Genomic DNA, 72,089 nt, shown 5'->3' with positions numbered 1-72,089 from the left:
TTCTAAGATGACTCATGGATCTAAGAAGAAATGATAATGGACTTTAGAAAGTAACTAAAATGTAACATAATGAAAATATGTATAAAAACTTAGATTTAGTTAAAATTGTACTTTCAGGAAATGTATGGCCCTAACTGCTTTCATTAAATAAGAACATCATAAAATAAAGAAACCAAACATCCAACTTAAGCAGTTAGAAAAATAAATCAAAGATAGTAGAAAAGAGAAAATAATAAAAGTAAGGACACAAATTAAGGAAAGTTTGAAACAAACATGGATATAGAGAATCAACAAAGCAATAGCTGGGGCTCTGAAAAAAACTAATAAAATAGACAAATCTCTGGCAAAATTAATGTGTGTGTGTGAGAGAGAGCGCAACAAAGAGAGAAGCCCTAAATAAACAATTAGTAATAAAAGGGGAGACATAACCATACATTTTACAGAAATTAAACAAAATAAGATATGAACAACTTGTTCTAGTTTTCTATTGCTACCATAATAAATTACTACAAATTTGTGGCTTAAACAACACAAATTTATGATCTCACAGTTCCATAGAGCAGAAGTCTGATAAAGGTCTCGCTGGGTGGAAATCTAGCTGTTGGCAGGACTGTATTCCTCTCTGGAGGTTCTTCGAGAGGATCCCTGTCCTTGCTCATTCAGTTTATTGACCATCAGCTGAGGGTCATTTCCCACTTCTAAAGGCCACCCACATTCCTTGTTTCATGGCCTCCTTCTCCCATCTTCAAAGCCAGCAATGGTGGGTCAGGTCCTTCTCACGCCACGTATCTCTGGCTTTTCCTTTACCTTTGCACTCCTTTAACCATAGCTAGGAATGGTTCTTTGCTTTTATGGACTCATGTGATTTGACTAGGTTCACCTGGATACTCAAGATAATTTTCTCATCTCAAAGTCCATACACTTAATCACACCTGAAAAGACATATGCACAGGTTCCAGAGATTGGGGTGTGGACATGTGGGGGATTGGAACATTATTCTGCCTCCCATACAATTCTAGTTTACAAAATTTGAAAATTGGGTGGAATGGGCAAATTCCTAGAGATATGTTATTTATAAAAACTGACTCAAAAAGGAATAAAAAGTTATGAAAAAAATGAAAACTCCTATAACAATTTAAAATAGTTTACTGAGTAGTTTCAAATATTCCCACAAAGAAAATATTATAGATGGTGTCACAGGTTAGCATGACTGAAATTTCCAAGAATGGTATTAATTCTAATCTTATACAAAGACTCTAGAGGATAAAAAAAAAATAGAAGAAGTACTCCCGAAATAATTTATAGGGCTAGTCTAAGCACAGTGGTTTTTAAGTCATATCACAAATTCGTTGACACTTCTATCAAAAAGTGAAGCCTCCCCTTGAGCCAGCTTTGACTTCTTTGACACACAGGCTATGGCCAAAGAGGTGCTGTATGAATTCCAAGGCTATACAGATTCGATCATTTCTCTTGGGACAGTCACTCTTCGAGCCTTCAGTAGAAGTCCAACTACTTGGAAGCTGCCATGCTGGAGACATCACAAAGAGAAATCACATAGAGAAAGAGATACCTAGGAGCCCCAGCTTTCTGGCTCCAGTTGTCTGAGTCTTCCCAGCTCAAGCAGCAGACGTTTCCAGATGATTCCAGCCCCAGACACCATCTGACTGTAAATACATGAGCAATCCCAAGCAAGAATTATATAGTAGAAATCAATGGAACCCCAAAGTCAGGAGAGGTAATAATAAATAATTGCATTGTTTTACATCGCTAAGTTTAACATAGTTTGTTATACAGCAATAGAAAATCAGAGCAGACTTTTATGCAGCAAAACTAAAGCAATACCTAAAATGTGCAAAAACAGAAGAAAAAGAAAAATGATAAAAGTCCTAAACAAAATATTGGCAAACTGAACCCAGCCATGTATAAACAAAGATAACACATATAGTTAAGTTGGGTTTATCCCACAAATGCAATATTAGAACATTGATTAACAAAATCTACCTCATTAGCATATTAAAGGAGAAAAACCATATGATCATTTTAGTAGATGCAGAAAAAAATAATTCAATAAAAATTAACATCTATTTAGGTTATTTTTTTTAAACAAAAATCTTCTTAAACTAGGAATGTAAGGGAATGTCCATAATATGATCATGGGCATTCTTGACAAAAAAGAAAAAACTACCACGAATATAATTTTTAATAGTGAAATGCTGAAAACACCTCTTTTAAGATGAAGAACAAGACAAGGATGGTCATTATCAATATAGTTACTGTACTTGGGACTGAGGGCGTCAGTTAGCAAAGCGACAGCATGATAAAGACTGGAAACAAAGCAAAAACTCATTATTTGCCAATGATTTATTTATTTACATAAAAAAATTTCAATCTACAGAAATTTTAGAATTCAAGAGTTTAGTAGGGTTTCTGGATGCAACAACAATATTAAAAAAGCTAATTGTAAATCTGAACTCCAAAAATAAGTTCAGATATGTAATTTTTAAAAATATATCACTTATAATAACAAAAGAAAATATAAAATAGATAAATGTAATGATCAAGCAAATGTGGTAAAATATTAACATTTGGAAAATCTAGAGGAAAGAAATTATTTGTCCTAATTTTACAAGCTTTCTCTAAGTCTGGAAATATTTTAAAATAAAAGTTTTAAAATAAGAACTTCTGTCCATTAGAAAAATTCTCTGAAAAGAATAAAAAGAAAGCTTGAAACTAAAAATATATCGAAAACACATATGACTGACAATTAGTATCCAGAAAATTTAAAGCACTCCTCCAAATCCAAATGACAAAGAAACCCAAAAGAAAAATAGGCAAAAGGATTTAATAGATATTTCATAGAAAAGGAAGTATAAATGGCCATAGATAGATGAAAAGATGCCTAATTTTATTAGTCATCAGTAAATGCAAATTAACATCATGATAAATACTATTTTAAACTCACCAGAATGGCAAAAATTTACAAATCGGTCAACATCAAGGTCACCTGTGAGGTTGGAGGACAATGGAAACTCTCATCCATTGATTATGGGGATTAAAATTAGTATGGCCCCTTTGGTGGACACCTGGGCATTATCAAGCCGAACACACGCATTACCTGGAAGCAAACTCACAATTCCACTGGAGGTATTTGCCCTACAAAAGCTCTTACACATATGTACCAACAGATGTACACAGGAAGATTCATAGCAGCACTGTTAGTAAAGTCAGAAACAATCCAAATTCGCCCCAGCAATAGAATAAATTGTGACATATTCATAAATTGGAAAGCCATGCAGTAGTAAAATTGAATAAAACATAGCTACATGAATCGATCTGGATGAATCGCTAAAATAAAACGTTAAAGAGTCAAGTCACCAGAGAATGGATAACGCGTCATTCCATTATATAAAAATAGGCAAAATTAAATTATATATATATAGGTAGATAGATAATAAAGGGAAAAGAGCACAAGACCTCGAACACAATGATAATAGCATCCTGCTTCGTAAGCTCGTTGGTAAATATATGGGTTCGTTTTATCATTACTCTTTAAACTGCATATATATTTATATAAGTTTTTACTTTTGATATGTTTCACAATTTAAAAAATCTATGAACACATAAAATATTGATGACACTTACCCTTAAAGCTGGGAGTTTACCTTATTTCTGCCTGTGGCACTGAATCAGTGGGCCAGTCCTGCGATAGCCACTGCACACTTCCTCACTGCATGCCTTAGAGCACATTTCTTAACATTTCCAAGCTGTGAAGCAGACAGCCATACCTACTTGCCAGGATAGTTAATGAGCATTAAATGAAGTAATTGACGTATGAAATGCCTAACAAGCAAAGGCTTTTTGATAGATGGTAGCTTTTTAAAAAGTGGCAACCCTAAAAGAGTGCCTAGAAATGTTTAAACACACTTTTCAACTGTTCTTTTTTTGACTACGTTGATACCAACCGCTCGGCCGCTCTCCCCAAGAGACCTCCTTATTCACAGTACTTTTGTCTGGGAGTATGATGGTTCTTATTCACGGTGCCATGGATCCTACCAGGCCCTGCATCTTCTGCTTCCCAGCCTCACCAGAAGCATTTCTCATTCATTAGGATAACTGCAGCTCTACTGAAAGGAGCCCCAACCTATTATTTAGTCTTGTTTTTAAAAATACACACTGGGTGCCTGGAATTGTCCCTCATTAGCAAGAAATAACAGCAATGGTCCTCAGCCCTTAACCTCCAGGGGGACTTTTCTTTTTCAAAACATTTTTTTTAAGTCCTTCTACATTTGAAAATTGAACAAATGTAGCCCGAGGTGAAGTCTGAGCCACCTTGGAAGGGGAAGTTTCTTTATGAAATTCGACCCCAGAATACTGACTTCAGGAAGGCCATGTTGAACCGTCAGCAGCTCATTTTACCTGACTACCCAGCTAGTTAGACAATGTGAGCTCTTCAAGATCAGGAGTATATCTTACTTATTTCTGCATCTCTCTCCCAACTCATGTAGGCCTAGTATGCAGCAGATGCTCAATAAAAACTTCCTGAACTGAAAATATTGCCTGAGAGAAATGTTTGATGGCCAGTGTCTACAGGTACATCTAAACAGTCATTGAGGGTTAGCAGCAGCTTTTTATGTCTTTACATAGTACTTGCACCATGAACAAATAACTTGCACAGATTAATTAACTAACTGATTAATTGGGGGAGGGATTGCAAACTACCGATTACCTTCAAATGGAACTCAAACAAGGCACCATGCTGGCTGAAACATGAAAGTAAATGGGTTCCCTTGGACTATGAACAAGAGGGAGTGAGGGTCCTGGTGCTGATGTCTAGAACGAGGGGAGTCTATATGACTTTGTTACCTGTCTTTGATGGAAATGATCTTCTAGCAGTCACCAAGGGGACTTGTCAGCACTTAGAAGTCATTCCTATGTTCCAAGACCAGCCTCTGTTCAGAGATCCAACCCCTGTCCCAATAACAAAAATTCCTAGTAAGCCAGGAGCTTAGAGGCTTTCTAGCCTGAGTGCTGTCTGCCTAACTAGGCTGAAAGCTCAGCTGAAAAGAACCATCCTTGTTAAGTCTGAATCAATGAGGAACTCCCTTGACTTCTAAGTCAGACTGAAAACCACAGTGCTGGGTAGAATGTACTGATTGATTTAAGTCCATTGGGATGCATGCCTAAAGCTAGAGAGGGGTCAGCTCCCCCATGTGTGGGAGGGCTAGGTTTCCAAATGAAAATTAGAATACATGACCAAGAAAAAGGATTGCTAGGCAGCACCATAGAGCCAACGTCCACTTATCACCACCAGATGTGTATCTGAAAATCAGTAATTTCGGATGGAAGATTTGGGGGTCATAGTGCTGAATGGTAATCCATCAGAGAAGGAGCACAGCCCAGTGGAACTCCAAGGGTCAAGGTGGCCACTAAGTTGCTACTTGACCTTGAGCCAATCTCTTCTTCTCATTGGTCTGCCATTTTCTTCTCTGGAAGAGAAGGGGGCTGGGCTAGGCAATTACAAATCCTTGTTAAGCCCTAACATTCTACAGGGTTCTTATTTCTCATTCCCTCTGTCACCTGAGCAGGTATAAGAGGCAAGAATTACCAGCCCTGAGATTACCTCAGTGGTTCTTTTGAACAACAACTATGAGCTTATTCCTTGTCACTTGTGAGGGGACTGTTTAATTGGGGTCAAATTCTTTGAGATTCCTTTTATCTGCTTTCTAATGGTGGTGGTATTGTTCAGCATTATTTGAAAATTTGGGACTTTTAAGTGACTTTCTAGACTTTTACCAAAACTAAGAAACACGACTTATTCAAATTTTGTAAACTGGGAAAAATGTCATATGTAAAAAAGCCATGAATATAAATTGAATGAATTAACCTCATTTTCTCTAGAAAAGAAACTGTGTCTTACTCAGTTTTGTAGTCCTAGTACCTACTTCTATGTTTGGCATGTAATATGTACCATCCATTTAGTCAAAAGATAGTCAATGAGCACCTATTATGTGCCAGCAACCTTGCAAGGTCCTAGGGATACAATCATGGATAAGACAATGTCCTGCAACTCAAGTAGCTCCTGATCAAGTAAGAGAGACAGACAGTAAACAGACAAATATGATAGGCAACAACTGGGAGAAGAAAAAGAACAGAAATGACAGTAACTTTGACAGTAACTTAACCAGCCTAGTCTTGGCAAATCAGGGAAACTTTATGAAGGTGACATCCAAGCAGACCTCTAAAGCTTGAATAAAAGCTGCCCAAGCAAGGAGCTCAAAGTGCTGGAACTCTCCCATTGAAGTATAGCTTGGCAAAAAAGAGGAATGGGTGGGTGTGGGGAGGGGAGAGACACAGAGATGGAGAGACAGAGAGAGACGGAGAGAGAAAAGCAGAAATCTAGTTCATGAGGGCCTTGCTGTCTTATTAAAGAATTGCCTTGGGGGCAGTGTGCAGCCAGCTGTAAGTTTTAAACAGGCAGTAAATACATGTGCATTGATTAATAAATGCTAGTGTATTTTTTCACATGAAAATTTCCTCATCAAAAAATACAGAGGTTGCATTAAATGATCACCAGGATCTCTTCCAGTTGTGACATTCTGTGAATCTCTGGTTCCACTCTGATTCGGGTCAAAGTCTCCTGATATTTGCCTACTTTCACCAGCAGCAGAGGTTGCTCTGGGCAGAATAATGGAATCAACAGAGCACGTGGTCTCTCTCTCTCTCTCCCCTACCCCCTCCACTAGATGGATAAACGCATTCCATTACAGAAGATGAGACCACTTCCTTGTGACCAGCATCGCACCAATCCATCTATCAGCCGATTAACAGTGGCTGAAAGCCACTTATCAAGAAGGCTCCTGCCCTTATCACTGTCACCGGCTGCAAATAAACATCGAATTTATGCCAAGTTTCCATATTTAACCACATTTAAGTAACTGCTGATACTTTTATTGCATGACATTTGCACTTCGGAATTTAAAATTAGACACGTGCACACAGCTCTTCCACAAAATAGGAAAGCCTGGGTTGTTTGGAGCCTTCCTGCCATTTGTTTTCAAAGAAAGGGAGCTTCAAAGTGAATTCCACAGAACACAAGAATCTCATGTACTCTAAAAACAGTATCGACAAGAAAGAGATCAGGATGATGTAGTTGCATTTTCCTTTCAAAAGGCAGGTGCCTTGTGTAAAAGCTATAACACATCAATAATAGATGAGATGCATAAATGATAAATCAAAGTCAGAAAACATGGTCCTCTGAGGAGAAATATCTTTTTTTAAAGCTGAATTTTACAGTGTAAAAACTTAATTTTACAGTGTAAAAGCTAAATACAAATTTATTACTTGGTGAAAAAGAATGTTGAATTAGACTGATCATAAATTAACAAACATATATTAATGGCTTAGTGGTATGGGTGCAAATTCTGGGCCTCTAGGTTTTTTTAAAAAATGATTTAGGATGAATTTATCCATTTGCAAAGAAAATAATTCAATAAGATTTGGGGGATAAAAACATGAGTTATTGATGCTCTTCTTGCGATAACATGTCATTTCCAATCCATAATTTTTTCTTATATTTCCTTTTTAGTTCTCAATGACTTGAAAACTTTTTATTTCTATCCCTTAGCATAGCATCTGGAACACACATAAATATGATTTGCATGAATTATAGAGTAAATAACAATTGTTTAATGCTTATTGAATGGTAACTATGTGCCAAGCCATGTGCTAAATATTCTATAGGCATTATCTTATTTAATTAACACGAATAGACTTGAGCTGGGTATTGTTAACATCCTCATTTTGCAAATAAGAAAACTGAGTCCTAGAGAGGTTAAATAATTTGATAGTTTGTATGTGGCTGATAGCACTGGTAAATGATGCATCTAGGTCAGACTAGGTTTTTATTTGAACCCAGAGATTACATGCTTAGCCACAATAGGATGACGAATTAATAAACTTGCTGTTTGGCCCAGTGAATTAATTAAGAGGAGAACATTCGTGGATTGAGGGCTCAAAGTCACTAAAAATAAAAGGTACTAATAGAGTTTTCAGAGTTTATCATCATATAAAAAATATAGAGCTCTGCAACTATATGCTCCTTCAATAGTCATTTATTTAACACCTAATGTGTGCTACACAATGTGCTAATCTACACTGTCTAATAACATGGTAGACATCAGCCACACGTGGCTATTCTCATTTCATTAAAATTAAATAAAATTATACTTCACTTCCTCAGTTGCACTAGCCACATTCCAAGTGCCCAAAAGCCACTTGTGGCGACTGGGTTGGACAGTGCAGATATAGAGGATACAGCACGTATCCATTGTCACGGAAAGTTCTGTTGGACAGTGCCTTGTGCCATTGCCTGGACACAGGTAGAAGCAGGACACAGAACCTGCCCTCTAGGAGCTCGTTTTCTGCTGAGGGAGAATGGCATGCGAATTAATAGCTACGATCCAGTAGGATAATATGGGCAGACAGAAGAGGTTTTGAACCCAATGTGGTGGAAGATGAAAGGGACACAGAATGGGGGGAAGCAGAAACAGGAAAGTTTCACGGAGCAACAGCTATCTGCTCTGAGTCTTGAAGGAAGAGTAAGAAATTAGCCAGCAGGAAAAGATAGGACTTCAGATAGAAGGGAGGGAGCCCCAGAGAGAGGGAACCAAAAGTTCCAAGGCTAAAAATGCAGGGGCAGAGGGAATGGCAGGGAAAGGCAAGTCACTTGGAAATAGTGTTCCATGGCAAAGTATAGAGAGATGTAGCTGGGGGAGGCCTGGTATGCCAGGATAACAACCGTCAGTGTCCAGGATGCGGCAGCACGCAGGGACAGCCACAAATAGTAACTGTGTGTTGGGCCAAAAAAGATGATGTAAGAAAGTGTCCAGTGATTATTTTAGTGCTAGATTCCGCATCAAAGTAAAGCTGCAGGGTCTATTCACATTAGCTGGGTTACTTACTAATCTAATACCTCAAGTAGCTCTAAAAATGAATCTTAAGATCTCAGAAGAGAGAGAGAGAGAGAGAGAGAGAGAGAGAGAGAGAGAGAGAGAGAGAGAGTCTAAGAGAGACAGAGAGACAGGGAAGACAGAGTACTATTAACATCAGATACTTCTCTGAATGGATTATGGGTCCACTGGAGTTTGACTTGAGCCTACTTTCTTAAATCCCAATGGCCACTCTCCAAAAGGATGTTTGCTTATTATTATTTGTTTCAAATTAAGTTAGAATAAGTGAAATTTAGGCATTAGCCAGAGCCTTCTATTAGGTCTCCCTATCTAAAGATTCTCCTGCCTTCGGCAGCTTTGTAGTACGTCTTTCCATTTTATTTCCTTCAGAGCATGTTTTACTATCCGAAATTATATTATTTATTTATATGTTTGTTTGTTAATTTTTTTATGTGCTCTTTCTCCACCAGAATTTAAGCTCATTATCAACAGGAACATTTGTTCACAGCTCTATCCCCTTGGGAATAATATGCACACTAAATGTAAATGAAAGAAATGAATGAATTCGGCACCTACTGCAATAATTAAAGTTGTCAAGCAAGGTAACAATAACAACAATAATTGCAAGAGTAGGAGTAATGGTAGAAGTAGCAGTTCACATTTAATGAGGCCTCATTACATGCCAGGCCCTAGGTTAAGTGATTGAACGTAATATGTTTGGTGTTTCTCATGGCAATCCTAGGGAGATAGCTCTCTTATAAACTTCATATTACAGTTGTGAACACTAAGATTAGAACTAAAAAACTCACCCTGATCACAAAGCTAGTAAGTAGGGAACTAGGAATTGATAGCAGGCCTCAAAGAGTATCACCTGAGCTCCTAACTTCTTCACATTGTGGCCTCCTCTTTCCTGACTTGGCCTCTCAGATTAAAAGATCAGCAAAATGAACTTAGGAAGACAATCGATTTCTGGGGTCACACAGTCTGGGTGCCAAATGAAGAGTTTCTAAGTTGTCTTCTGATTCTGCATCCACAATTCCTTACTCTCTTTGCTTTGCTGACTCCTCCTCAGATTTGGAGGCATTGCATCTTGAAAGATTTATCAACCTTAGTATCTTCATTTGGCTCAAGAACACTCTCAGAACAGTGCCTGGCACATGGCTCAATCAATATTTGCTGAATGAATGAACACTCATTCACTAATTTCAATATTTTTTTCGGACACACGGTTGCATGGTATCATGCTCTAGGGAAATGTTTCTGACTGAAATTTGTTGGAATAGTCAAGTAAAATTACCAGTGACTATTATTCAAGTAAAAGTACAAACGAATACTCTCTAGTTTAGAGAGATTTCAATATGTGAATGGATAACAGCAATCCTGGTGTGGGAAATTAGGTTATGCAAATACCTTCAAAGGCCACATGAGAAGCTATATACATTTGTGGGAATTTATTAGCATTTCTTACCTATTTTCTTTCACATGCTCTATTTTACATTTCTGCTGCATTTAAGTTGAATGCTCCATCCAGACAATCTCCAGAACAAACATAACAGCCAAATTAAGGCTAGTGAAGAAGCAGTGTTTTTTTTTTTAATAGTAAGCTTAAGTGCCTGAGCAAATTACAGCCCAGCCAGGCAGAGTGGCAATGAGCCATTCCAATTGTAAATAAACACATGCATGGCCTGTGGACAGCCAGGGTACATCAGAGACATCACAGGCAATTCATCAGAGCCTTCAAAAGGTTAAACCAAAACGCAAGATTGGATGGAAATTGTGTCCCCAGCACTTAAAACATCGATGATGAAACAAATGCTGAATTGATACATGGTAGGTACTAAAATAAATATCTGTCAAAAAATTAAACAAAGAAATGGGTTTGGTTTCCTAAAAATGGCTTCTGTGGTGGCCTGTTTACTTAATATTAAGGATCATGTGATTCTTGTAGAGGGTCATGAAGGCTCAGCTCCTTCCTCTACCAAGGCAATGAATAATACCTTGTTTCAGACTCCTATCCTAGAGAAAAAGCTCCAAGGAGCATCCTAAAAGAAGAGTGATTTTTAATGGACGCTTGTTCTTGCTTGGCTGGTATTCACCTCCCATCATCAGCTAACACCCTCCTCACTCTCTCTCGGGGGACTATTTCCCCCATTCTCAGTCAGTTTTGGTCTAGGTGGAGATGATTCCCCGTATAGCTCTAGGGAAAAGAATGTAAGCCAGGCTGGGTCAGACGGAGTATAATGTCCCACTGACCAAGTCGCATTAGTCAGTTTAGGCCCATCAGAGCCGATAAATCTCAATTCTGGAATTTTTCTGGAACTAGTGGGAAAGAGGTAAGCTTTTCCTACCAGAGTTAAAGAGGTAAAGCAAAGATGGGAAGGTAGAGTGAAGATGGAGCTTCTGGCATAATCACATGAGCAAAAGGAAAGACCTTGCCTAAGAATTAAGCCAGTGGAGAGTAAAACAAAGCCAAAGAATAGGGAGAAAAAAAACCATGGCCCTGGATCTAACCATTTCTGAATGCATATTACCTCTGGAGTTTTAATTAGATGAGCCAATAAATGGCTCATCTAATTGCTTCGATGTGTTTGATTCAGGGTTCTAATATTATATACAAACACCATTGTTTTGAAAGGTGAGAATATTTCATACACTACCTCAACTCAACGCCTAGCAAGCACCAAGCTTGTGGTGCCTTGACAGGTACATCAACATAGGGATAAGAAAAGCCTTAGAAATATTGAACAGCCATTAAGTCTGCCCCCTCTACCAACATATATAATAATTACAACTTCCCATTGTGGATTAAAACCTATAAATCAATTCTGACCTTCTAATTCTAGGACTCTGACCTGAGGGAATAATCTTAAATATTAAAAAAGTTTTATACTCAGAGATATTTTTCATAGCATTATTTATAATTAGATAAAACCAGAAACAACCTAAGTCTCCAATATGTGAAAATGGGCATAAATTTTATAAAAAATGTTATATGGTTATTAAAATTACATTTATTAAAAGTCTTCAATAACATGTTTACAGCATAATGTTAACTGGAAAAGAGCAGGAAAAACTCATATGTATTATACAATCACACTGTGTTAAATGAAAAACCCCTGAATAGAAAAAAAAAATGGAAAGTAGTTATTTCCAAATGCTAACGTTGGTCGTCTTTAAGTGGTGGGACCATGAACGATTTTCTTTCCTTTTTTTCTACTTAGTTGTGAATAAAATCTAAATTTTCTGTAAGTAACAGGTATTACTATATAGAAGAAAGAATGTTATTAAACTTTTAAAATAATTTTCCCTTCCAGCTCCCTGACAGAACTCAGCCAGCCTTGACTTGGAGACGTTAGGCCTGCCTCCTTTGGACCATGAAAACCAGTGAGTGCGCACAAAAGGTCAGAGACACAGCTGTGAACCCCTAGCATCACTGAACTCTGGGCATGTGTCAGTAACTCACTCTATGAGTTTAAAATGACCATACATTAAAAACTCTTATCACTGATATACTATTACTCCCACAGGGGCCTAGTAGCAATAACTGTTATTGGGAGTATCATTTCATTATCAACCTTATTAATGAGTAAAGTTCAAGGCAAATCCTTAAATAAATATTTCTCAAAATGATGTTTTTCTGGTACTTCTGTGTTCCAGAGGTACGAATAGAGGTCTTCTAGGGAAGAATATGGAGATTCTGTTCCCAGAATACTCATTTTCAAATAAACCAGTAAGCTAAACACTGAAGGGACCCCAAAGTTTGATCTTATCCTTGGCCCGAAGAATCCTAAAGGTAAGCAAGCCAGAGCCAGAACAGGAGAAGCAGGGGACACATTGAGGAACTCAGTGGATGTGGCTATGTCTGTCATTAGTTGATCTGAGTACAATGGCTCCAGAACCATAAACCTCATTGGGGCCCTGGGCAAACAAACAAAACTCTCCCAAATGCCAAACTTCCTGTCACCCCGTGCCCATTAGAAAGCCATTCTTTTTTTCCTTGATCAATGAATATGTCATATTCTAGGCCCCATTGCTAGAACAATGTACTAAACAGAAACAAATAGGAAAATTAATATGGAATTACTGGATGGGAACTGCAAGCAGGAAAACAAACAAACAAACAAACAAACAAACTGAAATGAATATTTGTCCCAGAGGAGAATGAATGCTGGAGAGCATTTGCTTCCTCACACTCTTCACTTACCTGGGACAAATGGAAAAGCAGCAGGTTTTCTGCACACCTATGAATTCAGAAGGCTTTCTTTTTGGTCTCCCTTCTTCCATCAAAAGTTGGTGTTAAGAATGACTGTGGCAGCAGTCATACCAGCCTTAGAAATAACTGTACTACTTGGTTACGCCTATGCATTTAGTGTGTGAAGGGTCTGCAGCAGGCAAAGGCAGCCAATTCCAGAACAGAAAAATGATTATTAAGCACTAATCATGAAGCAGCCTGCACAAAAGGCTTTACACGCATCTAATACTCATAACAACCCTATGAAATAAGTATTATTAGCTCCTGGGATGCTACTATCTATTTTACAGATGAAGAAATTAAGGCCTACAGAATTTAAACAAATCATCTTTGGTCACACAGAAATAACTGATCCAATTTAAATATGGGGCAATCTGATTCCAAAGCCTGTGTCCCTGACGACTTCCGCTCTAGAGATGACAACCTAAGCATACCCTATGCTCTGTGCTCTAGGTCAGAATGAAACCATAAGTCATTCTACAATAAATATGTATAACTAATCATAGCGTTGTGTGCTTTAAATATTAACAATATATTAGTCAATAAAGTTTTAAAAAAGAAAAACAAACTAAGTCACCGTTAAAAGGAAAACAGCCCCCACAGCACTCTCTGGCCCACTCGGCATTCAGACTTCTGTTTGCAGCCTAGTTTCTCAACGAGTGGTGAAAAGCATCATCAGATTCTGGCAAAAGATTCTCAGATCAGAGCTGCCAGATAGGAGAAATGTTTGGAGACAGTAGTTTCTGGGAGAACCCGAGACCTCACATCATAGATGTCTACTCAGGTCACTTACACAGGGATCCAGGGGAAGCCTGGCTGTGTGGTCTGCCAGCAAAGAAACCAGCAGAGGCTCAACGAGGCTGGGTAAGGAATGGTTCATCCCCACTCCCGCGGTCAGCACTTCTGACAAGTGTTCCTTCCAAGAGCCACTTTGCAGACTTCAGTGTCCAACTTCTACGAGACAGCAACTTGTCTCTCCATGGTCTCAGAGGTGCCACTAGTAGACCAGGGAGTCAGGGGAAAGAGGAGTCAGGGCCTCTTTTCTTGCAAGCCAGTCCCTCCACCTTGAACAAGCAAGCACCAGGCTTTCTAGACAGGCTCCTCTGGCACTTTTATCTATCTATCTATCTATCTATCTATCTATCTATCTATCTATCTATCTATCTGTCTGTTTGTTTATAGCATCTCTGTTTCCTAACATAGAAGGAAGATAAAAGAGAGCTAGGGTCCCAGTCCTGAGAGCAAAGTCTCCTATATAAAACGCACTGTTCATTCCATCCAGAGACCACTTTCTTCCCTGGGCCCCTGTCGTATTAATCTGGAGAAGCTTGGTCAGGGAGACTCTGGGAAAGGGGGAGGATGGAGGATGCTGTCATGGGCCACATCACAACTGCCATCCCTCCTAAATGCTCTGAAGGTGCATGTGGCAAAAGAAGGTGGAATTTGGGGTACAAGAAAGCGAAGAAATGTCTCAGACGCGTTGAGGAATCTTCCCTAGCAAAGCTTCTTAGAAAGTGTAATAATGTAAACATTCAGCCATTAGAGGAAAAACTTACCCTTTGTGCCACCTTCCCCGCCATTAACAACATTGGCAGCTCTATTAAAATACAAGTCTGATTTGTGTTTAATGATCTTGAAAGGAAAGTAATTGCTTGAGTATTACCATTCAAATGTTCTTAGCCAGGCAGATAATATTTACAACTGGGTTGTCCTTTCTGAGAGGGCAGGCAGGCAGGCAGGCAGCTCTCCCCAGGCGTGTGGAAGCCTAGGCTGGGAAGAAGTGACCTCAGCAATTGGCTGGAGGATCTTGAAGCTCAGCATGTGTTTTCCTTTCTTCTTTTGACTGTCAACAAACTCTTGGGTTACCCCTTTCCTTCCAGGAAGGGGATGTGTCGAGGAGCAATTTTATGGTACAACTTGGAGTACCACCAAATTGTCCCTTGGGAGAATAGCAGAAGGCATTTGTGTTGTCAGTAGTTCAGGAATTTGAGGAGGGCAGACTATAAGATTCCTGAAAGAAGAATGAAACCAAAGCAAAAAGCAAGGACAAAGGAGAGATCACATGAAGTCATAGCCCAAACAGATGAATTTAAATAGGAGCCAAAATGTGTAATAATGTCAATTTTCCTTCTCATAAGCAGCTTTGAGACTGGAACATCAATCTACAAAGACAAGTTTGCTGTTACAGGAAATACACAACTGAATGTATAGAGATCACGTGATAGCAGTGTTGACCACCCAAACTGTGGATATAAAAAACAGCTCTCATTCCAAAACCCAACTTGGCAACCAAATAGCTGTACGATCTTGGGAGAAAGTAATTTACCTTCTCTGAGCCTCAGTTTCCTCATCTGAAAAATCAAAATGATAATTGGATCCACCTCCAAGGTTAATCAGAGGTATCAAAGAGATTCTGGAAGCAAAGGGCTTTGCACGGCTCTTGGCAAAGAGAAAGTGCTCAACCAAAGTCCTCGATTATTATTAATATTAGAAAACGTGAACAAGGTTCTCGGTGCCCTTAGTACTCAGCTTTACATTATCACTATTTGGATACTTGTGGATTTTGCATGTTCAACATTAGTAGCTTCTAGGTCTTCTGGCTGCATGCTCAGTTCTTATCCTGCGTCCAAGAGGATGTAAGAACCATGGCAATTTTTGTCTATTTTCATGATGATAAAACTGTAAAAGCATTACCAAGGCCATGATCCCTCAGCAGACCTCAGGCAGGAATGAGTTTGGTTTGGTCTGGTTCAGCATTGCCTCTCCCAGGCCATGCAGCCTTCTTCCTTCACTACCTATCATTTATGGGCATCTCTGGCCCTTTGAGCTAAGAATCTGAGCTGGGGGATGGGGAGGCGCAGATGGTGACCCAACATAGTGAGAACCAAAAAACTATTTTTTTTTTTCTGAATCTGGAAGACAAGAAAATATGGCAAAGAAAAATAATCTCATCCAACCTCCAGATCATGGGGTGTTAGCCCCAAACAAGAGGCTAAAAATGGCAGGTGGTATTATTGTTAGTATTCTCCAAATGCCATACCTCAGCGTTTCTTCCTGCCACACCTATACAGGTGTGGTGTGTCTGGAATAGCTAAAGGTTGTGTCTAGACAAGCAGGTCTAAGAGTGCCTCCTTGTAGAGTTCTCACGGGTCACAGAATTCCATGGGGCAGGTGGAGTTGGGTGATTTCCTGGAAGTTCAAGAGCGACATGGAGACACAGGACCCGAAATTGCTCCCTGAGTCTCCCACAGCCCTAGTGTGGCGGGAAAGTGGCTGAGAAAGAACCAAACCAGGAAAGCCTTTGAGGTTAAATAAGAAGTTTGAAGAAGGGATCCCCGGGAGCTAACAGTCAAAGCCCAGAGGAAACGAAACTTCACAAGACGCTAGAGAGGAGCACATGATGATATTAACTCAAGGCCAGAGGAGCCCATTTCCTTGTCTCCGCCCACCCACATACCTCTGAATAAAAACCCAATTCCTGCTTTGAAGGGAAAGGTCATAAATTGACTGAGATTATGATTCTGCTATTTAGTAGGGACAGAACTCAAAGTGTAAAATAAAGTTTCGCTATGTTCACTTACAGAAAAATAAAAGCTTGTTTCACATACATCTAAGTTTGTGCTCAAAAAGGTTCCATTTAATCTTTTTTAAGGCAACATCCTCTGATCCACCCTGGCATTCTGTGCCATATGCCTTTAGTGACGATTATAATGAAAAGGGTTCTAAAAGGGTTCTGAGAGAAGGAAATTCAGGGCAAAATGAGGAGGGAGCAGGACATTTTATCATTTGTTCAATTATGAGACCTAGTAGTGTATTTTTAATTTTTTTTAAAGCACGGGCCATAAAATAAGATACAATGAAGATCACGTATGATATGATTCATTTCCAAGTCAAAATAATAATAATCATTGGTTAACCTGAGTAATTTATACGTACCACGTGCTATGTGTACAAATCCCATATCAACAAACTGTTACCATATCTCCTCCAGAGAGAGGAGCAATGACATTCAGGAACCAAATTAGCTTATCTGGGAGCCACATTCCCGGCATTTAATGGAAATGCAGCGGGAACCCAAACAGTGTAGCTGCAGGACCTAGGTTCCTGGCTACCGTGCTCTAGGGCCTCTGTTAACACGGCAGCCGTGTCTGGTCAGTGGCCCAGCTCTTGTAAGCTCACTCCAGGCCTCTGCTCTGGAAGGGCAGATCAGCAAAAACTTGCTTCCGCTCAGTAACTTTAAAAAGAGAGACCTGCCTTCAGAAAACTGCTCTGGACAAGCTCCAGTTTGAAGCTCGAGTTTGTTTGAACACAAAATGTTTGTTTCATGAAGACAAGTGCCAGTAGCTGTTGAAAAACACAAGAGGCTAACTAAACTGTAAAAGGCCAGCCAGAGTCACCTCTGACCTAAGGCTCTGCTCAGAGTGGGCGTGAAAAAGCAAAATACGCTTGGTTATCAATGGGCTATGCATGCCAGTCCCTCTCTAAAGAAGCCATGTGTGAGAATGTGGGTCAAAGTTCATTTGTTTTAGATCAAGTATGAGAAGGAAGTAGAGAACATATCTCCTTGGGGTTGGGGGCGTTTCTTCACTCTATGATTTGACATTCAGAATTGATTACTCAAGATGAGTAAATGAAGTCAATTAAGGGCCACAATTTTCATTGCTAATAAATGAACATTAGATAATAAAGCCTGATGGTGGAGCTACCCCGAGGGCGTCCGAGTTACTCAGCCTGAGGCCCAAGCATAAATTTGTTACTGTGTGTCCTGCTGCCATCAAATAGAACATTCTCACCTGCCGCCAGGCACGGGGAGGGAGGGTGGGGCATCTGACGAACTTCTGGGTTATTGTTGGACATAAAGTGGTTTGGCTCTGGATCAAAACAAATTTGGCCTTTTAGAGTCTCTCAGGGTTGGGATGAGTCCTGAAAAACAGTGACAAGACCATAAAAGGTCCTTTATGAACAATTCTGTTCTCAAACGACATTGAGGCTGGTGTTCCGTTCATGGGCACTGACCTCAGAAGTGTCATCTCAGAAGGAGCCTGAGGTTGCAGAGAGGCTGTGCTATAAATGGATGTTGTGCAGCTGTGCAGGGAGCTATTCTGGGATCCCAGGGGGTCTCATTTGTACTTCAGGTTAGGAGGCTTCCAAGTAGAGGAGGAGCTTTCTGCGGGTGATGGGGAAAGGCCAGACCAAACCAGACATAGCTCTCCTTTCTCCATACCCCCTCTCCTTCTGGGACCACCAAGCCCCATCCCCTCTTTCTTCAAAGACTCCACTGGCACAGAGTGCTGGAGCTCTGTGGGAAGGGAGGAGAAACAAAAGGGAGATGAGGGAGCACGTTGTCTCCGGGCCCAGTTTGGCGAAATTGCTTTCTCTGCTGCGTTCTGGATTAGTCTGTCTGACCTTTGTAGAGGTGGGGAGAGCGGGGAGGTGCCAAGGCCTCAGGCTCTCGTTGCCTTTTGCATCCACTTCAGTGGCTTTGAAACAGGAAGTAACCTGGGAGCTTAGGAGAGAAAACAAAGTATTAGACTCATCTTCACAGCTCAGCTCTGGCCCACGCTGAGGGGCAAAGAGGCTGGTTCCATCTCCCTTGCGGTCCATGTGTCACAAGCTTAAGCTGGTGTGACCGTAGAGCCCTTGAAGCACCACAGCTCCGAAGAGCAACTCTTTCTTTCTCTCCTCTTCTTCCTGGCTTGAAATAGCCTCATTGACGATTAGATTAGAGAAAGTGACAGATCCGTGGAATTCTTTCCCTTTAGCTTATGCTTAATGGATCACTTTAACGGCTGCTGTCTGAAAACAGACCATGGATCTAATGGCACAGCTCACGCTGTTTAAGCACGTGCACTTTGGAACACGCAGACCTGGCTGGGAATGCTATGGGACCACGTCCTAGTCGTGTGGCCTTCGGCAGGTCTTTTCATTTCCCCGGGACTCAGATCCTCACTTACAAAATGGGAAAAATTATCTTTTCTGTCTCATGGGTTTGCTGTGAGAGTTATATGTGGCAAAATACTTAATACCATGCGTGGCTCGTGGTCAGTGCTCCAAAAAGGTAATGTCTTACATTTTTGTAATGGATATAAAATACCCATTCTCACTGAAGGATAGAGAGAGGGAAGTGATGATGAGAACTCGAGGTTTGGAGCTGCATAAGGACCTTAGTTCTAACTGACCTTGTCATTGTTGAAGGACCCTCTTGAGCCAAGAAAAAAGACAAGAAAAGTGACAAGATGGGAAGAAGGGAGCAAGGAAATTGTCAAACTTCCTCTGCCTTCTATCTAGGCCTCAGGCTGGTCCTGGCTGGTAGAGCTCTCAGGAGCTCCTGGTACTGATGGCACAGGATGCTATGTGTTTAAGAAAGTTAGATACCTATGCCTGTGTTCAGGTTACAACTTGTGAACAAACCTCTCAGCTCTAAAGGAGAATTATATCAAAAAAGCTACAAGGAACTATAGAAATAGAGTCCATATCCTCTCCTTACACATGAGGAAATGAAGGCTCAGAGAGGTAAAAAAAAAAAAAAAAAAAAGGACTTCCCCAAGGTCATACTGCTTAAGAGCCTGCACAGAGAACCAGGTCTTTCCACTCTAGCCCAGAGCTGTGTGAAGTACTGCAAATCCAGACAATATTGTTAGACTGAATTTTTAGAAAGTGTGTCGAGTTCAGCCAGGTGGATTTTTATTATTGATTTTAGGTATGATCGACTTGGAGGTTGTGAAATGAAGCCTTTGACTTTTCATGGAAAATTTGTAGTTTGCAAATGTCTCGCATGGTGGTCTGGCTTTTACTGTTCCTTGAGAAAGAAATCTTGTTAGCAAATGGTAGGGGACATGCGCTCAGTCCCATTAAAGAGACCCACAAATCTAGGAAGCAGTAGGCATAAGGGCTTCCCCAGCACTCCAAACAGGTCCAGTGAAAACTTTCTAACTAACCTCACTAGCCACCTGCAAAAGCCCCAAATAAGCAAATGAGACAACAAGGAGTTCCCTATTGTTGAAATTTTGGGTAAACAAGAGCCCCGACATCATGTAAGTGTCAAGAACCAGATGGGTGCCTGTGGAAACTTCCCCAAAATCTACTGCTTCTGAGCAAGTATGGAACTCATGCACCTCTCAAAGAATGTCTTGATTCTCCAAGGAACCCAACTCACTGTCAAGGCCTTGATCTCATCGAAGGTCCTATGAGGAAATCGTCTGCGTCCCCTCTGTAAAGGCAGATATTGAAACCCTTATCTGTCGTGCTATTCTGTGTCTCTTACAGAAAGTGTGACCTTATATTATGCAAACCAAAACACTTTGAGCATGAAAAGAGCACTATTAACAAGTTCCCTGAGACAACACGCTTAAACCGTGACCGTCCTGGATGTGTGGTCACCAAAACTTATAAAAATCAACATGACATTTTCCTCTTGAAATGTAAAACATGGAAGTATATGTCTTTGAATTAATGCTTTTCTTTTATATCAGGCAATGGGGGAGGGAGTAAAAGCTATGTAATCTGATCTTTTTCCCCTTGCCTGGGTTGCTAAGAAGTTCAGAGTTAAGTTTCATATCAATTGCAAAAAATCACCCCTAGCCTCTGATCCTCAGTACAACTATCTTCTCATCGTTTTCCCCAGCCCATTCTCTACCTTCAACAAACAATGCTCCTGGATCATGCTCTCTATGAACCACATCACAATAAGAATCTTATCTTTATTTTAATAAGCTACCTCAAAATCCTTTGAAAACAGGTCAGTGAGCACACATCCTGAATTTTCTAAGACAGTCTGATATCACGTATTCAGTTTTATTTTCCTCGTAAACTATGTGAAGTTCTAATAAATCCCACTATTTTGCCTTCCAAAATGATTGTTTCATTAAGCAAGCACTTGTCGAACTCTTACTATGTACTGGAAAGGTGATAAGGATATAATCAATCAATAAAATTGACAACAATTCCTCCCTTTGTGAAGTGAGGGAGATGGATAATAAATGATAAACTCAACAAATAAGGAACCATATAATTTAGAGGATGATAAGTGCACTGGAAAAAATAGAACAGAGTAAGGGCAGTGAGGAATGTCAGTGGTTGGGCAGCACAATTTAAGTGGGGTCATCAGGGTGGGCCTCACTGAAAGGCGACATTTAAGTAGGGTGAACATATAATTTAACATTCAAATTGGGAAACTTTTAAGAATTCAAGAAGAAGTCATTCGTAATTACACTGGGATGATGGGTGAAAACTAGGACTGTCCTGGGCAAACAGAGACATATGGTAACCCTACATGTGTAGACTTAAAAGAGGTGAGAGAATTAGTGGTTCAGGCAGAGGGAACAGGACTTTATGTTGATTTGGATTCAAGTGTATGAGAGAAGAACCAAGAATGACTCTGGGGTGCGAGGCCTGAAAAACTAAGAGGAAGGAAGTACCATTGACTAAGACAGGAAAGACTTGGGATGGAGCAAGTAAAAAAGAGAAGTGTTGCGATGGTCGGTATGGGTCCCGAGAAAGTTGAGATGTCTATGAGATGGAGCTGTCCAGCAGGCCGTTGGATATACAAGTCTGAAGTTCAGGGGATAAGCTAGAGAGATACATTTCAGAATCTGTAGCATGCGAATGCTATACAGAGCCATAAGAAGGATGACTCCCCAGGTCTCCCAGACCACTTCTTGTACCTCGAAGAAATGCAAAACACTTTTGCAGATCAAATTTTTGTTTCTAGCCAAATTGAATCGAAATGCTCATCCTTCAAGGCCCACCACCGACCTTAATTTTTCATGAAGTCTTTTCTAATTACTGCAGTCCCTATGGGACCCTCTTAATATATATAATTGTCTGCCTCACTGATTCATCAATTAATAACTATCTATTAAGCAAATTCTATGTACAAGGCCCAGTCCTGGGTGCTGTGGAGAATGAGAAACAAGAATGCATGGTTCCTACACTGAAAAAACTAATATCCAGCTGAGCAAACAGAACAAATTTTACTCAAAGCACTGAAGATTATCAGGTTCTTTAAGGAGTCAGAGTCAGTGACATAGAGGAAGTGCCTCTTTAGTTGAGTCTTAAATTTTTTTTAAAAAAAGCAGCTTCTGGGGACATACTTTTGGATAATCTGAGTAAATGGTCTCTCTCTTGAAAGTATTCTACTTCTAAAAACATGTATTTCTATGGCTATTAATAAACTAAATTTTTCTCCATAAGAGGAAGACTGGGATGGGGTTGGGGGACACTTTGAAAGCAGCAGCCTAGATAGAGAAAGGAAACCTGAGCAATGTCTTGGGGGCAGGAGTGAGCACTGATGAGAGAGGAGATGGAGAAGGAAAGGTCTGGAGCGGAGCAGCAGAAAGCGAGTCCACACATAAAGGAGCATCAGGACCCAGCTTGCGTTTGATGCCATAGGCATTCTGGAGTGACATAATTAGCAGTGGCGATGCAGGGGTAGACTGAAAGAAGGAAATTGGCCAAAAGTAAGGGTGAAGTTCTTGTCACTATCTAGGCATGAAGTAATAAAGGCTCGACCGAAAGGATTGATTAAAAATGAAGACTAACTACAGAATACGAGACCTTTCAAAGGAAAGAAAGAATGGTATGGCAATGAAGGAGAAGCAAGAAAGGGAAGCAGGACACCAAGATTCCAGGTGGGAGAAAGAAAGAGCAGTGGTGGGGGCACTAACTGGCAAGGACATGGGAATGGCGTGGGTAGAGAAAAGCTCAGTTAGAGCGAGTCGGTAGGAGTTAAGAGTGCAGCATCGAAGAGCAGGAGAGAGTCAAGGTCAGAGATGGATAAGTGAGAGTCAGCCGTGGAACCGTGTTGAAGTCATGGGACAGGATAAGCCCAAAGGAGACACCCCGTGCTTAGAAATCAATGACCTGTGTGCATCTGCATGTCTTATCTCTCCAACTAGATGCTTGACATACTTCTCATTATATCCTCACAATCTGTTGGGAGGCAAAATAACATGGCAATTAAGCATGTAGGGTCTGGTATCAGACTTCTTCCATATGAGTCCTGGTTCTACCAAGCACTGTCTTTAGCTATGTGACCCTGGACAAATTACTGAACCTCTTTAAGCCGTAGTTTCTTCATCTATAAAATGGGAGAGACAATAGTAATTGCCTCATAATTCTGAAGAATTGTGAGGATTAAAACAGACTTGGCACATAGAATGTATTCAATTATTTTGCTATTACTACACACAGTCTCATCTCAATAAATAGTCACTAATAACAGTGGAAGTAGAATTCATGGAATTGATATTTAATACCACGCAATCCCCTAAACCAGTTTACCAAATAAAAAGTTAGAGGAGAGAATGAACATTTATTGAACACCTACTATATACCAGACATTTTGCTAAATGCTCAATTGACCCTCACAAACAACACCAGAAGGTAATTTTTATCCCCATTTTATAGACTAGGAAGTAGTGGGTCATAAAAGTTAACAAGTTTGCCCAAGGTCATACACCTAATAAGTGGTATGTATTTGTATGCATTTAAAAATCCTGAAAGGATATGCTCCAAATTGTTATCTTTCTGCTTTATATAGCTCCATGTTTTTTAAAATTTTCAACAAATATCTATTCCTCCAATGATCAGCAAAAAATGGTACTTCCATTTTGGGGTGGAAGGGAAGCAGTGGGTGGAGCCGGGCAATCCTGGACATTATCTAGAAATGAAAAGCCTCAGGGCTTCCTCGTTGAACAGCCAGTCTCTGCCCCAATGTTGCCCAGAGCTCCAAGGAAAAGGGCCAACTCTGTGCAGCACTGAGAACTTAAGAATTCAGGAGGAAACAGACCAAAAGGGAAGATGGGTGAGCGTGTAATGTATTTGAAAGACATTTCCATATAAGATTGTTAAAATAATAGAAAAGTTTTCATGCTTAAACGGATAAACTTCCTTAATCTGTCACATACTCTTAATCCCCAGATGAGATGTCTCTATTCTTGAAAAGTGGACACGACTTCCTTAAATGTGGATCTCTAGGGCCTTGCACAAGGCACAAGTGTGATTAATTCTGTAACACCAAGGTATGTTTTTAAAAAAAAGGAAGACTCTAGAGACCAGATTAACTCTGAGGTCAAAAGCTTGTTCTCATCACATCAGATAATTCTCTTCTGAAAAAGTATATGGGAAAATCCACTGATGAGAGATAAACCACCTCTGTAAAGGATTGTTTCAATTAATAGAATTCTGCTTTTAAAAAAAAATCTCTGTCAGTACCATTTATTTGTATATTTCAAATATGGTAATAATAGCAGATATGTCAGATAAGTTACAGGCAGTTACTTCATTTTTAAAATGATTTTTAAATCACTGTGCTATATTTCAAAGAATGTCATAGAAGGGAATTCATCTTTTACAGGAATCAGAGAGCTTTGCCAGACTCCCAGGGAAAATGAGGTGGTCTGTTAGAGAGGAAGATGAGGTGACTTAAAGGCAATTTTAAACAGAGAGGGATGGAAAGAGGGAAAGAGGGAAAGAGGGGCAGGGAGGGGAGGTGGAGGAAGAAAGGAAGAAAGAAAATAAAGAAGGAAGAATCTCTGTGAAAGTTTACATTTCATATATTCCTTTCTAAAAAATATTGATTCTGGCAGGTGCATGAAAATATAATTTAAGTCAACCAACAATTAATTTCTGAACACCTACTGTGTTCCGGGCATGCAAAAATGAAGATGTTAATTCTCTTCTCAAGTAGGCCATAACTGATTGCAGTACAAAGTGATAAACTCTACACACACACACACACACACACACAAATACACATGCACGAAGTGCAGTGGAATAAGAGTTGGGGTAGTCATTAATTTTTTAGTGGGCCAAAATGAAGGACCAAGGTCAAAGGAAACCACCAAGAGATGCCTTGGGCTGAAGTCCCCCTTCCCTCTGTCCCCCCCTTCACATATCAGTGATCGATTTAGCATTCATTTGCATCTTGCTGCCCATAGGCCTCTTGAGAGTCCAGAAATTAGTTCCGCTATTCCTAACTTTGCTTTAAAAACCTTGCTTGCTATTCTTAGCTTTCAAACAAAGTCTAGTGGGAAAACAGTAGAAATTCTACACCTAAGAACAGATTGAACAATTTTTTAAAAAGAACAGATTCAAGCATTTTCCTCCGAAGTCCGGCAAATCTTAAAACTTTGAACCTGAGAGAAAAGAGACAAGATTTAAAAAAAAAATAAAAAGCTTCTTCCCTCCAAAAGGAAACTGATGTTACTTGATAGATATGGAATAGCGAATCCCATCCCACTCTGCCTTGATCTCTACTCCCTTCAAAGAAATACTGTCATCCAGCAAGTGTAGGATCCCTACGAGATGGAGATGGTAGAAGTAGGGGTACTCTTTGCACATTTAGCAAACCTTGCATACAGCTACTTCTCTTGTGTTCCACCCCCATCTCAATGCTGTTGACAAAGTCAGAGACCATGAAGTTATAACAAATCGACTGACAATCTCCCAGCTCACCTACAATCCAACCTGAGTCCACATGCCCACACACTGAAAATTAGGTTGTTCGTATGTTCATCATGGTGGTCTTCAAGATCAGTCCAGCTTGTCTGGCGTGACAAGAGAGCTCCCTGACTTGATGGTAGTGACCCAGATGATGAGGATGTTTTCCATGGAAACTCTGACAAGTTCATCAGTCTTCCATCCCTGCCAATAGGACCAATGTTCTTCCTTGCAACCTTTGACTATTTTCAAAATTGCAAATCCTCAGGTCTCTGAGTTAAAACACCTTCAGTCTTTTCCAGTGAAGGAATCACTGATATTCCTAGTGCTATCTGGCTCTTGGATTTTTCTTCCATATGCCACCCTCACAGGCATTTAGATAATAGTTGTCCTTATTTGACCAGAGAAAGAGATTAAGGTGCAATGAAACAAAACCTTATAAGCCTTGACCTTTTTGGATGACTTCTTAGTTAGCAACCTCTCCTCTGTCTCTAATAAAGCGGTGATGTGTATCTTTATCAGTTCCTAGTATGTGGTTAACCTAAAAGACAGTCTTCTATTGTCTGTGTATGTCTAATAAATTTGGTCTCTTCATTGGGCTGTAGTACTAAGCCAACTGCTTCAAGAAGGACAGATTCCATCAAAATGGCAGATGCAAAGCATCATTGTGTGGCTGAATCCACGTTGGGTTATGTTCCTGGAAACAGTCTCTTTAGAGTTTCTGTCTCCACTCATGAGCAAATTTTTTCCCCATGCCTTTCAGATTACCAGGTTTCAAGGCCCATGCTTCCCTAGGAAACCTTTTCCGGTTGTTCCAGAGAAAAGGCATGGGCAGCTCATGAAGATTAGGCAACTATCAATATGGTGGCTTCCAAGGAGACCTACCAGGCCACAAGTACTCATTAGTGGTGAATCGAGGGTCACAGTGACGAGAGTCAGATGACAGCCCAGGAAGTATCTCTAGGGTCCGCCTGTCATATTGGGGCACAGTAAAAGGGCCCGATTCCTGAGAAATGAGGTAGCAAGGTCCATCTCGATTTTGTGGCAAGAACAGAACAGGAGAGTAGGAACCAAAATGAAAATTTATTCCTGAGTATGGAAGCTCATGGGGGTGGGGAGAGCTATACTTTATGGAGCAACTTGAGTGGAGAGATCATCACAGAATACATGTTCTGACTCCACTTAATATAAACAATTATCCAAAGAACAATATAGGAATTTGGAGATCCACCATAGTGCTAAATGAAGCCAGTAGATACGAACATGGGGCCAGGAGTCTGGGTTCAAGTCCTGACTCTACCTGTTACCAGCTTACTTAGATCTAAGCAACAGCTTCCCTAACTGTAAAACAGAGAAAATAATACAGCCTACCTCCCTAGGCTGTTCTGAGGTTTCAATGAGATAGTGGGTAAAAGACACTTTTCTCCATATTTAGTATACAGTAAGCATTCAATCAATGTTAGCTATTGCCATTTTTCTACTTCATAGCATTCTACCTGACACATAGTATATGTTCAATAACCATTCATGATTAGATAGTGACTAGATGGATCCTGGGCCTGGGATAGAAGCTAGAGGACTTCCAGTCAAGATGGCGGGGTAGGTAAACACTGTGTTCACCCCCTCCCACAACCACATCAAAAGTACAACTAATTATAGAACAACCACCTGAAGACTAGCTGAACAGGGTTCTTATAACCTAAGATATTAAAAAGAAGCCATACTGAGACTGCTGTGAGGAGCAGATACAGAAAACAGGCTGGTCCCACACCCACATGTAGCAGTAAAGAATTGGGAGAGCTATCTCTCTGTGGAGGTCCCTCCCTGAGGAACGAGGGGACCCGGTCCCACACTGGCTCCCCGGCCTGTACTACCAGTGCTGGGAAGAGGAGTACCCACAACATCTGGCTGTGAAAATCAGGAATTATGTCTGAGTGAGACAGAGGGCTTCTAGAGTCCCAGGTGTGCCCCTTAAAAGGCCTGAGCAGGAACTTATTCGCTGATAGACTTACTTGCTGTGAGCTTCGGCACTGGGGCAGCAGCTCAGAAAGCACCAGGGACATGGAGGAAGGATCTAAATTGTCTGACTTCAGGATGAGGGCTAGAGGGGCATCTCTCTCCAGGACAAGGAGTGCTGGCAGGTGCCATTGCAGCTTTGCTGAGACCTCCCCTAACACTGCAGGTGCAGGTGGGCACCAAATCTGAGTCTACATTAAACTCACTCCCCCTAGTGATTCCCTGAGAACACACACTACCCAGCCCATGCACCAGCCTAAACCTCTTTCAGCGGCTGTTCCTCACAAGTTGCTGGCTTCGGCCCATGCTGCAGACTTCCATAAAATATCTCAAAGGTCCACAAACCCCAACAAGCAATGGTTGGCCTCGGCATGCCCTGTATCTCTTGCTGAGCAGCCCCAGCACTAGCAGCAGTTGGCCTCACTTCACAGCACTGCCTCTCCCAGACACCTCCAAGTCCAATATAGGCAACTATTAACCACAAATCACTTTGTAGCTCCTACCAGGTAGCCCCAAGCCAGGCATAGGCAGCAACTGACTTGGGCCTGAACTGGAGCTCCTCCCAAGAGGCCTCAGAATTAACAAATCTGGTAACTGGCTTTAGACCACACCAGAACACCACTCACTTATCTCCACAAAAGACACGCCCAAAGGGTGAACTCAGAAGGCACCAAAGCCCTGCTGTAGAGAATCCCCCTCTGTGGGGTCAGCCCCTGCACTATAGTTTGTCCACTGTAGTCATAGCCAGTCCTCACGAACAGTCGGCCTGACAGTCAATCCCAGTCACTATTGTGCCAACAACAATTAAGGCTCAACTACAACAGGAGGAAACACACAATCCACACAGGGGACACCCTTGGGGCAGCTGGGTCAGGTGACCAGGGAGTCTGTAACACTGGGCCCCATAGGACACCTACTATATAGGACTACCCTGCCAAGACTGGGAGATGTAGCAGATCTGCCTAATACGCAGAAACACATAGGGAGGCAACCAGAATGAGGAAACAAAGAAACGTGTCCCAAATGGACAAAACTCCATAAAATTAACTAAACAAAATGGAGGCAAGCAATCCACCAGAAACAATTCAAAACACTACTTATGAGGATGGTTAATGAACTCAGGTAAAGAATAGATGAATTCAAACAGAACTCACACAAAGAGATAGTAGCCATAAAAAAGAACAAGTCAGAAATGAAGAACATGATAACTGAAATGAAGAATACATTAGATGGAATCAACAACAGATTTGCTGAAACAGAGAATTAAATAAGCAATTTGGAAAATAAGGCAGCAGAAAACACCCAATTAGAATAGCAACAAGAAAAAAAGAATTTTAAACAATGAGGACAGTTTAAGGGACCTTTGGGACAACATCAAGTGTACCAACATTCACATCATAGGGCTACCAGAAGAAGTGAGAGCAAGGGATTGAAAACCTGTTTGAAGAAATAATGACTTAAAGCTTCCCTAACATGCTGATGGAAATAGACATATAAGCCTAGGAAGAAAGTCTCAAACAAGATGAATCCCAAAATGCCCACACTAAGACACATCATAATTAAAATGCCAAAGATTAAAGACAAAGAAAGAATCTTAAAAGCAACAAGAGAAAGCAGTTAGTTACCTGAAAGGGAGCTCCTATAAGACTTTCAGCTGATTTCTCAGTAAAAATTTTGCAAGCCAAAAGATTGGCACAAAATATTCAGAATGATAAAAGGCAAGAACTTACAACCAAGATTACTCTACCAGAGAAGCTATCATTTAGAATCAAAGGAAAATTTCCCAGATAAGAAAAAGCTGAAGAAGTTCATCACCACCAAACCAGTATTACGAGAAATGTTAAAGGAACTTCTTTAAAAAGGAAAAAAAAGAAAGATAAATAATAAAATGGGGATAACTAAATACTTATCAATAATTACTTTAAACATAAATGGATTAAATGTTCCCATCAAAAGAGATAGTGTGGCTGAACGGAAAAAAAAATAAGACCCATACATATGCTGCGTATAAGAGACCCACTACAGATCAAAAGACACGCACAGGCTGAAAGTGAAGGGATGAGAAAAGATATTTCATGCAAATGGAAATGAAAAAAAAATCTGGGATAGCAATTCTTATATCGAACAAAATAGACTTTAAAACAAAGGCTGTAACAAGAGACAAAGAAGAACATTTCATACACAATAGCCAAGTTATGGAAGCAACCTAAACGCCCATTGATAGGCAATTGGATAAGGAAGATGCAGTACAGATATACAATGCAATATTACTCAGCCATAAAGAAAAATGAAATCTTACCATTTGCAATAACATGTGTGGACTTAGAGGGTATTATGCTGAATGAAATAAGTCAGACAGAGAACGATAAATACCATGTGATTTCACTTATATATGGAATCTAAAAAACAAGATAAATGAACAATAAAAACAGAAACGAACTCATAGATACAGAAAACAAGCTGATGGTTGCCAGATGAGAGGAGATTAAAGGGCTGGGTAAAAAAAAGGTGAAAAGATTAAGAAGCACAAATTGACATTTACAAAACAGTCACAGAAATGGAAAGCACAGCATAGAAAATATAGTCAATAATATTGTAATAAATATGTGTGGTGTCAGGTTATTAGATTTATCAGGGGGATCACTTCATAAGTTATATAAATATCTAACCACTACACTGTACACCTGAAACTAATATGATATTGAACATCAACTGTAATTGAAAAAATTATTTAATTACAAAAAAAAAGGAACTAACATCAAGCCCTACCAGACAGGAAGAATAAGGGGGCTGACTGAGATAGTCTAAATTTAGCTTGCTACACTCTAGTTTTATCTGGAATCATGAGCAGAGCAGAGGATGGCAGTGGTTACGGCAAAGGCAAAGGGAATGAGGCAGGAGATCAATTCTGATGAAACTACTTATTGCTAAGTTGCCATAAAAATGGTTTTGGTGTTTAGAGTATAACCAAGGGGCTTGGGGGTAGGAAGACAGGGCAGGGGTAAGCCTGGACAAAGCAGTGTGGCATCAGATAAAGGAAATGCTACATAAATGAAAAAATTTGGCAAGTAAATCTGTCCACCTGGATTTCTATAATAAAAAATCTTGACGACACCTACTAGGAAGAATCTCCTCAGATCAGATTCTGGTCTAAAACCAGGGTTCTTCACCTGCGGTCCATAAATTTCTGGGCGGTTTATGAGAAAGCTTTGAGAGACTCATGAACAACACAAAGTGGCATGCAAAATTTCTCTGTTTGTTTCTATGCTCTTTTGATGAGAGGAAGAAGAAAGAGATGGGCCTCAGAGCTATTATCAAACTTTCTAAGTGATCTGTGACCACCCAACATTTTAAGAACCCCTGATTCTATGAGAACACATGGGATTCTAGAAGAATCCCAATAAAAGGATTGTTAGGAAACAGCTACATGGTGGGATGAGAACTACGTTCCAGTTACCGTATTGTGAGCGTAAGCACAAAGTATTCAGTGATAACACATAACTACAGCATAGTGATTAAAATGGAAGTTTCCGGCATCACTAATTTTTCTTCGAAACCTGGCTTAACAATTTAGTAGTTGTGTGACCATGGGCAAGCTGGTTAAAACTTTTATATCAGTTGGTTATTGCCGCATAACAATCCATCCAAAAATTCAGTGACTTAAAATAATCATTTTTTATTACGAGGCCGGAAGTCGGCTGCGGGTTGGCTGATCTAGGCTGCGCTGAGATGCTGATAGCTCTGCTCCACATGTCTGTCATCGTCTTCTGGGGACCAGAGGGCTAGCCCACATACTTTCTTTTCTTGGCAATGGCAGAGGCACAAGAGAGCAAGCAAAAACATGCTGTCTCTTGGGCCGACACTCCAGACTGGCACACGCTCACTTTTGCCCCCACTGTTACAGACGCCACGAGCTGACCTAGTGAAAAACTCAGGCAAGCCGCAGCACCCTCCGCTCCTTTCACTGCACACTTCTGGTCTCTCTCTTCAGCCTCGTGGCTTTCATGTGTCAGGCTGAGGAAGCTTGAGGAAAGGTGGGTTGATATCTATTATTTTTTTCTCTGCAAGCACTCAATGGGACAGAATTTCATCCTCAAGTGTGGACTTTGTAAAACTCCTATGACTTAAGATGTGTTTGCATGAAGTTTTAAAAGCTGGTTTATTACTCTAAGATCATGCCAGGAACCATTCTCCTGTCCTTGACTAAATTGGGTAAGGCTGTCCTGAAACCTTAAAGTGAAGGCAGGGACTTTCTTTCTCCTGGTCTTATACATTATCTCATTGTGTCCACATAGCAATCCAAGGAAGGCAGTTAAACGAATATGTTTATTTCCATTTACTAGGTCAGAATTCAGAGGTTTGGAGAAATGAAAAACTACTAACCTATCCCACATGAATAGAAGTGACAGCACCAGAAATAGATGACAAAGCAGAGAAAGCACGTGGTGTTGTCAGAAGAACTGAGAATGAGAAGCCAAACATCCCAGCATTAATCCTAGTTCTAAGGTTATGAAACCTTGGATACTTAATGCCTCAAAACGTCCTTTTTCTCATTTGCATAAACTATAGTAATCAAGTCTACTTCCGGGATTAATTATAAGGCTTAAGTGGAAGAACAGAGGAGTACCTCTTCTGATGTCTACCAGGTGTGAAAAACAGCATTACTTCCCTTTCTCTGAACCTGCTTCTATGTGCATGTCCCTTACTCTGGGACAGGAATATAATTGAGCACCTTGGGAGGGCTCTCGGTTGACGTTAGCTCGCTCATGTGATCCTTCACATACTAAATACTGAGTTTACAAATAGAATCGGGGGAGTGTTTACAGCCAAATAAAAAGCAATGCTCTTGAGGATTATATTTGCTAAGTGCAGCTTGTGAAATATATGCTAGTAAACCTGGAGCAGCCTATTAACTCCTGTATGATTTTTTTAGGACAGCCTTGGGTGTTATTTACATTCTCTTCCATGCTCTAAATGTTACTTGGGTTAAGAATCTGACATCCTGGTTCCAGACTGAGACATAATGAATGAGCCTAATGAATGGGATAAATCAGGCTCATTTTTAAGACAGACATGAGGTAGAGTCTTGATTTTTTTTTATTAGACTTATAAAGTGTCAAATATTAAGACTTCATAAATGTGGCCATGTGCAATGATCAATGATGCCCATCGAGCTGTGTTCTTTTACTACAGAGAGACTGGAAAGCAGAGTTCAGGGGACTGGACCTGGACGAGAGAGCTGGTGGGACAGAGCCCCTAGTCTTCAGTCATAAACAAGAGGCCATATAGTTCTCACTGCCCCCAACTAAAACGTGGTTTGGGAAACACTTACATCTTGATGTTTTTGCCTCAAGCACTGGTGATGAAACCAGATCTAAGGGTGAGGTGCTCTTCAAACTTGTCTGGATTCTGCTCACTCAGACACAGAAAAGGACGTCCTTTGATGCTCTCAAATGTCCAGTCGGCCATGGTCCTGCAGAGGACTCTGGCCACCTGGGACGTCAGTGGGCTGCACTCCTCACCCGGCCAGTCTATTTATCAGTGATATGGCCCAAGGTCATGGAGGAGAATTTTTTGTGTATGTCAAGCATATCCTCAGAACCTCCACCTCCCTCACACCAAAAGAACTAAGTCTCACCCTGCTGGGCCACAGAGGCCATTGTCCTGGGAGCCTACCCAGTCTGAGGACAGAATTGACTATTTGGAGGGTGAAAGTGACCTGGACTTTGTGTCTCTAGAAAGCACTTTTTTTCGCCCTCCTGCTTAGTTTTCTTTCTAGCCACATCTCTTTTCTCAATAGCTCCCTGGTAATTTTCTCAAGAGATTGAGGGGAGGGTAATGGGGAAAGAGGCCAAGGGGTGGGGACATGACTCAGCCATTGTATGTAAAGCATATTTGGAGACAGGGAAAAGCCTCTTGTCTCATTAGGGATCAAGCGGGGCAAGGCAGGCCCCTGAGGGAACCACATGATCATCGACCCTCCACATTTGTGATGATATAGGCCCGGCGGGCTAATAGGCTGCAGTCAGACAAGTGTAAAGCAGAAAAAGTCAGTCTAGGTGAACTTCCTAAGAGCCTGACTCTTAAGTTTCTGTGACCCTGAGCTGACCTTCAAACCCTTAAAGGAGCTCTAGTCTTCTGTTTTGAGTATAAGAAACAGAGGAATCATTTTTTTAAATGAAGTGTATCTCTTAATATTTCCTTCCTATGACACTTAAATTCTTTGAGATAGAATAAAAGATATTTTGAGTTAGAATAAAAAATTTAATAGGCAAGGGGACCCCAAAACCCAGTTGATCCAGGCCCCCCGTATTTAGGAGGGTAAAGTTGCCATCCCTATTTCAGAAAAATCCTTGAGGTTAGGAACTTCCCCCAGGGTCACCCAGCTAGAAGTGCCAGAGATGTGTAGGGAGAGAATGAGGTGGGGCTTACATTCTCCAGCTCAGACTGGCCCAGGTAGAAAGCCTCTCGGTCTATGTGTGCTGTGGGCTTCAGAAAGGAAGATTCTTTGAGTCCAAGTCTTTCCTGATCCTAAATGAAATTAGGAGAAGGAAAAAACTAGGAGAGGTCTCAACATAGCCTCTACAGTGCCACCTGAGAGCATCTGAGCTACAGAGGGGCAGAAGCAATGCCACCCCTTAATGTCTACCAGGACAAAGTTCGGGGGGGCCCGGGACACAGCTTCTAACTAGTCTCTGACCTGGGCAGAGCCTGAAAGACAGCTCTGTCTATATGCCTACAAGGGACCGGGAGATGCCTCTCTCCTACACACTGGGGACAGACGTAGGACCAGACATGCCTCCATCTCTCCAGAGGATGTGCAGGTCCACGTAATTACACCTTTTCCAAGCTGAGTAGAATGAGATTGTTGGAAAAGCCCCATTGATTGTGGGCTTGTGAATTGCGAGGCTCTAACTGGGACAGCTGATAATGATAACAATATGATCTTGCATTTATACAGACCTTTACATCCAGATAGGTCCGTAGAGCTCAGCCGAATTTAGAACTGATTGTACAAGTGCAATGCCAAGGTCTGTCCCCTGTGAGGTGCTGCCAACTCCCATAGAGGTCGAGATACTGCTGGGGGTCTTGGTCAACATTGTCCCTCCTGTGAGAGCCTGCTCCCGTCTATGCTCAGAACAAAACAGGCGGCTTGGGGAAGCTGTGCAGCTGGGGCCTGTGCAAAGGAAAACACAAGTCATTCCTCTACCGAGTATAGGACCTCCTCCCTGCATACCTAGCAGGACAGGCAGGGGGAAGCCAAAAAATGAGGAGAGAACTGGGTCCCAAAAAACTACTCATGCTGCCTCCAAATCAACATTTCTCTAAATGTGTTCCACAAAACATTAGTCCTTTCTGCAAGATGCTCCTCAAAGAGAAATAAATTTTGGAGAGTTTTGGAAATGCAGCAACCAGGTCCCCCACCTGGAGGATCACAATGCTCATGGGCATATTAAATATTCTGAGACATCCTGAAGGCAAGAAACCTCTTAATCTTAACCTGGAATATCCTAAGCTGATTGGACCACAGTGTCCCCTTTTTCCTCTTAGACATGGTACACGCTTTGACCTAATCTGTTGTAGATTAAAAAAGTCTAAAGTAAGGTTTTCCATCTTCATGTTTTTCAACCAAAAATGGGTATCTTCTGCTTAGTTCCTATAGCAACCATAAGGAAACTGAGACCTAGAGAATGATGTCACATGCCAGACACACATAGCAACTTGGTGGCAAAGCCAGAGACAGCCTTGGACTTCAGTCTGATCCCCTGACCCGTTCGTTATATGTGATATAACTACAAATGTCATGATTTGTTTTTAAAAATAAAAATATATACTGAATGTACAACAAAGAAAATCTATATAATCCCTGCCTTTTCCTTGATTCGGTGTGTCCTCTGCATTTTTCAGGTAGAAGGTTTTCCACATATGTAGGATGCTCCATCTTTTGGGGATGAGATACTTGTGGGTTAACTGGCTCCATGGGAAGTTCTGCTGTGTTCTTCATTAATGCATGCACCACCCCCCACACACAGACACACATATGCACATGTGCACATACACACACACGTGTACATATACACAGCATATACGAAACCAATCTCTGAGAGGCCTGAGGTCAGTAGGAGAAGAACTGAGGGATTTGACCCTTGACCCACACTATTCAATACAGTGGCCACTGGTGGCAATACACGTGGCTATTTAAAATTGTAGTTTAAATGTACTAATATAAAAATACAGTAATTCCGTTCCTCGGTTACGCTAGTCTCATTTCAGGTGCTCGGCAGCCGCATGTGGTGGGCGGCTACCATGCCGCACAGCGCAGACTGGAGCACTTCCATCACCGTGACGGTTCTCGCAGACGGTGCTGCTCTAGGGGCTGCTCTACACCTATCCCCAGCGGCACTGGGCACAGGCTCCGTATGGCTTTTTCCTCAGGGCAGTGTATAATCCCAGTTTTCTTCAAAAAGCAGAAAAACCTGGCTGCTAAACAAAAGTTTGATGAACTTGCAGATCATCAGAAAGGAGCCCTACCTCCTCAATAGTGGAGTGAAAAGCCATGATCATGAAATGACCTAGGAGCATACCAACCACTGATAAGACTAGATAATGTGGCACCTGTGATTCTATCTACTTCCTGCCTCCGCATTCCAAATTAAACTGTCATCTCCATCAAATTGATCACTCCACACCAAGATATGAGCAATTTTATGTTGTGTGGATGTTTGGGGTCTTCTTAATTTCTTTTACTACATTTGCCTTGATGAATAATCACTACGTACCTGGTATCTGATTAGTTGTCATTATAGCCGTATATAGTTGCCTTTTGGATCAGATAAACACGCATGGTTGATTTCTTTTCAACAGCTGTTCAGTAACTCTTTACTCAGGCCTGAGTTGGCAATGTTACGCCCAAGGTCAACTTCTTTCACTATCGTTTTTTAAAAAAAATTAATAGACAATTTTTTAGAGCAATTTTAGGTTCACAGGAAAATTGAACAGGAAGTACAAGGGTCCCACATAACCCTCTCCCACGCATCCCCAATACCCTTCCCACAGCTTCTGTCACCATCAACATCCCACACCAGTGTGATGTTGAACCAACACTGACACTTCATTATCACCCAAAGTCCATAGTTTATGTTATGTTTCATCCCGGGCGGTGTACATTCTATGCGTTGGGACATATGTGTAATGACTTGGATTGACCATTAGTGTCATACAGAACAGTTTCACTGCCCTAAAAATCTTCTGGGCTCTGCCATTTCATCCCTCTAACTCCCCCTAACTCCTGGCAACCAAACCCCTTTTCCTTTGGAAATCTATTCATTTTCTGGACATTTCTAACCCTAGCTGCTGCTGACAGCAACCTCATAAAGCAGAGAGGACAGCAGATTGTGTTTCCCCTCTTCTAGCTGGATAGACTGAAGTCCAAACCCACAGCAGAACAGCGGCAGAACGAGGGGTGGACCCCCGATGCTGGCTTTGCTCTGACTCCCTGCTCTCAGCCCCCGGGCACATTCGCTGCACTCTAGAGCCCTCCCCCTTCTCTCATTTGTCACCATGACCTCATCCTCCCCACTGTGCGGCCTCCCAGCCAGACCCGGGCAGCAGGAGCATCATTGCTGCTGATTTTGTTCTGGGATTCGGATATTCATTCTTTTCTCAGGATCCCCCAGGTTGCTCAGACAGAGTGGCTGCCAGTCAGCCCCAAGAGTCCTGGAATTTGGCCTCAAACCAAGTTTGCCTGGGGCCAGTGCTCTGCCTCTCCCCAACCCAGGCTGGCAGTAGGAGGGGAAAGACTGAGTTAAGCTCCATGGCTCAGGGAAGAGAGCTTCAGATGTGAGTTTTAATTTCCAACTTTCTTAAAAATTCTGGAGTCAATCTTACTTTCCTCAGGTTGCAAAAGTTTTGCAGTGTGTCCTTTTAAGCAGAAGAATGGTTTTCTCTGAGCTCTACTCTCGCAAATGTGCCTGGCTTCCAGAATCCTTTCCCATTGCCCTGCTGTGGCAGAGCCTACCCTTCCCCCATCATAATAGCATTTTTAACTGGGCACCGTGGTTGCCCAGAATAATGTTTCATTTATCCATTTCCCTTATAGCTAAGTGATCCTTAAGTTCTAGCTTTGAGATTTGTGCAAGACTGAGATATGCAACTTCAAAGAAGAAAGAGAACATGAACTTCTCTCCCTCTTCCCTTCTTCCTTCTTGCTGGCATAGGATGTGATGGCTGGAGCTAGAGCAGCCCTCTTAGGCCATGAGGTGGCCTTTTCATGGAGCTATACATAGGAGATAAATAAGATAGAGTCTGAATCCCTAGCACTAGGAAACACCACAGCCCTAGACCATCTTTTTGGATTTTTGCATGAGAGAGAAGTAAACTTCTATTTTATTTAAACCACTTACTCTTTTTTTTTCTCATTCAAAGATGAACTTAATGCTGATTTATTAGTCTTCCCATGTATTGATAGCAATAACAATAATAAGAAAAACAATAGCTAAAACTCTGAACACTAGTTATCTCCCAGGCACTGTGCTCAGCACATTAAATATAGAATCTCATTTAATCCTCACAACAGCCCTACAAGGTAGATACCAAAATCACCACTTACCAGAGAGAAAACTAAGGGTTAGAAAGAATAAGTAACCTACTTAATGTGATACGTTAATAAATGCCAAGGATGGGACTCAAAACATTGTAAGGGAAGGAGATGAAGCCAGAGATTAGGGAAAGGAGAGAAGCAGCAGTTCAAGCAAGGGGAGAAGGCGACCCAACAACCTTCTCTCCCAAACTGCATAAGGAAGCACCCTGGGATGCCGCAGAGAACATTCAGGCTGCCTTGGGATATTTTAAAATTTCAAGGGACATACAGCAAGATTGACACCTGTCAGACCCAGTGCAAACCTCTAGCTTGAGGTAGCTCACAGTTTCAACATTATTTATTACACTACTTTTCTTTAGGTTCTAGAACTATTGGGGAAAAGTTGCACTGTCTCCTGCTGAAGATGCTTCACAGGTAAGAAGTAAATCTGATAATAGAGCCAAAACAGAAGAGGAGCCGAAAGACACATGAGAGTCATCTCTAACACCATCGTTTGAACATCTAGATCAGCTATACACAGTCTTGTCTTCCCAGCATCACGAACCACTTTTGTAATTAAACCACTTTGAATTGGGTTTTTGCCACTTGCGACAGAGTTCTCGTTAAACCATTTTAAGTGGGCTTTGAAAATTGGCTAATGGGAAGGAGTCCAAAAGATAAAAAATAAAAATAAAAAAGGTATGGCATTTGAAGTAATTCTTTAGAAGTTTAAAGACATCAAACTTATGAGTTCCCATTGTCAAGTCAGAACTTTTAAGAATTAAGGAGAGAGGGGTTGAGATGAGGAGGTGATTTGATCTATTGTGGACCTGCTAGGACCTACCTACATCTACAATGTGACCATTAGGACTTGGGGGTTTCTCCAGCCAAGAAGCAGAAGACATCCCCCACCTCTCCAGCATTGAGATGTCCATAACATTGCCCAAGACCCTCCAGTCTCCTGTCCTTACTTAATGGGAACCCCACCTGCCCCGTAAACCAGTTTAGGACTGGGAATGAAGGCTTTTGACTGCTACCCCAGACACTTACTATGTGATTTTAGATTGCTTCCTTGTCAAGCCTCAGCTCCCTTATTTATAAAATGGAAATATTAATCCTTCTTCCAAGCTTGTGGGCGTTATGCTACAAAATGTATGCAGATGCACCCACCACAGTACCCAGCCCACAGGAGATACTCTATAATTTGAGTTCCCTCCTTCCCTTTCATATCACAGGGTATGGCATTTGAAGTAATTATATATAAATTTATTAATAGCCCTGGGCACACAGGGCTATTAATAAATTTATATATAATGATTGATCCTTGTGGAAATAAATCTAAATTTGTATTGAATTTACCTGATGCATCTACTCTTATTAAAGCAAATGAAGGCTGCCATTTAATATTTAGGTTAAGACATCAAGATCTGAATAATCAGGATTTTCTGAACATCTTCTATGTGTCAAGTACCATTCCTGGCCCAATGGTACAGGGCTGAATATGACACATCCCTGACCTCAGGGGGTTCTCAGTCTACATTTTCTTACCTGTGTAGCATTTTTTACAGTCATATCCTATTTGACTAAAGGATATGAATAGATGAGGATTTTTATAGAGCAAAGGTGCCCACTTTACAAAGAGTCTGACTTTGGGAGTTAGAAATAACACAATGGGCCTTTTATTCTCACTACCTCTCCACTCTCGCCTGACACTCACAAACTTGGTACAACATACCCACGATTGTTCAGCCCATGCTTGAACACTTCTCCTGATGGGAGACTCACCTCCCCCCTGAGGTTGCCTAGTGTGTCTTCGCACAGCTCCAACCATGAAGAACTACAGATAGGAAGTTTTCTCTGACCTGAAAGTGTCAGCTATTCTATCAGCTCTCTGCCTGAATCTGACAGAGAACAAAATGGGAATTAGATACGTGTGGTGGTTTCAGCATGAGACAGTTACTCGGTTTAATGCCAAATACAAAACAGAGAAGAAGGGGGAATGCATTTGCCAAAGGGAGCCCTCCCTATGGGCTTTGGCTAGGCCCCAAGCTGTTTGACAAAGAGCCACAAAGAAGGCATGGTCAGAGCACATCAACCAAATGTCTTGCTCCAAGAGTAGAAAAATATTTGGCCTCCATGAAAACTATTTTTAAATTATTAACAGTGCCTCTCAAATCAGAGTCTGCTTTCCCTTTCGTTTTTTATTTTTAAAAATCTCTCACTTTCCTAGTCATTGAGAACTTCGATCTTTAATATTACTCCTTCTCTTTAAATCAGTTTCTTCAGTCTAGACCCACAGTGTCCGACACTAGCCATGTTTAAATAAAATTTAAAATTCAGTTCCTCGCTTATATAAGCACGTTTCCGGAGCTCAGTAGCAACATGCAGCAAGTGGCCACCTTATTGGACATCACAGATAAAGAGCGTTTCCATTGTTTTCTGTCGGGGGGCCCCAGTCTACGTTTGAACGGCTTTGACCTTTTTTGCTTATTAGTATGAAGTAAAAACAAACATGAGTGTTTAACCAGGCAGAGCTAAGGTCTAATCGCAGCTACAAATCTTAGTAACTGTGTGACTTTGGACAAGTTACTGCACCTGAGCATCTCTTCGAATCCCTCCTCCCAAAAGATGCTGCTCCACAGGCCTCATCCACACATATTATTTGCACCTCTCATTTCCTCGTTTGGCTTAGGTCTGTTACTGGTGCACTTTTCCAGCTTTGCAACCAGCCAACGAGCTCCTGGAGACGCATTCATCTCTGCTTCCCCCACGGTGCATAACACAGTGTCCAGCTCATGGCAGGGTCTCAATCAAAATTACATTGAATTAAATCACCTTCTGTGCAATTTATGATTTCTCTTGACGCCTCCAAAAAACCCCTAAGACTGGAATAACTAAGAGTTTGGTAAATAGCACGCTAGTACCTCAATATAATAACAGAATAGTAGCAAATGGTGAATGAACATTTACCATGTATCGGGCATGGTGTTAAGTGTTTTACACAGGTTTAATATTCGCAGAAGTAAGATAGGTACGAGCATTACCCACAAATTTGCAGATGAGGAACTGAGATTCAGAGAGGTTGAGTAATTTCTCTTAGGATGCACAGCTAGACAGAAGTGGACCCGAGGCTGACTCCGGGAGCACAGGCTGGGATGCACTACTCAGCTGCTTCCTGTTGGGACACAAATGAGGCCAAGGTACAGGCTATGCTGCTACCTTCATCCTGGAACTGCAGGTGCTGAGCCACACAATCACTAAAAAGATGACTAGAAGTTTCCGAAGCTTGCATTTGCACAGTCAAATCTGCCTTAAGTATCAGGCTTAAATGATAGAAGGTGAGGATATTTACACTGGGTAGAAATTGGGTCTGGGGTTAAGACTTAGCTTTCCACATAACCTTTTAAAAAACCTAATAGAACGACAACAAAAGCAGAAATAAACTCATCGATACAGAGACTATTTAGAGAGATACTCGATGGGACGGGGGAGGGGGATTGGGGAACAAAAAAAGGCAAAGGGATTAAGAGGTACAAATGTATAGTTGCAGAATAGACATGGAGATGTAGAGCGTAGCATGTGGAAGATGGTTCATAATATTATAATAAACATGTAAGAGGGAAGAGGGATACTAGATTTAATGGGATGATCACTTTATAAGTTATGTGGATCTCTGATCTCTATGCTATACAACTGAAACTGGTATATTATTGTATGCCAAATGAAGTGAAAAAAAAACTCATTGAATTGTACAATGTAAATACAAGCAACTAATGGTCTATGATATTTCGACAAAGACGAAAAAAGTTCACTCAACACGAAATATTTTTAATTGATTGAATATCTTATATTGAGAAATTTAAATAAATTGTGCAGTTTTCAGTCATAAAAAAAATCCTAAGACACACTCAAGATTTCTGCCTTCCAACTATGCGTGTATATTCACTTTGACTTAGTAATTTCTCTTTGAGGAATTTATTCTAAAAGACTTATGAGGAGTGTGAGCGCACCCAAATTTGGCCACAAGAAAATTCATCAGAGCATTGTGTGTTAGAAGGAAAAAACAGAAACAAGCCAAATGTCCCATTCATAAGCCACATTTGAAATGTGGTGGCGATATATGTAATTAATGCTGGAAAAGTTTCTGTGCCATATTACTAGGTTGGGGGCAAAGCAGGTTACAAAGCAATTTGCATCTTATGGTCCAAGTTTTGCCAAGTAGCGGTAGAAAAATTCCTCTAGAAGGAAAGTACCAAATATTAGTTCCGGCAGAAGGAATAAGGTGATGTTCTCCCTCTTTCTACTTATATGTATTTCCCAGTTTTTCTACAATAAACATGTTGTTTCTCGTAGAATTTAACATGTATTATTTTTTCATCTGGTTTTTAAAAATCTATTATTTCACAGTCTATACCTGTGTTGAATCACGGTGATGAATTATGTGTCAATTATATCTCAGTTTTTTAAACATCTTTCTAAGGAGCCATTTTTGAAATCCCCATTTCCACCCAGCACCTCACCCCAGCTCCCACTCCATTCCCTTGAGGAGAGGATGCCTGGACAGAGTCGGGCTCTGGGGCGGCATGCAGTGGTCGGGTCCACACAGCACTTTCCCATTCCTGGGGTCACAATTGGCCTGTGGTTTTTATGTGCAAGGCTATTTATTTTCCAATCAGAGGCACTGAGTTGGGACTTCTGGGGGTAAACTGGTAGCTCTGGGCAGCTTTGAAGCATCACAAGTGGGGGGTTTTTGTACCCTGAAGATTTAGGAGGGCAGGCTCTCTGGAGTGTTTTATTGGCTTCTTTTACATATGTATAGCCCCGGAGAGGGGCGGAGGCACTGCTGGTGGGGGCTGACCTCTCCAAAGGCAAAAAAGCTCAGAAACCAAAGGGAATGTCGCAAACTTCTCAAACTTTGGCCCTTGGCCCTCATCTAAAGCACAGCCCTAGAGACCCCTTTCTTTCTTCTGTCTTTTCTTCTGATAGTAGTAGATCTTTGAGGTGAAGATCATGGACCTTGGAGTCCTACATGGGCTAGAACCACAGCCAATACTTAATTTCTCTGAACTATGAATAAATTCCTTATCTGTAAAATGGGCCAATAATAGTTGCTATTTTATGTCACAAATTGTTGTAAAGAATAAACGAGAGAATGTCCATTAAAAGTGCTTAGCAGATTCCTGGCACATTCCATGGTAGCTATTATTTCCCCTCCTTCCTCCTTCCCTCCTTCCCTCCTTCCCTCCTTCCCTCCTTCCCTCCTTCCCTCCTTCCCTCCTTCCCTCCTTCCCTTCTTCCCTCCTTCCCTCCTTCCCTCCTTCCCTCCTTCCCTCCTTCCCTCCTTCCCTCCTTCCCTCCTTCCCTCCTTCCCTCCTTCCTTCCTTCCTTCCTTCCTTCCTTCCTTCCTTCCTTCCTTCCTTCCTTCCTTCCTTCCTTCCTTCCTTCCTCATTCCTCCCATGGTTAAAGCTGAGCCAACACAATCCTGTAGCTAGTAGAGAAGTCTCAGCACTATACCCTTCCCTCTATCAGTCCCTTAACCCTCTGCCCCAGAAATTTTGCAAACTCCAACTCCAAACACACACACACACCTCCCAGTCCTGCATGCTCTTTTCAGTGTGGCCTTCACATTTCTCGTTGACTCAGGCTCCAGTGCAGGGACAAATTGGACGAGCAGAGTGTAAATGTTACCGCTTTGGCTCTTCCTCAAGAGGGGCTGAGCACAGATGTTTGCAGGGGCAAGCGCAGCCCGGTAAGAATGGGGGCATTGTGTGCGGGCTCACACAAAGGCCCAGTGGCCCCACTCGCCTGCCAGCCTCCTGAGCATCCCCTCTTTATGCATTGATTTATTAGGCCAGGGATGAATGAAAACGTAATTAATATTACTGAAGCATTAGAGTCTATTTAATTTAAATGCCACTGAATATTTCACTTTCAGCTGGGAGTGACAATGTGCTCAGGCCCGGCTGGTGAAAGCTGGGGCCATCTGTTACCCCTGCGAAGGAGGGAGACCGGGGAGGCTGAGGGTGTGGGGCTTTGTGGACATTCCAAAGGTCCACGATCATCATTCAACTCAAGGGCAGCCAAACCGCATTCCTCCATAGAAGCCCTCCTCTGGAGGGGCCTTAGAGAACAGGAGGGGGAGAATGGAGAAAATGAAGAGACCCACGTCTTGTCCATTCTGGAGAGATGTTCGATGGGGGGTGGGGAGCGTTGTAACGACGGCAAGCACAGGGTTCATTAGGACACCGCTGCATTCGAGAAATACGAGCCGACCAGCTCCAACTGTGCTGTCCAACCCGGTAGTCATACGGGACTCTTTCAGTTAAAATTAAATTAAATTTAAAATTCGCTTTCACTCGCCGCATTTCACATGTGCGATAGCCACGTGTGGCGAGTGGCTACTTCGTTGAACAGCACAACAGAACATTCTCATCATCGTAGAAAGTTCTGGACAGCACTGTTCTAGAAGAAAGTTGTACCTAGGTAGTTAGAGGGAGAGTTGCTCCCCGCCACACCCCCAGAAATCTGCCCGAAGAATTCTGATTGGTTGATTTGGGGAGTCTCTGGCCCTTCAAGAATGACTGATGGTCAAGAGCCAGTTCTGCGGAGACAGATCATGTGGTTCAAATCCCACCTCTGTTGCTTGATGGTGAACAAGTTTGTCAATCTCTGTCTACCTTGGTTTCTTCATCTGTAAAATGGAGAGGATAATGGGACCTGACTAGCTGTGTTATTGAAGTAAAGAATTATAAAGTGTTTCCACCAGTGCCTGGCACACAGAAAAAGTACCACATATATAAGCTATCATTTGTGAAAGGGGGTACATTGGAGACTGATCTCGAACTAAAGGGGGAATGTTGCCCCGATGTGTCTGAACAGAGGGGATGTGTGGGTTTTGAATTCAAGAGAATAAACCTCCAGGCAATCAGCTGGGGGCCTGGATCCCTAGTTTCTGGACTTCCGGAGCTGGGGGAAAGGAGTGGGAGGATCACAGGGCACTTGGTGCGGCCTCAGCAGCAGCAGTAGCAGCAGGAGGGGGAGGTTCCGTCCTTAGTGGGACGATAATTAGCCCGGTGGGTTCTCTCATAATTGGAATCATTTGTTCTCCTGGTTTTTTCTCTGACAAACTGATTCCATGCCAGGGGAAAGCTGTGTGACTCACACCTTGCCATGCCAATTAGCTGATAAACATCAAACGTAAACAACGATGGCCTAATTAAAACTAGTCACTGAACCTCTGTGAGCTTCTTGTCAAAATTGCACCAACATTCTGCACCCAGGCTTGTGCTGGGTCTCAGGAGCTAAATGAGGGATTCCTTGGAGAATCGTAGATGCCCCCTCTGCAGCAACCCCCTCCCCCCAAAGTGACAGAGGAAACAGTCAGAAGGCAAAGGAAGGGATTAGCTCAGCCACTTGGGTTGGCCCCTCCGGCTACTCTACCTACAATCCTCCACATGCGAAATCCTCTTGTGCAAATGCGGCATGTCCACAACTGCCCCTTTGCACTGAGAAACCATCTCGGGGTTATTTTTGTTTCCATGTGTGGTTTTCAGATGGATATATCTTTTGTACTTTGGATATCTCTAATCCTGAAACCCTCAAAATCACTGTCACGTAGTCAATGAAGCTCTCTGTGACTCAGTTTTCCTCCTGAAAATGAGGATGAGGATATCTGCCCAATTTACCACTCAACGTCATGGTAAGAATCCAATGAGCTCAGGTACATGAAACACTTTGCAAAGATAAGAGCTTAATTCCACTCTAAGTTACTGCATCTGGCCCAGTGGAAACAGCACCGATTCTGGAATTGGATGCCCTGCGGTGGAGACTTCGGCTCTGAGGTTAACCACTCTGAGCCTCAGTTTCCTCACCTGGAGATATGAGTAAGGATTACAGGTGGCAAAGCACTTACCACAGGGCCTGGCATATATTAGGAGCTGAAAAATGGTCTTTTCCTACCCCTTTACTCCTTTATAAAAGGGGAAAGGAGGGATTATGAAACAGAAAGAGAGGAGGAAGAGAATTCTTTCCCGTCTTACTCTCCATCTGCACATATACCTCTCACCTCATTCTTCGATTCTCTCTTTTAAATCCCAGTTCCTTAGCATGACGGAGGCCACCGGGGTCTGGGCCTTGCACACTCTTCCTGTGCCATCCTTTCCTGAGTCTGCACTCCCTCCCGCACACCCTGTGTGCTCCAGCCATACTGAACTGCTAGCAGTTTCTCAGATGTACTGACAACTTCACACTGCTGCCATTTTTCGCATGCTGTTCCCTCGACCTGGAAGCACCTTCCCTGCCTGGTGAAACTTTCTCAATTCTTACGCCTCTGTTCCAGTCTCTATGGAGGCTTTCCAATTGCCCTCTTCTCTGCCTCCTTGAGCCTGGAGAAATGGCCAACTTAGGCTGTTCCTTTGCTGAAAACTCTGTGTGGTCAACCACCACGTGGTAATGCAAAAGTGCAGGAATGAATGAATGGTGGAAGTATGTGGCAGGTATTTATACCCGCCTCTGCCCTCAAGTATGGAAACTCCTGGCAGAGGAGACAGACATGTAAACTCTTTTATGCCTTAATGCATTACAGGGTGCTTAACTAAATTAAAAGCACAGCTTCCCCCGCCCCGCCCTGGGACTAGAAACCCCTGGAGAGCAGCAACCTCCAGGTTGTATTCTGCATAATTGCATCCCTGGCACCTGCCACAGTACCTGATCAAAGCAGGAGCTCCACACTTTTTTGAAGAAATGAATGAATCATTGAATCAATACACAAATGTGTAAATAAGCAAGCCCCTTATTTGGCATCAATGAGTTGTCTGCGGTCTGTCCACCTGAGCCACAGTGGTCTCCCCAGACTGGTTTTCTATGAACACTTGAGGTGGAGCCTTATACAGCATGCTCACACTAAAGAGCTTCTCTTTTTCCTAGTATAAATCCTTTTAGTGTTTTGCCTGTCCCCACAAAACGTATACTGTAGCAAATTAAGAAAGACAAATAAAAAAAGTTAAAGGAAATTGCCTGTAGACAGCCAGCGTGAACCCTTCGGCTTACGTCCCTCCAGACCTCTCACGCGCCTGCTCTAGTCCGATGGCCTGGGCCGACGGCCAGGTCTGCCACTGAGTGGCCGTGTAAACTTACACGATGTATTGAAGCTCTCTGTGCCTCGGTTTCTTCATCTAGAGAGATATCTGCCTATCTCCCTGTTACGAAGATTAGCATGTCAATACGTGTGTAGTGTTTGGTGTGTAGTGTGAACTAAACACGGGTTAGCTGTTCTTACGCTCTCAGCAGAGGCTTCCAGGACCCAAAGAGGGGTGCGAATGGCTTGCCAGTGACTCTGAGGTGAGTCACCCCATGTCGCAGTTCTGAATGTTATGACTATTTTCCCCAGAGCAGGTTTCTGTGTCGGAACTGAGAGCAGACCTGTGGCCGAAGCCCAGTTCCAGCTTAAGACAATGCTAGTTTCACTGAACCTCCTCAATGTAAACAAAAGGATTAAAGCCGCTCCAGGCCTGGGTAACACCCCTGAAAGGCCAAGTTTACTGGATAAATAGAGACGAAGTTCACTATCGGTCTTCTTTAACCTGCATCACCTGAATGACAAGGAAATGCCTGCTCTATGACAGGATGCAGGCCCTTACCTCTGCCCTCCTGCCTGCCAGACAGAACCCTCTTCCTCCTCCAGGCAAATGCCTTAGAAAGGAGCTTTGTCACCAGCCTGGTCCTCCAGAGCCTGAGGTCTGCACATTGCCCAGCTTGCACAGGGCTCTTCCGGCACCAGGAACCAGAGATTGGTTTTGGCAATCGTCCTTTTTCTAGAACAGTCATCATGAAAGCATTTGGCGCAGTGGAAGGGTTATAGATTGTGGAGCCAGTGAGGTGGAGGTTCGAGTCCCCACTGGGTAGCTCAAGCCTGTTTCCTTATTTAGTCATATGATCCATGTAACTCCTGACTGCACTGCTCTGAGGTGACATCTAACAGAAAGTAGGCGCCTGTGATCCCTACCTCCCACGGGGTGGCGATGATGATGATGATGATGATGATGATGATGATGATGCGGCTGGGTGGGAGCTCAGAGAGCAAGCTGAGCTCCCCGGCTGCCTGCTTGCCTCTTGGCAGCGGACAGCGCTCCTGGAAGGGAAATCAGGGAGATCTTAGGCTGTGCCCGCTAAAGGGAGACACCTCCCCATCTCCAGGAGCAGAGGCAGTCCCAGCAGAATGAGAAGCAGAGGGTTCTGTGATATTTCAAGTGGAGAAATTAGCCTCTGCGCGAGTGGGGAAGAGAACTGCCTTCACGCCTTCGCGGGGGCCTGGAACGGGCCGCCGGAATGCGCTCCGCCCAGTCGCCCCACTCCCACCAGAGCGTCATTGTTTGACTTCAGGCTCAGGTCCCTATTCAAATGTAAACACCAGGAGGCGCCTTTGCATTGTGGCCTAGCGCAGTGATAGGATTGACAAGTAGTAACTTGCTGAGAGCCTGAGCTGATGGGGAAGGTTTGGCAGAAAGGGATTTGGAGGGCCTGGCCCAGAATGTCAGGAGGTAAAAGCGAAGGGGTGTGGTCAGAAAGGGGCAATTCTGACCAGAGTTGGCTCTGTCCGCCGGCAAAGGGCCGCTGCTCCAGGACCCCCTCTACCCTCCCAGCCACACGCTGAGGCCCGGCTCTAGGGAGAGGACCAGGGAGGTGCATACTCTGGGAAAGGCAGTTAAGTATGGACCAGGCTGCCTGGTTTGATTTATGCTCTGCTTCTCAGTGACCTTGATCAGGCCTCCCAACTTCCCTGAATCTCAGTTTCCCCATCTGTAAAATGAAGACAGAAATACCTACCCCATATTTTACGAGGATGACAAATTGATAGCACCACATAAATGGCGCTTATCCCCTCCCCTCCCCCCTCCACCCCCCCCCCCCGCAGCAGAAGGGTGTTCAGCTCCGCCCTCTGAGTCTTTAAAAATCAGCAGGACCTAATGCAACACGGTATCCTGAATTGTATCCTGAAATGGAAAAGGCACATTAGTAGAAAAACAGGTTGAATCCAAATAAAGTCTGTAATTTAGTTAATGGTATTACCAATGGTAATTCGTCAGTTTTGATTAATGTGCCGTGGTTATGTAAGATGTTAACATTAGTGGAAGCTGGGTGAAGGGTATATGGGAGCTCTGTGTGCTATCTTTGCCACTCTTCTGTAAATCCAGAATTATTTCAAAATTAAAAGTTAAAACAATAGCAGGAAGTCTTGGCCCTTCTGGAAAGAAAGCAAACAGCATCCCACTGATACATTTTGAAAGCAACATCCCCTGTTCCTGGTCTTCCGCAAACATTTCTGCAGATGGTAAATAATAAAATGTAAAAATAATGACCATTTCAGCACTTAACAAACATGTCAGTGTCCAGACAGGAGGTAACTCAGAGCCAGATGCTTAAAATATATCATTTTATTTAATCCTGACAACAACTCTGAAAGTTGGTATTTCTATTCTCATGGAAACTCATGAGATTGTCTAGGAAGTGGCAGAGGTTTCTAATCATTTCCATCTGGTTCCAAAGTCCATACTCTTTCCAATGGAAGAAGAAAGAGGTGAGGATAATTGAAGGCTGCAAGCGTTCATCTTTGACAGAACAGTCAGATTTCAGAAAGCGTGCTGCAGCGGGACCAGTCTTGTGGGTTATAGACTTATTGTCATAAAATGGACATTTATAGACACACCATGCAGTGCTTGAAAATTGAATTAATGAAAGTGGTAATACTCATCAGTGTTGCTTATAATGAAAAAAAAAAAACTTAGAAAATAGTCTTAACATTAAACAATCGGGAATTTTTCCAGAGTTGGTTCTGGTATACCCACAATAGGCTAGGCAGCCAGTCAAAGTACTTTTGTGTAAGTTTCTTTTTGTGGACATGCATCAGTTAGAATACTTTTGGCTATAAGTAACAGAAAGGTACAACTCAACTCATTTAAATTGAACAGTAAAAAATTTATCTGAAAGAAATAAACAACAACAACAAACAAAACACATGCACAAAACAAAACCACCTGAAGCTTCTGTGGTTTTAGCCATTATGTTTAGAAATGATAACATATGGTAGAGGCAGGGAGGGTGCTGCAGAGTGTCTCTTTGTATCATCAGGAAATCCATTTCCCCAAACCCGCCATCAGTCTGGCCCTCGCTTTAGCCAGAATTATGTCACATTCCATCACTATTCCAATCACTGGCCAGGGAAATGGACTGTTATTTTAGCTAAGCCCACTCGTCTTTTACCCTGAGGGCTGGAGATAGTGTCTGTCTTCCTGGAAACAAATTGCCATTCAAAGAAGGGTGGATGCTGAATTAAAACAGAAGTTCTGTTAAGGAAAGAAGAGGTAAAAAAAAAAAAAAAAAAAAAGTAAAAACGAGCCAATAGCTGCTGGGTAAGAAACCAATAGTACATAGAAAAATTAACATGTTTTTAAGTGGAAAAAAAAGAGAATACATTTCAAAAAAGCTCAATAGGGTGATCCTGTTTATATAAAACAGTTCACATATTTCTATGTACATATACATAGAGAAATATCTGAAAAGATATTCTCCAGAATTTAGTGGTTATCTCTAAGTGGTAAAATTTCAAGAATATTTTACATTATTTGTACTATACCGAATTTTTGGTGTTTAGCTATATTGAATTATTTACTATAAGTGTGTGGTCTTCTTTCAAAGACAATAAGTATTTTCTTTGGGGATTGCTGGTTTGTTTGGTTTTTTTTTTTTCATTTTTGTTTTTTAAGTAGGGAAGGTTTTTGTGTGGAAAAGGTTAAGAACTGCTGTGCTGGGCTTTGGAGACTTTTCAGAGGAGTCAAAATTAAGATGTTTGTTTTTTTAAAAAATGTTTTGTTTATTTGCATATCGGATTGAAAATATATCCACACATTTTTTGATAACTCCTACTATTGATACGTGGAGTCTATATCATTTCTACTTGAACCTGGGCAGGACTTGAGACTGTTTCAAATAATAGTATGTCAGAGTGACGCATGTGACACTGTGTCACAAGAGACCACGCGGCTCCCATCATACTTACTTTTGGAGCTTTGCTTTTGGGACATTTGCTTTCAGAGCCTTGAGTCTCCATCTAAAAAGTCTGACTAACCTGAGGCCATACTAGTTATGTGAGGAGCCCAAACCACACGGAGGGGCCATGGATAAGCCACTCTGGTCAAGAGCCCCTTTTGAGTACAGCCCAGGTGCCAAGTGATTTCAGCTCCAAGTTGCCTGAGTCACCTCCAGCCATTTAAGCCTTCCCCACTGAGGCCCCAGATAATTGTGGAGTAAACACAAGTTTTCCTGCCTCTGTTATATCCAAACTCTTGACCCACAGAATCCACAAACGTAATAGCATGGCTATTATTTTACATAACTCAGTTTGAGTTCATTTGTAATGCAGTAGTTCAAACAAACTGGAATAGTTTGTTTGTCCATGTGTTTATTTGTTTTTAATTCTATAGACCTGTTCTCACAGAAACGAGGTATGGAACCCAATGGTTTGTCCTTGAATATGTCAAAGACTTGACACTCAATGGTTTGTTTTTGCACATGTCAAACCCAATGGTTTGTCCTTGAACGTGCAGGAGGTAGGAAGGCATTAGAAGCCACAATAGTTTCCCGTATTCCGGCTGGAGGGACAGGAGACGTGGAGATGTGTGTCCCTGAGGCACAACTCCAATGAGAAGGGTTAAGTTCTGTAGCCAGTCGTTATAGGCAACAAGAAAGGAAAGGACACATCTTGAGGAAAGATTCAGAGCAGCATGGATTGCTGAGGGAAGGCCAAACAAACAAAAACAAAAACTAAAAAACAAACAAACAAAAAACCCAGAGTGGTAAAGATGAAATTCAGAATAATTTCTACTGTTCAGCTGTGGGGCTTTGGACTAGTCACTCAAACTATCTCCACAATGGAGATCACTCCTGGTCTTGTGAGGATTAATGAGCTAACGTGTGTAAAACTCAGTGGACATGTGTTAAGATGCTTCTTCCCTACCCAGAGGATGGATGTGCTCCAAAGACAAACGCCCCCTTATTTTTTTCATGGTTGATTCAAGATTCAAGATCCTAGTCACTTTAATATATATATATATTTTAGTGGTCATTGGCTGTAGATGTGGTGAGGAAGAAAAAGCTTGTCAGAAAAAGAAAATGTCAGGAGACTAGCAGCAAGCAGGAAAACAGCTGCACCAGCACAGAGACTGTGTGGCCATTGGTTAGGCACCCCAACTGTGGAGCCAGGAAGTTCTGGGTTTCACCCTAGCTTGGCCCCTTGTGGGCCAGGCTGCCTGTGAAAGCCTCTGGACACCTGGATTTCCGTTGGCTCCTCTTGGAAATGAGGAGAACGATGAAACTGCTCTGAGCGAGCTGTGTGCAGACTGGGAGCTCTGTACGAGGCGCCTGGACCTGAGGTGATGAAGGATCATTAGCTCTACCCCTCCTCTGCGTTTGCCCCTCCGCACACCCCCACCTGCAGTGCTGCCTGATTTCCCACAGAGATCTCTGGGCATCAGCTGCTCACGTTTAAGTCACACCAGGCTGGAGAACAACTAGACAAGACAGCAAGAGGACCCTTGTGATCACCCCTCCCCACCTGCCGCTCTCCCCCATGCTCTGGGTCCCACTGGGGTGCCTGCCCTCGCCTCTCCAGTCACGTCCTTCTGGAATGAATCAGCTGGGCCATGCGATAGCCCCTCCCTGGTCTCCCAGCTTCAGGCCTGTGCTCCAGGGTCTACCCACCCCCCACAGGAGCCAGAGTGGTTTTTTAAAAACATATAAATTTTATCATGTCACTCCTCTCCCGAGACTCAACCATAGGCTTCATCCTTAGAAAAAATTCCCTAAACTCCCTTCCCTGGCCTCAAAGCGCCATTTTGCCATCCTCGCTCAGCTCCACCCACGCTCCCCTCCCTTACCACACTCCTACTGCCCTGACCTCTCCACTCACCCTTCTAACAAACCAGTTCCATCCCCACTCAGGGCCCATTGGTCCTGCTCTTTCTGCTCTTTACCTGCTGCAGCCTACTCCTTATTCAGGCCTGAACTCAGACATCGCTTCTTCAGGTGGCCTCGAGGACCACCGCCGCCATCACCCTGCCTCTACCCTGCTCTACTCACTGGTACCCTTTTGTCCACAGCTCTTGTTGGTATCAGAGACTATCTAATTTATTTATCAATTACGTATTCTTAATAATTAACAAACCTGATGTTTCTATCTAATAATAGTAGTTTAAGATCATTTATGATCTACCTGCCTCGCCTGAATGGGAGCCCCTTGAGGAGGGGGCCTCTTTCTCGATCACCCTGTATCTCCAGCACCAGAAAAGGTCCATGTTTATTGCCTGACATCTGCCTACTTGAAGAAGTTTCTCCTGCCTGTCCTCCCCTCTCCAACCACTTCATCCACAGAGCTCTTAACGTACTGATTTGGCACAAAGCCCACACTTCTTAGAATGGCACTTTTCCTTGCAGGGGTGTCATGCTTCCCAGGTACATCGTAAGATCCTGCAACCCCAACCCCCACACAGTACCTGGCACCCACATAGATGCTCCAGGCATCCAGTCCCTCTCTCACTTCCTTGGGCTGTCAGTTTATCTCAAATTGCTCTCCTCCTGTTGCTCATGTCATGGTTAACTCTGCTTGTTCCTGGGTTGTGATATGAACTTCATTCTCGAAGGTTTTACTGGGAAAGGGCATCCATGAGGGCTCACGTACGACGTTCCCTGATTTCATGTCCAATGCAAACACAGGCAAATACATAATTACCAAGCATTATTACTACTTGTAATTACCGCAGCTCCTCAGTCAACATCGTGAACTAAAGAAATGAGCGTGAAGAGTGGAGTGTTTAAATGTTGCCCTCTTGCCCCTTAAAATATTTATTTTCCAGTCATCACTCCAAATAGTTTAATTATGTCTTGTTACCTAATTAGTGCATGTATGTGGAATTTACAGATTCCGGAGTGAAGCTTTGTAACTTTCTAAATGTTTGCATCTCACTGAGTGTCCCATCAAATATTTCTAACTATTCATTTCCAAGGCGCTTTTCTAGATTGCTAAACACCACCACCAACAGCTGATGCTGTTCTGGTCCATGAGAAGGAAAGGGGAGCAGAGAACGTGCCCCTTCCCTGGAAGGCGTGACCCTGAACTGTACCTATCACTTCCACTCATGGCTCTCTGGTGACTTCTGGCTACAAGGGAGGCTGAGTAATATACCCCGTTCTCTCTTTTCCTATGTTCAAAATAAATTTGGAAGCTCTATTACTAAAAGAAAGAGAAAAATGCATGTCGGATGACAAATAGAAATCTTTATGCTAATAAAGATTACCTTCAGCCTCATAAAGGATGTATGCATGTGTGTGTGTGCGTGTGTATGTGTGTGTGTGTGTGTGCGTGTGTGTAACTTGGTATTCCAGTATTCTTTTGACCACCTTAGAGTTCAGTTGCTTTGCTGTAGTCATAGGGTTGCCAGACAAAATATGAGATACTGAGTTATGTTTTTAGATAAACAACAACTAATTCTTCATTATGTGTCCTAAATATTCAGATTTAACTGGGTGTCCTGTATTTTTATTTGTTAAGTTTAACAACCCTATGTAGTCAGGAACCAGAAATTGAAATACCAGAAAACAAACATGTGTCTTTCATCCCAAAGAGTAGGAAGTGGGTCTTCTTAGCCACTCAATGCCAAGAAGCCAGTTCATTCCCTCCTGCATGATGGGAGTTTATGCAGTGAAATGAATGGTCCCTCCCATGGAGAAGAGAGTCAGGAGTTGGAACGAACAATGGGGCAGCAGAGTGTGGACAGTGTGCAAACATGGCAGAAGCTATCGGCACAGTCTCCAGGGAAAACAAATGGATTACAGAAATGCATGTGCACAGGCAAGTGAGGGAGCGAGCCGGGAAGATCTATGGCAAAGCAGCTAGCCCCCGTCACCAAGTCGCCAGAGGGGCTTCTGCAACTACTCTGTGATAAACCTCTGGTGAACAAAATTTTGTCACAATTTAAGGGGTTCACACACCCCTGCAAGCAAATGGACCTTTAAATAAACAGTCTGAATCAAATCTCAAGTTATAGAGTTGGTCCATAGGGCACCACCGAGGAGGCACACACTATCTGGTAAACTAGCCATCCTGGGCCAGCCATTTACAACCCGTGTTAACCTTTCCCCGGTTTCCTCCGCCTTCATCTTCCCCAGGTGGGACTGACCTACAAGCCCAGGTGAGTTTCCTAGCCATCACTGACGTCAGTGTGGACACTAATGGTGTCCCGCCATGCCTCGTTCTGGAACTCGTGACCATCCCCCAAATCTACCTGCAGAGTCCCAGCTTCAGTTGCTATGTGGTTAGTTTCCTGTGTGATAACCAGATCCTGTGTATGAGGAACCAACCTACCAGCCCAGAGTCTCAGGGTTACCTATCAATCGTTTAGATTTCTGCTGGATACCTAGAGCCTCAACCTGAATCCTAGTGGGCACCAGGACTCAGCTCCCTTCTATAAACCTAAACTCTGTTCTCTACTGTCCCAAACTTGTCTCGCTGCCTGCAGACTGATCTCATAACGCAATTGCTTCCTCTAAACTACATGGCCAGCTGGATCCCACCCCACCCCCCATTCTTTGCTCCATGATATTGCCCCTCCCCATATGAATGGTCATCAGGATTAGGCCTGAGATTGGTTCTGCGCATCTGAACTATTCATGAGGCTTTTTCAAAATCCAGGTGACCAGATCCCACCTAAACCTACTAGATCTCTTGAGAGAGGGTCCAAGGGTATGCGTATTTTTTTATTTTTACTTTTGAAGTTCCATAGATAATTCCGATGTGCTCTTTAGGTGAAGAACCCCTGCTCAAGACGCCATGCCTTGAATTAGGGATGGCTTCTGTAGCCAATTTATTTCCTCCACTTCCACAGGCTTTTTTCTCCCTAACCTCTACTGCTATGGTACAAGGGGACCAACGTGTCTTGCCCTTGAGTCTCCCAGAGTTGTGATAGTGGTGAAATCAACAGGGAGGAGTTTGAATCAAAACTAAAATCACACCTGTCCAGCATGTTATGTAAAACTTAGCTTTCGTTAAGTTTAGATATTTTTCCTTAGTAAGAGTAATTTATTCTCAAAAATGCCCTTAAAAATTGAAGTTCCAACTGAAGAACTTTAGACAGGAATAGTCAGTAGTGGCTACAAGTGGTCTGAGCCATTCTACTCACCACTGGTGCTCAGGGACTCCCCACTATCCTCCATTTGACCGAGCTGTCCTGAGGCCCATCTGAGGATTGGGGTGGGTGGGGCAGAGAATTAAACGACTAGTGTTGTAGAATACCCTGGTTATATCTATACAGCTATCTATATAGCTATACCTATACATATATTAGCTTCAGTGTACAACAATATTGGCTATTAATCTCCTAGCCCCCCCCACACACACGCAAAATAAAAAGGAAAAAAATCACAACAAAATGTAAAAGTCACATTTCATTTTATTTCTTCCCATCACTTCAAGACTTGCACAGCACCCCTAGCCCTGAAGTACACCCCTTAGACCCAATATTTTTCCAATTCACACCCTTCTACTTGGCTGAGTCTCTGGGACTGTATATTGATGTGCCACCAACCCAGCCATTCAATATGATTCTGTCAGCCCACTGCTTGTTTAGTCAGCACAACACCAAGTATCAAGTTCAACTATTTTCTTTGAAACTAACCAGATTTGGGGGGAGGGAGGGCTGGAGATACTGAATCAATAGGATGTGTGTAGACACAACATGACTTTATAATGAAAGTTGTCCCCGTGCTCTGTCTGGCAAGAATGAAGTCTACGTTTCCTCAGCTTCCTTTTGGCTCCCTGTGTCCTTGTCACTCAGCCTGTGTCTCTTTGAATTCAATTCATGTTACTGTCACCAAGAGTTGTCTCATTCCTCCCTTGGAACTTAGAGAATAAGAGACTTCCCTCGGAGACACATCTATCCTTCCACCCATTCATCCATTTAGTGAGTACTTACCACATCCAAAGCGTTGGCAAACCAGGACTTATTAAGATCTAGAATCTGTGCTGGGGTGCAGTATCAATGAAAGTTTTTAGTTGCAAACAACAAAATCCTCTCTAGTTAAAGCACAAAGGGATTTGCTAGAGGATATTAAGCAGATTAGAGAATTTCCAGGAGGGTCAGGCTTGCATGCTATACATCCAGAAGAAAAATACCTTATCACCCATACCACAGGACTATTCTAGAGATATCTTCACTTTCACACCCCTGTCACTGGCACCTATGATCCAGAGACTGAACACTGGCAATGCTGCCACCCCAAAAGAACCAAATGCTTTGGCCACTGTACTTGCCGGGGTGACCTTCCCATACGTGGCCTCCATCTTTGTTGCTTACTTCTACCTTCACACACCAGGTGAACAAAGCCAGTTGATGGGACCTTGGTTGCATACTTAAGCTTACTTACTACAAGAGTTCCTGTAGTTTTCTCTTTCTATCCTCTGGAGCAAGGAAGAGGTTAGAGAAGGGAGGGGAGTTGAGGATATAGAGAGAAGGTCAGAAGAGACCTAATGATTAAGTATGAAACCTTGAAAGTCAGTATTCACCCAAATGGTAAGAAGAAGAAAATCTAGAGAGAGCTTGAGCTAAGGCATTGGCGTGTGAAAAAGAAGGTATGTTTGGGGGAAGATGCGTAATTCATGGGGCTAGAACAATGGTGAATATGCTGAGAATTGTGGGAGTGAGATGTGAGAGAGTAGGTAGTGGCCAACCTGGTAAGGGTCTCTCATGCTCTTAGAAGCTTGGTTTTTCCCTGAACAAGTCCAGATTTGGGCGGTTTCTCCAGATCTGATCAAAGTCTGCAAATTGTCATTCACCTTTTCTGCCCTAAACATGGGACCTCGCTTCAGTCTTGGCCTCGCGAAGTAGCACCCTAATAACACTGCCCCTACTGAATGGTAAACGAACCACTTTCAACAGGGTTAGTCAGTCAACAAAGAAGCGTTGCCGTCACATTTAAAAAATATGTCCATCGTTCCACTATTCTCAAGTGTAAAGACAAAATGTGATCAAGATGATTTTTCTGTTCAACCACCTCTACCTTGCCCCGATTCTATAGCGCTTTCCCTAACGGGGCCATGTCGTTGCACTTTAAAAGAAGCCTCAGCAGCTCAGCAAGGCAGGGTTCTCAATGCTTCTTTAATAGACACTTGAAGTGTCTTCTCCATCTACAGTCTCACCGGGGCCCTATATAGTTAGCCTCCTGGCCAGGACTGATTGGACCACCTTTTGGACACCTGACCCAAGCTGAGCAAATTGGATTCTCTCCCTCAGAGATGTAAAAATTCATTCATTCTCCTATTCAGCAAATATTTATTGAACCCTAACTTTGAACTAAGCATTGTTCTAGAAACTAGGGGTACAATGGATACATTTTCCCCTGATATCACACTTCATCATTTTGGGTTTGCTCAGACACCTACACTTCCTTCTAAGTCCTCTCTGTTTCAGCTGGTTTAGTGGGTGTCTAATCCTTACAACAAAACAACACTTTCTAAGACAATTTCACATTGTTATTGGTAACGAGGAAATACCTTACTTTCTTTCTTTGGTCTTTCAAAGCCATTTCCCCATGGTAAAGAACCTGAGAAATTTCTCCAAAGTTTTAACTAGGTAAATTTTCACTGACTGAAATCATATTTGATGTCCAGAAATATTTATTTTTGAGATTGATGCTATATTACCCACTTTTTGAAAACACAGAGAACGTCAAGTAATATGTCAACGCTTTCCACTGAGTCATGATGATAAACCAAAATTTCTGCCTTTTATTTGTTTGTTTGTTTGTTTATGGCAATCATATGGCAACCTCCCCCACTTGCCCCCCCCCACACACACAGCCTCTAAAAACCATCTCGTGTAAGGAAGCAAAAGAGAGAAAAGTTGAATGGTTAGAAGAATTAGGCTTGTAAGGTTTGCAAGACAAACCTGAGTTTAAATGCCTCTTCCTCTGGTGACCTTGGAAAATTTCAAATATATAAAAAAAAGAGACAGTAACTATTTCACAGGATTATTGTGGGAATTAAACGTGCACAGAAAGTGATAGTGACCAAACAAGTAGTCACTGTTTATTACTGGGATCTTTATTCATGAACCACAATGGGTATGCAAATAAATATGGATATGTATACATAGTACACAGATATACATAATATACAGATATATCTGTGTCGGCCAGTTGCACTATTATTCTCACCTAAGGAGAAACTGGAGTGATAGTTTAGGCCAAGAGATGATTCAGACCCTTGTGTTTAACTAATTGCAAGATTCAATGATAAATGATAATCTAATCCGATGCTGTAACCAGAGGTGTGAATTGCCAATTCAGGATCCAGAGTCACCCCCAACAACTCCTCCTCATCTTGAATGTGTAGAAGCTCTTAAAGACTTTGCTGGGAGCTGAAGGGTTGGGGAGGGAAATGGGTAGTGATTCATTTCTTCCAGTTCCCAAAAACTCAAAGCAGAGATACAGAACCCTTCTGAATCCCACAGTCTTCAAAAATGACTGTATTTATGAAGACAACAATGATATTGTGTGTGACCACAGCAGGGGCCACATATTCACTAGGGCTATTAGGGACTATCATGCGTCAGCTCACTGGTTAATGTGCTGACTCCAGAGTTTGACTTCCTGGGTCCAAATCCTGACTCTGCTACTTGCAACTTCAGTCTAGTTTCTTGGCTTCCTTCAAATTTGGTTTCCTCATCTGTGGATGGGTGTGATGATAATATTAATATCACCTGCGTTAATGTCTTATGGCTACAAGTATCTCGTGGCTTAAAACAACAGAAATTTATTCTCACAAATCTGGAGTCTAGAAGGTCAAAATCATTCTCGCTGAGCTAAAATCAAGGTGTCAGCTGGGCCATGCTTCCTCCAGAGGCTCTAAGAGAAAATCCATGCCCCTTGCAGCTTCTGGTGGCTGCCAGCATCCCTTGGTTTGTGGCCTCATCACTCCAATTGATGTCTCCATGGTCACACCACCTTCTCCTCTGTGTATCAAATGTCTCTCTACTTTCCTTTTGTAAGAATGCATTGATTGTGTTCATGGCCAGTGATGATTAATTTTATGTGTCAATTGACTGGCCATGGGCTACCCAAATTAAACATTACTTCTGGTGTGTCTGTGAGGGCATCTCTGGATGAGATTAGCATTTGAATCAGTGGACTCAGGAAAGTAATTGCCCTCTTCATTGTGGGTGGGCTTCATCTAATCTATTGAGGGCCGGAATAGAAAAAAGGTGAAAAAAGAAAGAATTTTTCTCTTTGTCCTGCCACAATATGAGAGCTGGGATATCTCATCTCACCTTCTCCATCCCTCAAACTAGGATTTATACTATCAGTTCCCCTGGTTCTCAGACCTTCAGACTCGGACTGAACTGCACTACTGAACTTCCTGGGCCTCCGGCTTGCAGAAAGCAGATCGTGGAACTTCTCAACCCCCATAACCACTGGAGAACTCTGACTAACACAAGGCCCACCTAGATAAATCTTCTATCTGCAAAGACCCTTTTATGCCATTTAAGTTAACATTCACCGGTTTATTTTTCGGCCTTCCACATTTGCCTGTGGTCTCATTGTGAGGACTGAATGGAATATGTCGATAAAATGCAGTGGCTAGAACATGGGAAGAGTTCGGTAAGCATTATCTACTATTACCAGACAGATCTTGTCTACTGCAGTTACCTTGAAGGAAATTAGCCGAAAGAGGGATCGAGGAAGACAGGAAGGGGATTAATGGTAGTTGACCTTTGCCAATAACATTTGAACATGCAAAAATGCTTTAGGTCTGTGCTCTTAGCATGTGTCTTTCACAAACACCTCTGCAGGTCACAACTTCCTGTATGATAGGCAAGGTGGAAGATCTGGGAAATAATCCAGAAATTAATGTAAAATTAGTGTAAAAGAGTTGTTCCTGTTAACCCATACTTGAAAATTAATATGTTCACAGGAATTTTATTTTCATTTTGATTCTGAAATAAATAATCATCAAAATTCTGAATGAAGAAAACTAGTATTTTCTAGAAATTTTTATTTTTTCACTTTGGTTTATAAACTCCTCTATAACATTTAAAATAAGATGGGCATATTGGTATTCTCAGTACTGGCATAAAATTGTTCTTTGTTGTGTCACCCGAAGTCTCTGTTAGTTTCAGAAGCTCAGAATAAAGATCAAGATTTTAATATTTTAAAAGCTTCCCATCCTTTTCATAGGCTTGACAGGTAAGCAATCCATACTGAGGATAGATTTACACTTGCAAAGCCCTTTCTCAGATTAATTATTCTTTCTAATCTTATGAAATGGGGAGGGATCAGGAGTCCCACTTTATAGATTTGGAAAAAGAGACACGAAACTTAAGATGCAGAGAGTGAAACAGAACTGGTCAAAGGCAGAGCTGCACTGGACCTCGGGCATCCAGACTCCTAATGACACCACTAGCAAAGGGAGGAAGGATGGAGGAAGGTGACATGGAATAAAGGCAAAAGGTCACCTAACAATTCAAGCCTGGAGAAGTCTAAAGGAAGAAAGGCAGGAGATGTGAAATGAAGGAAGTCAAAATCCCCAATCGACCTCTCGTTTATTACTAATTAAAAAAATAGGATGACCAGATTCCAAGGAATCAGTGATTTGATGCAACCTCACACATTCCTATAGATTCCTTCTTTGGGCTGCTTTCACGCACTTCAGTAAAGGGTGTGCATGACCTTATTCACTAGTTCTTTTTATAAACCACATCCTCTCACCTGGGCAGGTATTTTGAACAGTGAAAAGATTTCTCTTCATGACAAAAACAATCGACTTCCCTTTGTTTCCCCCAGAAACATTTCCTCAGGGAAATTAAAAGCCAGAATACACATGTGAATCAGGAAGTAAGGACTATGTTCATTACACTGAATTAAAATATTTATAATGATATATGTGATAGTTTATAGAATAAATGTACCCACGTGTGTGCATTACTGAGCTCCTTTTTCATACTGTAATTCTCTCCTCCTCCAGGAAGGTGTCGATTTCCAAACAGACTGCATTTCCTGTTTTTCAACTTTCGTAGCATTATTTGAAGGTTTCATATAGTGCAGGTGATATTACAGTTACCAGTCTTTTCGTAATGACAGGGCCATCAGTGCTGCATGCGGAAATGGATAGGCTCATTGAAACAACCTAATGCAGAGAAAGAAACTCGATATGATACGACACATTAAAATTTCAAAATACACTCAAATATGGCTGCTTCTCAAATATGGCTGCACATCACAAATGCCTTAGGGTCTTAAAAGAAAAAAAATGGTGACTGGATCCCAATCCACACGATTAAATAGTTATTTCTGTAGGCGAGAGATTGGCATTAGATGATTGAGAACAAACGCTTTATATAAAGGACTCAATGAAAGGAAAAGACCCTCACCCCAGTATACATTCATGATTATATCATATTATGAGGTTATGGCAAGAGTAGGGATGTTGACAATACTATTAGTAGTAAAGAAATGAGAACAACCAGTCCATCTATCATACAAGGTAAACAAGAACTAGAAAGGAACATGGACAAAAGAAAAGAACTAGATTAATTAGAATAGTGAGAATTTTGTTATACCGAAACATATTTTTTAAGTATTTTCAGTGTGTTAACATTATGGATGTTGGTAAAAGATGTATGGGAACTCTATACTACATTGGAAACATTCCTGTAAGTTTAAAATTATTGCAAAATGAAAAGTTTATTTAAAAAAAATATTTTAGTGATTTAATCATGGTTTCCAAGGAAAAATTTCCACAGCAGATACCATCATTATAGGCTGCCCATTGTAGTTTGCATCCTCTTGTTGTCATGGGATTCATTCCGCAATAAGATGATGTTTCTGCTGGCCCATCTCTGGATGATACCTAACAACAACGATAGTAATGGCATTCACTGCGTGCTAGATTCTGCGCTAAACACATACATGCATTATCTCTTTCAAGCCTTGCTGAAATTTTATGTGTAGGTACCATTATCATGCCCACCTTATAGATGAGGAAACTGAGAATCAGAGAGTTAAAATTATTTACTTAATACCATCCAGCTAGTTAATGACAGAGCCGAAACTCAAACCTACATCTAGCTAATTACAGAGCTTATAATTTTAACCTGTATTATATCATCTCCCAACTTTGCTTATTGTTTTCTTGATAATGCTGAGATCTGCAAAATAAGAGACCATTTATTGTGCATATGCAATATGCAATCCTGGCTCAGACTAGAATTAAAAAATTTAAGTTGTTCTATGCCTACTCCTTCCTTCTCACTCTCCTCCCCTAATTCTCAGGACATGCTGTCTCCAGGTAGTCCATGCTGTCTGGTCATTTCTGGTTTCAAAATTACCTGATAAGAACTTATACAACTCAACAACAAAGAAACAAATAATCCAATTAAAAAATGGGCAGAAGACCTGAACAGATACTTCTCCAAAGAAGAAATACAGATGGCTAATAGACATATGAAAAGATGCTCAAGGTCACTAATCATCAGAGAAATGCAAATTAAAACCACAATGAGATATCACCTCACACCTGTCAGAATGGCTATCATCAATAAATCAAAAAACAACAAGCGTTGGCAAGGATGTGTAGAAGAGGGAGCCCTCATACATTGTCGATGGGATTGCAAATTGGTGCAGCCACTATGGAAAACAGTATGGAGATTTTTCAAAAAATTAAAAATGGATCTATCTACCTTTTGACCCAGCAATTGCACTTCTGAGTATTTATCCTAAGAAAAACAAAACAATAATTCATAAATATTCATGGCAGCACAATTCATAACAGCCAAGATATGGAAGCAACCTAAATGCCCATCAACAGATGATTGAATAAAGAACTTATGGTTTATATATACAATGGAATATTACTCAGCCATTGAATAAAATGAAATCCTACCATTTGCAATGACATGGATGGACCTAGAAGTTATTATGCTGAGTAAAATGAGTCAGACAAGAAAGAAAAACACTATATGATTTCACTTACATGTGGAATCTAAGGAACAAAAAGAACAAACTAATCAAAAACAGACTCACAAATATAGTGGACAATTTGGTGACGGACAGAGGGGAGGGGGTTTGGGAGTCTGGGAAAATGGAGTGAAGGGTTAAAGAAGTACAAATTAGTAATTGATAGATGGTCACTTGAATGGGGAGCCTGGCATAGGGAATGCAGTAAGCATTAATATGATAGCTAGGTGGAGGGCCGGGGGAGGGAGGGAGCAATTAGGGGGATCATTTTATGAACTACATAGATGTCTAACCAATGTACTATATACTTGAAACTAATTTAAATAAATAAATTTAAAAAAAATTATCTGATAGTTTCCATTTCTTGTTTCAAAATTACCTGATAGATTCATTGTCACTAAGGTAGGAATGATTAATAGAAGTTTCATGTGTTGGTGTTCGGAGGAATAAATCTATTTTTTAAAAGAATATCTAAAAGGAGTAGTATTCACCCCAAAATATGAAAATGGTGAACTTTACTCATTGTGGTACAGTAATGGGGGAAATGTTTGAGAAAGGAGCCTTTAAACAAAAAAGCAGACTATTAATAAAGATTGCTCATTGCATGTGAATTGATGGGCACAAGGCACCATAATTGACATCAAGGAAAGCTAAGAAATAAGATCTATCATTCCCTTCCTACGGAAACTTATCTTCTGTAGGAAGGGAAGCCGGCTCCCCTCTCCCCTCCCCACCCCACGCATCTCCTGCTCATGGTATTTAGCATTTTCAAAGGAGCGTGTAGGCGTTAATCTGAATAAAAAGGTGTATACTGAAAACAAGTGGTGGTGGCATATCTCTTATTTGTAATAGATTTGAATTTTAATAGCACTATTTCTGAGCCTTTATGTTACAATTGATGTTGTTGTTACAAGAGACCTTTCTGTGTGCAAACCACCTGTTTCAACTATTTTGCTTGTTTTTCCAACACTCCTTCTAGGTAGGCACTGTTCACATCTTTTAGATGAGGAAAGAAACTGAGAGAATAAGTGATTTTCCAAGATATACAGCTGAAAAGCAGTGGCTCCAGACTTCAACACTGCCTCCAAAATGCCTGGCATCACCTCTGAGATCTCACGGGTGTGCGAGCCTCCTGGCATGGATCCAATAGGGAGACAGAAGCCACACAAGTAATCTGAGCAGGGACTATCTAATAAAAAAATTATTAAATAGTAACAAGGGGTTAAGTAGTGAGAGGATTTAGTTGTAAATGATTGTCCATTGCTCTTTAAGCGTTCCCAGTGTATTATATATCCCAAGGCAGACTGTTAACTCAAGGACAAGAAAAGTTAATTCCCCCCTCAGTGCCAAGCCCCGTGCTGGGCATGATATAACTTGATCATTTAAAACTAAGTTCAAATCCTTGCTCTGCTACTTACTAACTGAGTGACCTTGAGCAAATCACATAGTCTCTCAAAAAAAAAAACAAAAACCAAAAGCGAAAATAATAATGCCTATATTAAAGGGTTATAGGAAGAATAAAGGGAATTAGTAAATGCAAATGACTCAGCTAAATAAGCGATGGCTACTACTACGATTATTATCACTATTATTATTATCATCATTGTCATTAAGACTTTCTGATTCCTCATTTTCTGAAATGCTGCCCAGTATAATAATTGGGACAATATTTGCAAACCAACAAGACATCGTTTGACCTCATTTGTAGGTAGAACTGTCCTTCCTTTGGTCCACATAAAGAACTACCATATGTTACTCAGCCTTATTTTGAGCACTGACTCTTTTTTTTTTTTTTTTTTACCGAATGTTAGTGTCAGGTCAACATCCACCCTTCCTCATCAAAAATCTCTCAAGCATCAGCCTACTGAAAGTTTGCCTTCTTTAATCCCAGGGTAACATTTCTGAGCCTGGTTAATTCTCCTTTAGCTTTCAATGTGAGCCAATTGGCTTTAATCACAGGATGTTATCGGAAAAGATTGGGCAGATTATGGGTAGTAATAGAGATAATTACCAAGGAGAAAGAAGGAAAAAATAAATGAATCTTCCATCTTAGGGAGAAATAAATGGCTTTATTACGGGGTCGGGAGGGATGATCCTAAAATTCCCTGTCCAAGAGAAAATGTATAACGGTAGTTTGGGAGTTGGAGAATTTGGCAGCAACCAACACCCATGGATCGAAACAGCTTTTAAGGGCCAACCTCAGGGGACTGTATATCTATAAAAGGAATGAGACGTTTTACTTTATGCTTTAGAAAATGCAGAATCACAGCCCATTGGAAACACGGCTAGCTCATCTGTCATTATTTGCAAAGGACAAGGAGAAAAATGATGTTCTACCATATGAGGGTGATAGGCAAGAATCTCTCCAAGTTTTCTGAAATTTTTTCAGGCAAGTCTCAAGAAGCAGAAAAGAAGAAAAATTTTAATGTAAAACCTTGGTCAAAATGAGTTTCTCTGGAGTCATCTACATAAAATTGAATTTAGAGAGCCTTTGTATTTGAGCTCCACCTCCCCTTCTCCCCAATGCACCCAGGCTGCAACGTGCAGTTCGTTGTGTTTGCTCTGAATGGCATTTTAGAACAAGCTGGTGATGTGAGTGGCCTCGCACCACAGGGCACTGTGCCATTCTGCACAGAGCATCCTCTGGTCAGCAAGTGTTCCACGGGCCTCAGTTTTGAACAGAGGTCCCAAGGCCCACATTGTGTTTCGCTTAGGGCTGATTATAAACAATAAATCCTAGTGAGGGGAACTCAAAGAAAGGCTCAGAGAGAAATAGCATGAATACTATAAGATGCATTTTCCATTTCCATTGACAATCTTCTCTTTTTGTCTGTAGTCTTATTTTTAACTACTCTAAGTTCTCAGCAATAGTCAATGTTACATTTTCCTCAAATAACTTCTTACATTCTTAAATATTTAAATGCTTGCTTTGTGTGAGAGGGTAAAGCAAGGACTCTGGAGTGACATGATTGGTTCCGAGCTCTCCTAGTCTTGGGGGGAGGGGAACCTGAGCACCCATGAATCCTAACAGAGGGGTTAGCCCACCCCAGCTCTTCTGCTTCCCAAGGCTGCCCAGTCAGGGAGTCAGCCTGCCTGGAACTGGCCCTCAGGGATTTCCCTGACCACCTCCTAAGGAATGGTAACTTCCTCATGGAAAGGAATCTAAAAGAAGATGTCGTGAGCAAATGCTGCCCGGATACATGGTAGAGGGTGAGGTTCTGACTTTCAGACCCCAGGATTATTGCCCAGGCTCCCGGAACTCACTTAGCTGACCACTAAGAAGCAGTTTATTTATTAATATGAAGTATTAAATAGTCAACTTTTTAAAAACAACTCCTGTGCTTTATTAGCATCTTAGAGTCATCTTCAATAAAGGCCTTCAATAAATACAAGTTATTTTGTATGTTTGAAAATCCTTGGGAGATCAGCATTACAAACTTTGAATGTGTGTATATGAATAATCACGAGATTTGATTATATCATCCACTCTACAAAATCCTGTTCTCAATAAGGGTCATATCTGGTTGGAATTGCTTAAATCTTTTCATTATTTCTCCTACAAGCAACTTCAGACTTCAGGCTTAATTAGAATGAAATTCATTCCTTAAACAGGTATTCTATCCAACATTAACTTACTGGTTATAAGGACATTAACATATAATCCATATGATATATCCGTAATAGTAGAATAGAAAATAATTGTAGCCTAAGTCACAACATTTGGATTTTAAAATCTACTACAAGCATGAGAAAATTCGTGTATTGTACCGAAAGCAAATGCCTTTTTAGTAACCAGAGAATGTGTACCCTTGGAGAAGGTAAATTGCAGACCAGGCCCTTAGTCAGGTAATTACATTCTCCTCTGGTTTAAATCTCCTCCCAAGTTTCCATGTCTCACACAAGGCTCTTTCCCTCTCTTGATTTTGACCTCTGGAGTTTGGTGTCCATTAGAGAATCATCCCCAATTTCTCTGAGCAGCCCTGTCCCCCGTCCTGGGCAGAATTATTCTCACGCTAAGGTTTGACTATTTATTCATGTGTCTGCCACCCAGAGCTAAGAGTATCTTCCTGGGGGGCTCAACCTAAGAGTGATTGCTGCTTATTATTTATCTGAGATTCAAGCCTGGATGGCTTTTAATTTTTTGATGCTTAATGTAGAGAAAACAGAATTGCTTTTGATTGATCCTGCCAAACTCTGCAATGCATGTACTTCTTTTACTGTTCAATGGGTCATAGGAGGCTAGCTGCACAAGGCTCTCTCTTCAGAGGGGCCAGTGCAGTGGGAAGAAGACTGGACAAGGGGCTGTGTCCTAATCTTCAGCCACTAGCTTTGTTATTATCTGGTTAAACTACTCAAGTTACTTAAAGTCCCTGGGTCCCAGTTTCCTTATCTTTCACAATGTGCTTAACACAGGGTTGTTAAAAAGAGCAAAGAAAGGGAGGGAGGGAAACTATGCATGTCGTATGCCTGCGTGTGCTCACCGTCCCAGCACCACTTCACTAGCATTATGGAGAAGAATATAAACCACAAAAGAGAAGTGTGCACCAATTATCTAATAGAAAGTGTATCAACAGAACTATAGTGAAACCTTTAACGAAAAGTATAAGGTCTTAAGAAAATGCAAAGCAATACTCCCTGTTCCAAATTTTGGTCTATGTTAAATTGTCAGTAAAGGCTGATCTGATTTCCTATAGATATCTGAGCCTGGAAGAAGTACAATTATATTTTCATTGACAAACGATTCCACTCCCTCTATAAATCAACATCATTTCCTTCTGCCCCCCTCTAAGATTCAGCAGCTGTCATAAAGTTGCCAGGCAGAATAATTATTCGGGACCCACAAACCACACTGTCTTATTGAACTGCTCCCAAGGCTCACTGGCTCTGGGACCAATAAATCATTGCTTTACAAGTCATCTGGAACGCAACGTGCAGCCCAGAGTCAAGAGTCAAGTTTCCATGATACTATTAGGAAGTATTTATTATGGGAAGATTTCTATTTTATTTTATTTTTATTTTTAGTTACAGAATAACCTTTCTCCTGATCCTTTGAATGGTTTCCTATCTGCATATTTTTCATTCTCTGACTATTTAATAACCCCAATTCAGTGTTCAGATACACAGTAGTTTTTTCTCTTGATTTGAAGCTCTTCCAGAGCTCCCGCTGTTTTTTAAAAATATAGAACTCTCAGGATTCTTTCTTGTGTGGCTTCCACCTTATTCTATGCCACTTCCCATGGAGCTTACACACTCAGTAAAGAGTAGGCCTGTTTTTGGTGTCCCTAGCAAATGGAGACAAAGTTATTCTCCACTTTTGTTCCAAGAAACAAGCCAATGTTGTACTGCCAAGTTTTTTCTTTTTCTTATTGAGCAATTGGAATAATAATAATAATACACCAACCTCTTCTCTTTGTAGGAGCTTTACCATTTATAAAGTTCCCGCCCCTTCTTTCTCCCATCGCCTTGGTCTCTTGAGAGAATTAACTATGAAATGTGCTTCATGTTGCCAGAGAGAAAATGGGTGAAGAATAAAGACTTTATGTTTTAAGCAACATCTAAAACTTCAAAAGTTATAAGATTTGCTGATGAGACTGAAAACTCGGCAAGTTTCCTTGTATCTTGTTAATTTCTGCCTAAGTATTTAATCGCTCCACTTTGTTAATGGCACTGCTTCTTATTCTTTTAAGTCTCCTGTCTTAATTTTCATAAGAAATAACTGAGCCGAAAACTGAGAACTGTCTTTGTAAATTAAGGGCTATGGTTTAACTTCAAAGCTAAGCCTAGAAAAAGAAAAAACCCAAACCAAGAAAAGTCTTCATTCTCATTTTAATGTGTTTTTAACGTGTGTCTGCAAATCATTGGGTTCTTCTTTCTCCTGGAGGTGGAACTTCATTCTCTTCCCCTCGAATGTGAGCCCAACTTCATGACTTGCTTCTGCTGAATAGAGTATGAAAAGGGGACAATTGTAACTTCACATGGCAAAATCTGGCAGACATCACCTTAACTAAGTGGCCAAAGTTAACATCACTGTACTAAAATATATCAACATTTTACATGCCCTAATATGATGGCATGAGAAAGGTACATCACCTCTAAGGTATACTTTCCCCAAATCCATAAGTTCAGAAACTATGGAAATATCAGGTAAACCCAAATTGAGAAACAGTGTACAAAATAGCTAACCACTACTTCTCAAAAGTGTCAGACCTTCCTTGGCTCCTCCTCATTTGTTGACTCTTAATTCTCTGTGGGAAACCCAATATCCTCCCAATAATTTCTTCATTTGTAGATCTTTTCCTGACATTGGTGACCAAAGACATTGACTAGTAACAACAGTTAACATTTATATAGAACTTATTATTTGTGAAGCATTGTTTTAAGTGCTTCGCTATACATATTGATATTGTCTCCTTTAGTATTAGCAAAATAGACAAATAGAGCTCTGTGATGGCCGAGGGAAGCTGTGTAGCAGAATAATTTAATAGAAAAAACTAAAGTGTGGATGGGAGCCTTTTTTCAGGCCCGGAGATCAAAAAGACACTTTTCTTTAAAGCAAGAAATTGGAAGCAACCTGAAACATCTGAGAATGGTAGAATAAACAGGCAAATTATAGTACGACTCAAGGGACTAGTATGCAGCCATTTAAAATGATGGCAAAATCGAGATGTATAATGAGAAAAGCTTATGACTGCAACCGTGTAAAAATATAAAAGCAAATGGTCAAGGAGTAGAAAGGATTATGGACATATTCAGAGCTGTTTTGTTAGGGTGGTCATTATAGGTGGGGTCTTCTATTTCTAAACTGTCTCTAATGTTGTTATATTGTATCTATAATTTTAAAAGGAAACACACTTTCCCTCACTATGTATTTATCCCAGCGCTCCGGGATGACTCTTCTCCAAGTGTGGGGAAATCCCTATAATCATCCCCTTAGCAACCATTTAAGATAATGAACTTCAGGGCCACTTTTAAGTCTATGCTGGCAGGGCAGATATTGACCACAATGTTGAACTGAAGTTTCAGTGCCAAACCTCAAAATGGACCAAAATGTTAATCCCCATCAGCTTCTGTTGCGCACTTAAAACCCTAATCCAGATGCACATATTCGGAGATGTGAGCCACTCCTGCCCCGAACAACCTGATCATTCTTGCTGCACTACAGTATTCTGCTTCTCCCCAGGAGCTGGGGTGTCAGCTTCAGTTCATGAAATGTGTAACAATGAGACATCAGTCTTTTGATTTCACACTTTTCCCTTCTATAGAAACTCATTCCCAGGGGTCTCCTATACCCTCGATTTGTGATGTTCTTGTCCACTTTCCTGACCCTCACTCCTATCTCTTCCCTCCCCAGGCTCCAAAACCACCTTCTCTGCGAAGCCTTCCCCAATTCCGTAAAGAATTCTCCTTAAGATACCAAAAAATAAACCTAATGTTAGTTGAATGACTAATGAAATGAAAATGAAAATTGCAACTTTTGTAGATCAAAATGGTGTCACATCTACAATTTCATATGGTTCAGCCTAATTAATAGCAGGCAGCACCACCTACAGCACGTAACATTGGCAGCCCCAGTAGGTTGCACTTCGAAGCCTCTTAGGTCACTTACTGTTGCCCATCAGAGTCTGCAGGACGTTGTGGGTCTGTCTACCATGACATTGCTTTTGATGGGTGGGCCTCGCATCTCCAAACTTGATATCTTTTTAATACATTCCAGAGATTTGCAGTTTGCACCTAGTTGAGACACTTCTAGAAAAGAACTTTGACCAAGACACTATTGGATGATCTTTCAAATAAAAA

General features: G+C 41.6%; 1 long non-coding RNA gene across 1 annotated transcript; it reads right to left on the bottom strand.

Annotated features, from left to right (window-relative positions):
* Positions 1-13,316: 13,316 nt before the first annotated feature.
* Positions 13,317-48,212, bottom strand: LOC118602953. Its single transcript, XR_004951052.1, has 5 exons — positions 47,876-48,212; positions 34,621-34,834; positions 18,607-18,706; positions 18,217-18,499; positions 13,317-18,123 (listed from the first exon to the last, which is right to left on the bottom strand). It is a non-coding gene; the product is annotated as an uncharacterized LOC118602953 (long non-coding RNA).
* Positions 48,213-72,089: the final 23,877 nt, after the last annotated feature.

Source organism: Rousettus aegyptiacus, unplaced genomic scaffold (genome assembly GCF_014176215.1).
Source record: "Rousettus aegyptiacus isolate mRouAeg1 unplaced genomic scaffold, mRouAeg1.p scaffold_m13_p_5, whole genome shotgun sequence".
NCBI classification, from domain to species: domain Eukaryota; kingdom Metazoa; phylum Chordata; class Mammalia; order Chiroptera; family Pteropodidae; genus Rousettus; species Rousettus aegyptiacus.
This window is presented reverse-complemented; position numbering and strand designations above follow the sequence as displayed.